Source organism: Notolepis coatsorum, assembly GCF_963971535.1.
Source record: "Notolepis coatsorum genome assembly, chromosome: 19".
Classification (NCBI taxonomy): domain Eukaryota; kingdom Metazoa; phylum Chordata; class Actinopteri; order Aulopiformes; family Paralepididae; genus Notolepis; species Notolepis coatsorum.
Window position 1 is genome coordinate 27,509,595 of NC_140183.1, and position 72,089 is coordinate 27,581,683.

A 72,089-nucleotide genomic window follows, 5' to 3' on the forward strand; every position below is an offset into this window, starting at 1 on the left:
TAGGTGGAGAGAGTGGTTAACTGTATTATAATAGTAAATAGAAAAATATGTTGTGCTCTTGCTTTTTTCTTTTTGAAGGTGGAGAGAGTACCATTGCTAGTGCCACAACAGTTTTATTTGAGGTTCATAACAGTACATTGTACTAAGCAATTGTTGGCTCATTAGTTTGTGATTCACATGCACTAAAATTCACCAGAATGCAGGAAATCAAGTCTTTGTAACAAAAATGTTCCGGGTGGGGGACCCCCAGACCCCCCACTTAAAAAGTGGCCTGATTGGGGCTATATTTCACGCTATATCTCCCGGTATGAATTATTTCCCCAGTCCGGCCCTGCTGTGGACTAGCAGGGGCAGGGACTGGTTCGCATGGAAATGGACTGTGTGAATGTAGTAGGGCAGAAGAAACGGTGCAACATGTGTTTATGGAATGTGCCAAATACACAACGAAGAGGAGTGTGCTGTTCACTGCAGTACTGGATGCAGGGATGCCTTGCATCTCACTCAGGAGTCAGGAGTATATTAGGACCTGAGGAACAGCAAAGTGCAGTGGTGAAAGCTGTCATGGAATTTCTTGTGGACACAGGCCTGCATCATAAGGTGTAAGCAAGGCCACAGTATTGTGCAGTACCTAAAACAATCAGTGTGAGTCAGCAATACGCCGACGGGCGTCTAGACTGCCGGAAAGCCAAAAGAAGAAGAAGAAGACGTCATCCGTGCGCTGTTCGTTTTGTTGTGCTCTGACTGTTCTGCGACGGTGGCTTCAAGAATGGACAAAAAAGCTGAAATTGATAACCTTGAAATGCGTCTACAGGCGATGGAAAGTCGTGTGTACGGAGAAAGAAGAAACAGAGGAGGGAAACCCGTTAAGGTTTGTCCTGGTTGAGTAGCAATGTATATGCCTAGCTGCTAACCAGGACTGAGCTCACTGGCTAACAAGCAAGCTAGCGATTAGCCAAGTGAACGCCCTAAAAAAACTGTTCGATAAATAGTCATACTGTCACAGATTACAGTAGGCTCACTACATCTCCGTTAGCTGAGTAATTATATGACATTATGTTATACAAGGATATATCACTCCAGTCGAGACGTTTCCGGTGTGATGGAGAAATCGGTATGTCTCATCTTACACCTAAAAAAACATCCATGTAGCATCTGGAGGGGGCCTCAGTAGAACATCATGTGATGTGATGTGTGATGATCAGCACAGTTCGTGTTATTGAAATACACTGTGCACAGTCACTACTGGCTATTCAGGCCCAGGGGTTGTTAAACATGATTATTTGTATGCATACCTGTATAGACCTAAAGTTCAAATTTGGTTACTTTTAATTAAATACACCTTTTACTAAAATAAAGTGCATGAACAAAATAAAGCAACATTCAAGTGACCATGTAGGGAGGCATTAAAGATATTCATGTTGATCAATTGTACAGAACATTATGATTGGTGGTCCATACTAACATGGTACCAAAGCACCTCAAAGGCGCTAAAAACAAGATTACAAACATCACAAAACAAACTGGTCAGACTACTACTTGACCTTACCCCTAGAACCCACCTCACCCCTGCACACTTTGACAACCTAGGGTGGCTTAGAGTAGACGACAGAGTACAGCAACTTGCAATGGGCCTGGTCTACAAGATACACTATACGACTAAGGTACCCATGTACATGTCAAAATACTTCCCAAAGGTCAGTGAATACCACGATCACAACACCAGAGGAAGCTCAACAAATCATGTTAAACCCAGATTCGGCTCAAACAAGGGACTAAACACGTTTCGCAATTATGCAACATCAATGTGGAACGCCCTACCCAAAGCTGTAAAGGAATGTGAATCCTTACCCACATTCAAAACCGCTCTTAAAGAGCACCTACGGGAGACTGCAATTCGAAACTGTCCACTGTAAATGTCCAAACCCCCCACCCCCTCCTAATAGACAATCTCCTCCCCACCGCAATTGTATATATTCTCTCCCAGCCGTATGTATATTTCTCTCCCACCCACCCACCCCCTCCAAATGTACAGTCTCCTCCCCACCGTATGTATATTTCTCTCCCACCCACCCACCCCCTCCAAATGTACAGTCTCCTCCCCACCGTATGTATATTTCTCTCCCACCCACCCCCTCCTAATGTACAGTCCCCTCCCCATCATATGTATATACTCTGTCGGGATCTATGGGTAACAGTACTGTATATTTGAATACCGTTTATGTCACAAATGTATCGGTACTAAATACCTGTATGTCCCTATGCCATAAATGTCATGTATGTTGTGTATGTCATAAATGTCAATATGAATTGAAAATCGGGGACCCTGATGTAAACAAGACAAACGTTTTTCTCTGGTCTGCATCCCCTTAACAATTGTGTGTATTGAGCCGTACTGTATTGTACCCATTCTGCAATCTGTTAAATAAAGTTTTCATTCATTCATTCATTCACTAGTAGTAGTAGGGTTGCAAATTGTAAGCACTCATTGATAACGTTAACAATCAATTAATCGATTAATTGTAACCAAAAATACCCAATTTACCAAACAATAACACATTTATTTGTTTCCTCAATCAAAAGGTGTATTTCCACAGCAGTGGCATATTGCATTATCATTGTTGCATGGCATATGAAACAATGTAAAGGCCTAGAAGACTGTCGACTTTAAGCGGTGAGCTGCATATGTGACTACCAAAAAAAAAGTCAAAAGCATGTATTTAAAAAAACTCAAACATTTTCTAAAGACTGTTTTATATTAACTTAATACATAAATAAATAAAATCTACTTATGTCTATGAAAATGTCCAATGGGCCTAACTAAATAACAGATTAGATAAAACGCTCAAAACAACTGTAAGCAACAATAGTATTTTTAATGAGGCTATTATTATTATTATTATTATTATTATTATTATTATTATTATTATTATTATTATTATTATTATGCAACAAGATAGCCTACATAGAACATAAATAGCCTGTCTCAGACTGACTTGCATGGTCCCGATTCCAGCATATCGACATGGTCAGACGGGAGCGCATGCAGCCTGGTCACAATCAGTCCAAAAACACTTGCTCGGATGGTACAGATGCCGCGGGTATACAAAGGTACTGGACTTTTTTGTACACATGATCTCAAGAAAGTGCTGAATGATTTTTCATGTCTGGTACGCGTCTATTCGAAGCCCAAACAATTCGTGCTTCCGCGTTCGAGTTTTGCGCTCTGATTGGCCACTGACCTACGCTATTACGCCCCCCTTATCTACGCCAGTTATCTACGCCACGAATAGACGCTACAGGGCAGCGTGGGGCTCTGAGAGTCACAGGGCAGGAGAGCCTTGCTACTACTAGCCGCGGAGCTAGTCTCTTTCACCTAACACTATTGCTCCGTGATCATAGCCATTCATCTCTAAAGCTAACCACTATTTGTAAAAGCCACAACCACGTTACCATATTTGTAATAATGTAAATCATTGTGTCATTGTACATATTGTGTATATAACGTTAGTAGCTAAGTTAGCTAACGTAGCTTAGCTTGGTAGCCAGCATTCTCGAAACGCCTAACGACGCCAGATTTAAAATGGTTCTCTCCTCTTTGTATACCTTTGTCCTCACAAGTATTCTGCCAGGGAACTTATGGACACGATAATAGTAGTAGTTATAAGGTGTTTTAGCTTGTAACGTTAACGTTAGTTAGCTCATAGCTATCGTTGTAGCCCGTTTCGTGACTGATGCACCGAGTCGGGCTGCGTCTATTCGAATCCCAACCGGTTCATGCTTATCAACATCGAATCCCAACCGGTTCATGCTTATCAACATGCCGTGACGTGTAGCTTGCTAGCCGGCATGAATGGCCGATTTAAAATGGTTCTCTCCTCTTTGTATACCTTTGTCCTCACAAGTATTCTGCCAGGGAACTTATGGACATTGGACACGACAATGAGAATGCTGGCTACCAAGCTAAGATAAGCTACGTTAGCTAACTTAGCTACTAACGCTATATACATAATATGTACAACGACACAATGATTTACATTATTACAAATATGGTAACGTGGTTGTGGCTTTTACAAATAGTGGTTAGCTTTAGAGATGAATGGCTATGATCACGGAGCAATAGTGTTAGGTGAAAGAGACTAGCTCCGCGGCTAGTAGTAGCAAGGCTCTCTGCTTCCTGCCACTACCTGCCCTGTGACTCTCAGAGCCCCACGCTGCCCTGTAGCGTCTATTCATGGCGTAGATAACTGGCGTAGATAAGGGGGGCGTAATAGCGTAGGTCAGTGGCCAATCGGAGCGCAAAACTCAAACGCAGAAGCACGAATTGTTTGGGCTTCGAATAGACGCGTCTGGTACATTTTAGCATGGTGTTATTCACCGTAAAAGATGACAACATTAAAAAATTAAAATTTAATTGATATTCTCCTTTGGTTCATTACAATTTACTCAAGCCTAGTAACATACACAATATTTCTGACACTGGGAATACATTCCCTGAGATCCATATGTGTCCCTAGATACCAAGAACATGCATGGACCTTGTAGAAGTGGAGCAATTTTCCATTTACTTAGTTATGTATTTTAGGCGGATTTTCAGAAAATATGACTAGGGCTTAAGAGGTTAAGGGAAAGTAAAATGACTGATTTCTGAAAACAAGTAAAAAAAATGTTTAATAAAAAGTACAATTACCCAAAAAGCTACTTGATTACAGTAAAGGGAGTACATGTGACTAGTTACTTTCCACCCTGGTGTAATCCTGCCTCGACCACCCCTCTGTCCTGCAGTGTGGCGAATCCTTGGGCAGAATTCAATCGGCTCTTGCCAACACAGCCAACAAGAGAGAGCGTGTGAAGATCCTGCACAAGAAGAGTGAGTTATTACACTGTATTGTACTTATGCCTCTTTTCCACTGCATGGTACCTACTCGACTCTACTCTACTCGCTTTTGGGACCTGGTACTTAATTAGTTTTCCACTGCAGATAGTACCCCCCTGTCAGTGTAGCTGGTCGTGCAGGTCTAAAGACACACGCCAGAAGAAGAATAGCGAGGGTGCCGTGACGTCATCTTCAACGCGACACACACAGACGATAGAGGATTTCGAAGATAGCTATGAGCATTGCGGCTAGCGTACATTTAGCTAATAAGGCACTGGTATCATAGAATAGAATAGAAATACTTTAATCATCCCGATTTGTAGTGTAAAATTTCCCTCGGATGATTAAAGTATTTTTATTCTATTCTATGAGACAATTCAAACTGATGTATAAGGAAATTATGTTCACGAGGTACAGGGATGAGGAAGGGACTTGATATTCACGGGTGTTTATATATATGTTTTTATTTCTTTCATGTTTTACTGTTTGTTTTTTTCTGTTTTGCATATATACTGTATATATATATATATATATATATATATATATTTTTTTTTTAATGTTTTAAATTAGTACACTCATTTGAGTAGTGGAAAAGGGGTAGGATTAAATAAGTGTACTTCCTACTCCTTTTCGAACATGTAAATTGAGTTATGTTTAGCTTTTGTTTAGTTATTATTTTGTTTGAGTTATGTTTTGATTTTGTTTAGTTATTTATTTTGTTTGTATTCATTTACATGTTTGAAATAAAGATTTCAAATAAAAAATCAAATCAAATGATACCAGTGCCTTATTAGCTAATGTACGCTAGCCACAATGCTAACTGTTATAATGGAAAATCCCAGTCACATTAGCAAGCACATAAGCTAAACAAAATTAGCCATCTTTTTGTGAGACTAAACTCTTTGTTCTTGGTGGTAAATTGCGTTAATGTTGGTTTTGTTTCATCAATAAATTTGATTTGATTTGATTTTTATTTGTCTCGAACATAGAAACATAAAACAAGTTTAAAAAACAAAAAGGTAAATAGTCAAAGACTATTTCCATACAATAAGTGTTCGAGAAGGAACAGGGGGAAGTAAAACAACTTATCAAGCCCTGCCCCTTCCTTACAATATTTGACATTATAATTTAATAAGAATAAAAATAATATAACAAATAATAAAAAATAAAATAAAAGTACAGTTTTTTTTAAAATATCCAAATGAGAAAAAATTATAGGGTCACATTACTGCTCAAGCTCCTCTCTCGTATGTGTCCATAAGTGCTTGTTTATAGCTACCTTTAAATGTATTGATATTTTTGCTTAATTTTATATTCGCATCCAGACCATTCCAGAGTGATACCCCACAAACTGCAATGCACATACTTTTAAGAGTTGTACGTACCGTAGGTTGCTTTAAAGCTAATGTCCCTCTAAAATTATAAACACTCTCTCTAGCCGTGAATTTTTTTTGAATGTTGCTTGGTAATTCGTTTTTTATTGCCAGAAACATAATTTGTGCAGATTTGAATTTGATTAAGTCCATGAATTTTAATGTTTGACTGCTTACAAACAGACTATTTGTGTGATCTAAATATCTACCATGATGTACTATCCGTATGGCTCTTTTTTGCAGTGTGCATATCTTTTGTAAGTTACTTTTATAAGTATTTCCCCAGATTTCAACACAATATGATAGATATGGTACAATGAGTGTGCAATATAATGTATATAGAGTTTTCTGATTCAGGATATATCTAGTCTTGCCTAGTATACCAATACTTCTCGCTAACTTTGAACACAAATATTTTATATGGGGTTTCCAGCAGAGTTTGTGATCTATTAAGACCCAGAATACACAGTGAATGTATCCTTTTTTGTTTATCCCACTTAGTTCTTGCTGCAAACAAATAATGAATGCTAATGTTTAGCAGTCGCAAGGCTATTTAAAGATGGCAGGTTTGTGTTTTGTGCAGGACATCCCCCGTATAGCGCAATGATAATGTAGTGAGTCTGTGACGATTCTCTGTTTTGACCAATCAGTGGTCTGCAGTGTTTCACGTAACTTTTTGGTATCACTTCTACCCGCTTGGAACCTCGACAAAGCAAGTACTAAAATGTTGGCAATGGAAAACCGAAAAGGCTGAGTAGAGTCGAGTCAAGTAGGTACCATGCAGTGGAAAAGAGGCATTAAAGGGCCACTTGCACTGATTTCCAACCTTAATCATGTTCTGTTGTGGGGAGGCGTGACATAAAACTTACCAACGTGTTCTACCCAGTCTATTGTCTATGTAATCACCTGTGTTATTATGCTAAGACTACCCAGTCTATTGTCTATTTAATCACCTGTGTTAATTACGCTAAGACTACCCAGTCTATTGTCTATTTAATCACCTGTGTTAATTACAGTATGCATTAATTCTCCTGCATTTCAGTTGAAGACCTGTTGAAGTACCTAGACCCCCAGTTCACTGACCACATCACTGTTCCTGACACCATGAAGCTGGAGTTCATCCTCGCTGGTGAGAAGCTTGATAACTTGGGTTAAGGTCTCATTCACATCTAATCAGACAATGGGGGAAAACACAAGTTTCCCCTTCTTTTGAATGGGGGTAGTTGCTCCTTTTAACGGGGGTAGTTGTTTCTTTTGAATGGGGGTAGTTGTTTATTTTGAATGGGGGTTGTTGCTTTTGAATGGGGGTAGTTGTTTCTTTTGAATCGGAGGTAGTTGTTTATTTTGAATGGGCGTAGTTGTTTATTTTGAATGGGGGTAGTTGCTTCTTTTGAATGGGGGGTAGTTGTGTTGGGCAATTGTTACCATTATGGAGTTGCCAAAAAAACAGAGCAGCGTCCCATGAGAAAGTAGAACTGGAGTCGACTTTAGCCGTAACACAACCCCTCCCCGCACTGCAGTGATCACAGCGGAAGACGAGGTATTGAGGGGGTTAAAAAGCTCACAGCATGATGTCACAGAAATGACCCATCCACACCAACCGGCGGCGAGATGCTGCATTGTCTGATCGGATGAGAATGAGCCCTAATGCTGCATTCCATGCTAATAGACCTCTCACGGCCCGGTGATGTATTTTCCGGCTGTTCCTGTCTCCATGATTTCCTGAAGCTATATGAAAATGATTAGACTATAGATCACTCCTAGGCTAGCTTTGTCTGTGGTTCATGCAGCTGTGGTCCCTGTGACCAAAGCCTTCTAATATACATTTCTCTCTTTGATAAGGCAGGGGATTTTGAAGATAAAAAAAAAAGGCTAAATCGCTCAGCCCAAACTAGCTTAGCATTGCAGATCATGGGTCTCATTTATAACCGTTCCGTACGCACAAAACGCGGCCTGGAAGAGGCGTACCCATGTGTGCCTAGGAGAGAAACCTCCTAGATAATATGAAAAGTCCTGTCTCTTGGACAATCTATGGATACCACCTGACAGAGCCTTATGTTTGTCTGGCAGGTTTCTGAGCAACAACAATATGTGCAGAGAAACGTTGCACATTGAATTACAGCACAAGTATGACTGAGCGGAATGCTTTGAAGCTTCAGTTGCTGCGATGGATAATCCATGCCAAAATCAATATTCAAATGCTCCATGTGCCTACATCAGTTAAGAAATGGCTTACAAAAATAATATTCCAACATTCATTCTGAAAATCACTTCTCAAACAAGGACATTTAGTCATGAGGATTTTCAGAAAGCCTACTGTATCTGCCCTATAGCTCTCACTTACATTGCACATTGAAACTTTGCACTTTGCTTCATGGAAGAATGAAGCTTTGATTATTAGCAGATCATTTATTATTGAAGCTTTGAAGCCCAAAAATGGTAATCGGGACAGCCCATCTTGATGTTTACAATCGAGCTTAAAAGTCAACATATCGATTTAAATATTCAGTACAAAGCATGTTTTTTTGTTGCATTTTTTAACAGAAGGTATGTTGATGAAATGTTAGAACAGTTGAACATGATGACTAAAGCCCTTTGATATCTATCCCCCTGGATATCAACAGAAATAATCGATTTCACATGTCCTCTGAAATATCACATAACATAAAACACACAGGTTACTCTGATTGGCCCATCAGTCACATCTAGTTGCTCTGATTGGCCCACCATTCACATCTAGCTGAGTGAGAAGCAGAGGACAGTGGTGCATCTATAGTGTATAGGGAACAGAATATGCGAAGAGAATATGTAAGAAGGATTATTATACCAAATTATTAGATGAGAATTAAAATAAAGTTATAATAATAATATGGAACATATTAAACAGCATCATCAGAAATCGAAAAAACGATCTAACATACCCTGAACATTTGACAGACAATGACAGGATATTAGCCTTATAAATGAGGTGGTGGATGGATTTAATCATTTCTTTGTTAATGTGGGGCCAAAACTAGCTAAAGAAATAAACGGCACTGGGAAGAGATTTGCTGAGGACTGTAGAGAGAGAATCACTGACTCAATATCTTTGGGAACTATAGGAAAAAAAGAAATTACTGATATGGTAAACAAATGTATGAACAAAACTTCAACAGATGGAGACAACATTGATATGACCCTGGTAAAGAATATAATTGAGGGAAGGATTGTGGATCAATTAACTCGCATATTTCATTAAAAACTGGAACATTTCCAGAAAAAAATTAAATTGCTAAAGTTATCCCACTATTTAAAGCTGGAGATAAACACCTCTTCACCAACTACAGACCGGTATCATTATCACAGTTCTCAAAAATACTTGAGAAACTATATGATGAAAGGGCTGGCCAAATTCATTGAAAAACATCAACTACATCAACTATGGCTTAAAACCTAATTCATTGCTAGTAATAGACAGCAATTTGTTCAAATAGGCCAGAATAAGTCAAGCTGCTTAAATATTACCTGTGGTGTCCCACAGGGGTCAGTGTTTGGACCCAAATTGTTCATATTATACATTAATGATATCTGTAAAGTGTCATATTTAAATTGGTTGTCTTTGCAGATGACACAAATATTTTATGTTATGGGGAGGATCTACAGCAGCTTTTAATGGTGGCAAAGAAGGAATTGTACAAATTAAAATGCTGGTTTGATGCAAACAAGCTATCATTAAATCTGAATAAAACCAAATTCATGCTATTTGGAAAATGCTAAATAAATTCAGAACTCCATCTGGAAATTGAAAATGTCAAAATCGATATAGAGTATATGAAATCAAGTTTTTGGGTGTCTTAATAGACCACAAACTGCTGGAAACCACACGTAAAATATCTATGCTCAAAGATTGCGAGAAGCTTGGGAATTCTGGGTAAAACAAAATACAACCTTAATCAGAAATCACTGTACACTCTGTATTGCACACTCATTGTACCCTACCTGTCATATTGTGTTGAAGTTTGGGGAAATACATATAAAACCAACCTACAAAATATATGCACACTGCAAATAAGGAGCTATACGGATTTTACCTCATGCTGGTTATAGAGATCAGACCAATTGTTTATTTGTTAAAAGTCAAACTCTGAAATTTAAAGATTTGGTTAAATTCAAAACTGCACAATTCACGTTTAACACATTGTCCGCCATGCCAGGGTTTCCGTTAGAAAAAATTGTTGCCGGTCTCCGTGACCTGCAAGATTTCAATCTACCGGACAAATGAGATTAATTCCGGTCATAGTTTATTGAGCTTTAAAACAATTGATAGGCAGGCTATATAAAGAATGTCATCCTCAAGGCATGTAGATTTATAATATTATTACTTAAAACTAGGCTACTTTTGCGTATACAGTCATTAATATATTCCAAATAAAATAAGTCCCTCGATACTCCGTGCTGCTGCTGACTTGAAATAAAATAGACCGCGTATGTGGGCAGTCGGTCCGACACTAAACAGCAGTCTGTTATAATCACATTTTTATGAGCTAACGAATTCCGTTATATTGGACATTTGTATTAATTATATCAAGCGAAGAACTGAGAAATTTGGCAGAGAGAGACGGCAACATTATCGTGGGTTTGCGTGATGTATATCTCCACCTCCCAACGACTTGGTGCTGGTCATAATGTCCGGTGAAAACAACTCCTTCCAAGCACAACTTGACCACCCGAACCGTACCAAAACAGGCCAAAATTAAATAGCCCATGCGACGAACGATTCATTACATTCGTTTCATCGTTGCTCCACCAAGCAGCCGGTCCAACAATGAAAGCTGTTGTCAGCGCGAGCCGGCCGCAGTTAGTTTGCAAGAAGCATCCAGCTGCAGACCCGCAGAGCAGCTTTCCAGGTCTGGGGACCGCACTGTGCCAGCAAAGCTGGTGGGTTCTGTGGGTCTGCAGCTGCATGCCTTCCGCAAATCCAGCAGCAAGCTCTCGCTGACACAGCGTCGTCATTACCAGACCGGCTGCTTGGCGAAGCAACGACAACAAACGCAATGATTGTTTCGTTCATCGCATAGGCCACCCAACTCCAGCCCATCCAAATACAATTCAAATAATCAAACTGTGCCCAGAGGGAACTATTTTCACCGGACACTATGACCGGAGAGATTAAATATGTCGGACTTCAACAGATTTTGCCAGTCAAATACCGGTAATTACCGGCTAACGGAAACGCTGCGCCATGCATTGTACCCATCCTTGGGCCCAGTCTGCCAGTGCTGTAACCCTATGGAGATGTTTACCTTCTTTGCAGGGCTATAACTTTTTAAATATTATAGCTATATCGACATTACTATGGCCCATTCAACATTGCATATCTATCGTTCCGGATGTGGGAACGTTATATTTTTTCATTCATACAATGTTGTGTTAATACCGTTGTGAATATGTATGTTTTTAAGGTTTTCTGCAGTAATTCCTAAAACGCGAGTTATAGGCCCTGATAGATAGATAGATAGGCCCTGATATGATAGATTATTGATTGGCGTTTCTTTCCTATACACGCTATATTAAAAAATTCAAATGTATATGATCGGTATACATTATGCTTCATCATGCGTGAAGGAAAGGGGGGGGGTCATTTATAATTCCTTGATCGTCAGTAGCGTCTTTTTTTTTTTTTTTTACTATGGGTTGATACGTTGATCAGATGGATTGCCGTGAAATAAATAAACAATCGGGCAAAAAATAACGTTAGATTCCTCTTACCGTTCGCCGATGAGACTGGAGGAAAAATATTCCAATTATTTGACGACGATCTGCTAGATCCATTTCCCATTTGTATGACGCAATAAACGCCGAAATCATATAGATTATTGCGTTTCGAAATCGATCCCAATGCACTCGATTGTGTCTATTGATCCACGTTACAAGATATTACTACCGGAGGATTCTCCCAGATGCACCGAGCGCCACTTCCGGTTTGGCGTGTTGTGTAACTCGCCCGGAATCCACCAGGCGGCGGTATTGAGGCGTTGCAATATCAGAACAGGGTCCAGCTGCGTCCCGGAGGGAGGCTGGATGAATTATGAATGCCATGGCGAAAAAATTAAATATTGATCCCAAAAACGAGTTAACTCGTTTCTGGCACACAATGCATGGCGGGCAATAATGAGTATACTCATTTTTGGCGCACAATGTGTTAAAGTAACACAAAATATAGTCCCTGGCAACATACAAAAAATTGTCATGGGCAGAGATGGGGGTTATATTAACACATTGAGTGCCACGCCCCTTCCGGGAAGTGACCCCTTCCGTGCCGCCCATTAAACCTATATTTTATAGTATAGCTATGGGTCTAATAACGCCCTAGAGTCTCTGTGAGCTGCTTCTGGTCAACGTGCAAGATTCTTGACAGATTCTTTTTTCATCCGTACATTTCCGTTTTATACCATTTTGAATATGAACATAGTCCGGGCGCTTCTGAGCAATTCCAGGGAAAAGACGCAAACAGTGTTTTTTTTTTTTTTTCTTTTTTTTTGTGACCAACTTTTTATTTTGTCTTTTTTTAAAACAAGTTCAGAGGAAGGACATTCACATCAGCATTTCATATTAATTCACACAGTGGCATACAAAGTGTCTTTTCAGTATATATTGTCCGTCAGTATATTCATATACTGTGTAGCCTGCCTGTTGCAGTTGTGACAGTCTTTTCCTCCGTTCTGGCGGTCCTGTGGCTGCGAGACAGCCCAGGTCGCTTCTTAACCCCACTCCCAGCCCCCCGGGTTTGCATAGACATTTTAGGAGAGGGGGAAACCTTGATGCATACATGTATAGGATACTCTTAATTAGAAAATAAATCATAATTATGTTTGTTAGATAACCAAGTAATAGGGAAAAATACAATACAATTTAGAAACAACCACAACAAATTATAGCAGTAAACAGAAAAGGAAAAGATAAATGGAAAAGATAAATGGAAACAACAGCAACATGATTTTTGTTCATTCTCTGGTGTCAAGGTACAAGTGTTCAACCTAGTGGAGTACTGATTTTACCTTCTGGGCCGCGGTAAGTAATATTTGGATTGATTCTGTCCTTGCTCCCTGTGCTCTAGCACTGGATGCCTCTAATCTCAATACTTCGTAGAAGGACAGTTTCCAACGGTAAATATTGAGACTATGGGGTGGTTTCCATCTCATTACGAGCATTTTCTTTGCTGCCGTTAAACCGGCCAGAAACACTCTTTTTTTGTGAGGTGTTAATTTTAGAGATGAATCATCATTTAATAATAAAATGTGTGGCAAACAAGGTATGTTTATCTCTGTTATATTAGTGAGAAATAATGCAACCTTGGCCCAAAAAGCGAGTACTCCTGGACATTCCCACATCATATGTATGTATGTTCCTATAACTTTTTGCGGACATAAAGCACATAGAGGACTTTGTAATATTTTTATTTGACAGAGTTTCCTGGGTGACAGATAAAATCTTTGTATCATTTTGTAATGAGTTAATTGGTTATTATAATTACGAGAGGTTAGTGGAATATTATCCCATACATTCTGCCAATTTATGCAGGCATTGTAATTCTTTAAGTCTATGTTCCAGACAGTGGTATTACCTGTAGTTCTGTTTAGTTTTCCTTGTATTTTATTATATAACCCAGAAACAAAACCATTTTTAACATTTATGCCATTCACTATATTCATTAAAGGGTGACCTTTAAACAGTGTTTTTGTGTAATTCAATAAACACGTTGTCATTTTTCGCCTGATTATCGGATCATCCTGAAATCAACGATAGATCATCATTATTATCCTTCGTCGTGCACGCATGCAATGTGATTTAGACCGGCGCGCCTTTAAAACAACCTATTGTCTGTACAACTCTCAAGCAAGTGCATCTCAGTTTGTGGGGTATCCATTTGGAATGGCCTTGATGTAGCAATAAAAACAAGTAATACTATTGAAATGTTTAAATGCAGATATAAACAAGAATTCTTGGACAAGTATAAGTTAGATGAGCTTGAAAATAAAGTGAACTAGTATTTTTGTAATTATTTATTTATCTTTTGCTGTAGTGGATAGGTATATTCTTTTTTTATATTGATAAATAACTTATTACATATTAATATGATATTGTAAGGAAGGGGCAGGACCAGATAAGCTTTGCTTCTTTCTGTCCCTTCTCGAACAAAACCATTTGTCTTGAGCTATGTTGATTATAGCTTCCATGTCTAGGAAGATATATTTTATTTTATATTTATTATTTTTTTATTTAGTTTGTTATTTTTTGTTATTACAAATTTGTGTGTTTATGGTTGTTCGAGATAAATAAAGATCAAATCAAAATCAAATCAGAAGGCCATGCCAGGACCACTAGCCTAGCTTAAATCTCTGGGAGAGGTGTTTTTGGCCAATAGCTAAGCTAGCTGGTCCGTATTCGCTCCATTAATTTGTGCTAAGCTAGGCCAGTTTACAGCCAAATAGCTTTCAACTGAATGCACAGAGCTTGTCTGACATTTCCCATAATGTTGGTGTGTTCCTTTAACATGGGCCATCCTAATGTTTAGTTGGGAGATAAAGTATATACTGTAGTAACTTAAAACGTGTATGTTCCTTTTAACTGTGGCAGTGGATTTGTTCCTACGATGCCCCACCTCTGCTTTAGGAACTAAGGCAAAACACTGTTGTCTTAGTCAGGAGTTAGTTGTCCCTGAGAATACCTTTCGACTATAAATAGGCTGAAATGAGGCATGAGAACCAGTGATGAATTTTCACTTCATGTTTTCATTAATTAATTTATTTGCATTCGACTGGCAGTTTGTTATTCTGATGGCCCTAGTTTCAATTGAGACTCATTTGTGTGTGTGTCTGTGTGTCACTACAGAGGAGGACTTCCTTCTCTCCCAGGCAGCTCTTCTGGAGGAGGTCAGCAGCCTCCAGCCTCTACTGGACAGTAACTATATCCGAGGTGTGTCTTCTGCCGTAGCAGTACAGTGCTATAGGATACAACACAATGTGTGCCTGTCTGTCAGGGTTACAACTCCCAATGAGGTCTCCTTCTATGCAGAGAATCTACATAATGCATTTGTGTACAATATATAAAGAATATGTTCCATAAGAGGTGAAAGATGATTGGCTATTAGCTGTCAATGTGCTTCTGCTGTGTGCACTTTTTCCAAACCTTCAGGCTTGGCTACTAAGTTAGATCTTTAACACTCGTACACATTCAGACTGTGCAGAGATCGAGAAGGACTTCAATACCTCGACTGTATATCACATAAAGATGATATCTGCCAGGCCTGTCTGTTAGATCTGTGTTGTGTGTCCATATCTCCACAGATGTACCAGAGCATGCCACTAAGCTGCAGCGCCTGTCACAGATTCACATCAAAGAGCAGGTAACACACACACGCACACACACACACACACACACACACACACACACACACACACACACACACACACACACACACACACACCAGGGTTCCCACGGTACCTGGAAAACATGGAATTTATTTTTTCATTTCCCAGGTATGGAAAAGTCATGGAAACTGAGCAAAAGTGAACACTTACATGGAAATTGAAACAGTTGACCTGGAAAATGTTATTGGATGATGTGTAAAATAGTAATCAAATGAAACTATTGAGCACATAATTAAGATGAGTTTATAAAAACCCTTTACATGTGAACAGCTTTTAGTGTAGATAATAAATGGATGATCCCATGTTGTAGAGCATGCTCTTGGCATCATATGTGGTATATTGGATGTTGGAATTGATGCAGGCAACCTGGTGATATGGACTTTAAAATTATAGTTTCGGATTGGTGGACTTCCGGAATAATAACCGAGAACCGTTACTTGCGATCTCAATAGAACGGTCAAATACATGCATTTCCCAGCCAACACAGGAGCCTTGACATCTACAGTGAAACTTCTTATGCAAGTAGCTGTGTTTTAACTGTGTGGTAAACCTGGGTGTATCAACGTTAGTTAGTAAGCAGTGCAATCTTGCTAGCTAGCAGCTTACACTAGAATTGTTGAGGTAATTTTTACCTTGCTTTTAAAATACTAGAACTATGTTTGATCCCCATATGTACTATTTCACTCATTGACTTTTCCTAAAACCGTGTTATTCACCACATTTAGGGGAGTTTGTTTTGAATTTGGATTCATTAATGATGGTTAGCAAGCACATGCAGTACAATCTTGCTAGCCAACATTCAGCTTGCTATTGCTAACTAACTAGCTAGTGTTGGCTAGCTTGCATTGCAAGCTAACTACCAACACATTTTCACATTAGGCTGTGACATTACTTCTATACTAGTTGACATGACCAGTCTAGTCTTGTTCTACTTTTAACTATTTTGTGATTTTTCATTTTTCTTTTGTTAAATAAATGATACTAATAATAGGAACATTTGGGGTGAGACATTTTTGAAAAATCATTGATCATGACCATTCAGATCTTCATACTGTAGAGAGGAGGAAGAGGAGTGGAGAGGGGGAGGAGCCAGGAAGGCACAGAAGGAAAGAGAAGAAGAGGAGGATAAGAGAGTCGAGGATGACGGAGGAAAAGGGAGAAGAGTGGAGAGGAGTTGAGAAGAGTAGGAAGAGAAGACAGGAGCAGACACGAGAGGGGAGGTGTGGAGAGAAGAGGACAGGATGAGATAGGAGAGGAGTGGAAGAGAGAACATATATCAATCCCAGTGCTCATGTGTCTCAAAGTTTCAGTTCAATAAATTGTTGATCATCTACAGCAGGGGTCCCCAAACTTTTTCCTGTGAGGGCCACGTAACTTTTCCCTTCTCTGGTGGGGGCCGGGGTCATTTTGTAACAGAAAAAGTGTGACGATCGCAGGGGTGCCTAAACGTAAACATTTATTGTTTTCCAGAAAGCCACACATAACCAAATATTAATAACCCTTTCCGGGATCTTCACAGAAAAAAAAAGTCAGGAAATAAATAATAACACTATTAATGAAATAAATAACACTATTTATGAAATAAATATACAGTACCTACAGACCACCTAGCTCTAGATCTGTACTATTTAAAAGCACAGTGCAGGACACACTCTGAGGTTATCGCACCTCAGAGATGGCAGTGGACATGTATGACAGGACAAAGGCCATATGTAATGGCCTTGGGATTGAGGAACATACTACCAGCCAAAGGAGGAAGCAGAAAAGGATGGACGAGTATGTAGTTGAGTCATCTTGTGGCACAAGCTCAGACTTCAGCTCAGGAGATCAGCTGAGACAGAGACTGTTCTATCCAGTCCTCGACAGAATGCTGCAAGAGCTTGAGAGCAGGTTCTCATGAGTTGGAGAACAACTTATGAGAGGCATACAGGCATGCATGTTATCCAGCCTCAGACCAGTTTCTCTCAGTGGAATTGCTGCAACCCCTCGCCACATATTACAATATCCAACTACTGCCAGAGGAGATCACAGTTGCAAAGTGTTTCCTGGCCAGGACAGGCAGAGATGCAGTCCCTACTATCCAAAGTGTCTTTCCCTCCTGGATGATAATAATAATAATAATAATAATAATAATAATAATGCATTTTATTTATAAGGCGCCTTTCAGGACACTAAAAAAAAAAAAGTCCACAAATCGGTGAATGAAAAATGTATAGGATCAAATGAAAACTACTACTTACTAAAAATGGATGTTTAAAAGTACTAAAACCCCCCCCAAAAAATCTAACACTAACAAACATTCAGCACCGACAATGGGGATGCTGCCATCTTAAACAAAAAAAATCTTTATTTATTTTTTATTTTTTTAAAGCTCCGGGGCTCTAGGGGGCCGGGCCAAATGTGGAGGCGGGCCGGATCAGGCCCGCGGGCCGTAGTTTGGGGACCACTGATCTACAGCTTGTTGCATTATTTCATGCATTGATATTATCAATAAGACATAATCTCTAAGCATTTACAATGTAGCCTTGACTGGCACATCTTTTAAATCAAGTAAGTAGTCAGGTGTCCTAGGGGGTTGTGTGTGTGAGGGGAGGGGCAGCGCGGATGGGGGCGGAAAGCTTCAGGGGCCTATAGATCATCACTTAATATGGTACCTGGAAAATCAGGAGGTAGCATGGAAATTTTTTTCAAGGCAAGCGTGGGAACCCTGACACACACACACACACACACACACACACACACACTCTTGTTCACCATTCATCTCGGGTCAGCTTTTCTCTTTTGACACCTCTCTCTTTATCTCTCCCTCTATATCTGTCTCTATCTCCCTCAGGACCAAACTGAAGTTCAGTCCCAAGAGGTCAAGAAGCTCTTTGAGGAGTACAACAAAATGGTACTTTTTTTCTTTTCGAGAACAACTTGGGCTGGTAGACCAGATTGATTTAAGACCTTTGAATAAATTGGATGATCTTGTTTGCCGATCAATCTAGCAGCAACATCTTTATGGCTGCCTCTCTCTGGTCTCCACTTCAGCCTCCACTTGCCCTGATTGTTCCATCGCGAGAGGCACTCTCTCTTTGATGCAGATGTTGTGCAGCGCAGCTGTGGCAGCGACAGTTGTAGAGGCTCTCTCTCGGGCTCTGTGCATGGACATTCACGGTGTGAAAGCTCTTTATGTTGACATAGGGATTAGGGTTGCAAATTGTAAGCACGTTCCTTACTCAATCATTGATAACGTTAACAATCAATTAATTGTAACAAAAATACCGAATTGAATTTTTTTTATGAGGTTATTATTATTATTATTATTATTGTAACTGAGGGGTACAATTCCCTGACTGTATTACTAGTTATGATACTTACTACCACTACCTTTGTACTTAATATTCGGCCACCCAGTACTCGGCATAAATATATTATGATAAACACTCTCACGTAGATGAAACGGATCCAACACAAATGTACGAAGTCGAAGTATGTATTTATTCCTACACAGCAATGGTGTGTAGAGCAAGCACTTAATCACTTAATTACATTTATGAATTGAAATAGTATGCACTTTTATGGCAAAGAGTATTCGTTGGTATATCAATAGAGAATGTCCAATCTCTGGTGGCGCAGGCGGTAAATATACGACCTGGAATAGTTAAGGAATAACAGCAATGATACTTTAATGATTATAAGACTGGATACACTAAGGGGGGTAATCCGGTCGCTTGTAAGACAACAGGAGTAGGAGGGGGGGGGGGGGGGGGGTAGAGTCTGGCTGCCTCGTCCGGCCAAGGGTATCCTGGGTGAACCCACAGTTGTGCAGCTCGATGCGCCAGCGATCCTTGGACCACAGATGAAAGCAGGTGGACTCTCTGTGAGCCGGCTCTCTCCGGTCCACGGGGGAGAGACGTGAAGCGACCTCGTCTTGCAGAGCGTCTCCTCACCTTGCGTCCTCTCCAGGGGGGGGGGGTTCCAACACACGGCAGTGTCGGGGGTCTTTATCCATGGAATAATCACTGTACACAAAGCATAATCCGTGCCTGGGAAGGCGGGCTGTCGTCGGTAGAATAATCCGGTATGCAGGTCCACTCGCTCGTCGGCTCTGGGGCTCCTCGGATGCAGTCTCACATGGGGTCGACCATCCTGGATAAGCAGCCAGTTCTCTGCCCGAAACGATGGGGTACTGACTACGATAGTATTCTCACCGCACGAAGCACTATATATTAACAGACTATTATTAGCTTAATAGACTACGTCCAACTCGACGATATAGTGCCAAATATGACTATTCAAATATTAATATACACGATGTCTCAATACCGATGGTAGGCCGAACTTGGCCTTACTCCCACACGTGGCGTCGCGGGGAGGCTTTACGTCTGTCACTCTATTGGAGGGTAAGAAACTGGACTGAAAAGGAAGTCCTACTTTAGTAGCGCAGTATATATACGCACTATGAACAAATAGTACCGTTAGTGGTGCGGTAGCCAGATTCCTACGCGGAACTAGGACTTGTTCGTACATGTTGAGCGGTACGTTTGAACTGGGTCTGGGGGGTATGGCAGCCTGGCACCAAGGTCTCGACCAATAGTAGAATGGAGACTATTATGGGATGTTCAGTAGGCTAGAATGGATATTCAATGCATATTGTACAAGGAATATACAAGGGATATCAGGGAATATTAGAGAATATACAAATACAATTAAATATATATATATAAATAAATATATATATTCGGTTTAATCTGGCCCTTCACAACAATTATTATTATTATTATTATTATTATTATTATTATTATTATTATTATTATTATTATTATTATTATTATTATTATTATTATTATTATTATTATTATTATTATTATTATTATTATTATTATTATTATTTTGCAACAAGATAGCCTACATAGAACATAAATAGTCTCAGTCTCAGACTGACTCACATGGTCCTGATTTATTTGTTCTTGTTGAGGAAAATCAACATATCGACATGGGTGTCGATGCAGCCTGGTCACAATCAGTCCAAAAACACTCGCACGGAAGGTACCGATGTCTCGTGTATACAGAGGTACTGGTGTGCATGCAGCCTGGTCACAATCAGTCCAAAAACACTCGCACGGAAGGTACCGATGTCTCGTGTATACAGAGGTACTGGTGTGCCAGCTTTGCCAGCCTGGGGAATCTCCCCACATTGACTTTCCACCAGTCTGATATTTATCCAGGGATGGGGAGTGGCTTCTTTGAACTGTTACGCGAGGTGGTCTGCCATATGCCGACCCGGCAAACTTCTAGTTAGCAACACCGCAGGGTAGTCCAGCTGTCTGTCGTCAATACTTGCAACCTTGCAAGCACCAGTAACGTTAGCTAGCTGCGCGAGCAACTCCGAACTTCGCATCGGTATAGCTCTCATCGATGCGCGAGGTGGTTGTGCCTCAGGATGGGATATGGTACGCTGGCTCAAGCAGGTGTATCATTTGCCGAAAACCTTCGCCGTCAACCAACCGATCATGTCGATAAATGCGAAGACTGATTATTTTTTCCGCCCGTTGTGGGTCATAGCTCAAAATCAACGCTTCTCTTAGCCTGCTTAATTTTGCAAGTTGCCGTCGCTCATATTGAAAACCACATTGAGATACAGTATCTCGTTTTCGAGAGGGTCCCATGTTTTTTCCCCTTGCTTATTTTCCAGAGACAGGTAGTTGCCTCCTCGTCATAGTTACATTGCGCCCTCTATCTGTTCATTGAAACATGCTTTAAAAATACACCATTCTACTCGCAGCTAAAATGTAAGACAGACAACATTGTAACTGTAACATATCATTGTTTGATAGCTCGAGTAAATGTCATGTGTTTGAATAAATCCTAAACCATAAATCAATCAATCTTTGATTAATTGTTAACATCCCTAATAGAGATAAATGATCACAATACTGAGTCATGATATAGTGATATATTGCGATTTTGCCTATTATACCTTTTTTCAACAAGAAATTATCATCTGCAATAAAAAAATATATACTTAATTCGTTTTATCTAATAAGATAACGTTTTCAGTCTGTTCACCTCATTCCAATAATTTTGATTGCAGTCAAATCGGGAAAAAAAACCTACAGTATATGTTCAGATACAATGCAAAGATAAATATAGTCTCACGTTCCATTTTAGGTTTTCAGACGAACAATGTTTTCAAACTTTATTATCTAAACATGGTAAGTTAGAGTGGTATGTTCATTCATAGTTTAAGACGGTAAAGAATTGAGTACTTTTTGATGATAATATATCACATTCACACTCAAAGTGATTTGGATTGATTTGAACTGCAAATACATGGGCTGTCCAAAACATTTCAAAACAGTTCTGTTATGGTTCTTCAGTGCAAGGGTTCAGCTGACTAGCAAAACTGGCATGCACACATTTGCTAGAGCGAAGCTGCGTCTGCTATCCGCTTGAGTCTTTCCATTGACTTTGTATGCATTTGCACCGCCTCTAAATTTGTATCTGTGTTGTATTTGAACTTACTGTATTAATTGGTATTATCATCAACTTTTATGATCTGGGGTCTGGTTAGTAAGTAGGTCAACGTCTGCTGTGCTAAGCCTTTCTTCTGTCGGGGCCCTGTTCCTTGTACCTGGCTAACTGAGTTAATAATTTTCAGGATAACTTCACATAAGTTAGACTTTTTGGTTTTCCGACGCGCGATTGTCTAGATCACTATGGCAACAGATCAAAAAGTTTGAACCTGCTCCAGCGCAGAGTTTAGTTCAGTTAGCTGGATAAACTGGCCACGCCCTCGCAAAAAATGCCAGCTCCCTTTCTCACAGATTCTGAATTATGTTTTTGTGCTTAGTTTTTCTAGAGGGGGCTTTTGAAATGTAAAATAATAGACTTAAAAATGCTGATAATAAATCATATTCAGCCTATGGATTTACTTTGTCCTAAATAATGCACATCATAGCTATACGGCGCTCGAGAGTCGCGACACACACTATGTGGTTATTTTAATAACGGAGCATTGCAAATGTGAATCCTGCGGGGATATTTTTAATGAATGAAACCTATCGGGCGTTTGGCTCTGATTCGTTTCATATTCTCCACTGTGGATGTATTTGCTTAACGGAGCGCCCGGATTGCGTTTCATTCAAGCATAAATTGTAGTGTCTTTATGCGTGGATTGTGGATGTGAATTACAACTAATCTGAATCTGTGGATTGTTGAATTGTATCATTGTCACTCACACGTTATTGTGATATTCTAACTGGGATTAAAATGTCTGAGGAGATGCGCTGTTTGACGGATTTGATGACGTGGACGTGACTTGAGAAAAGTGAATGAGCAATTGCAAGCCTTTGACGTTTTGATGAATGAATTTGAGAATTATTTATCTGTTCAAGCACTGTTATCTGATGATGAACAAGAGGTTGATGAACATGACTGGTGTCACTGGTATAAACCAAAGGTTAATCAATTCAATGCATGTATGGATGATGTCCGAAACAGATTCAAACCTGATTAATAGTGAAACTGTATAGCCTCCAAGCCTCTCTGACACGTTATTTCGGGGGTCACGCCTTGAAAACTTTGGGAACCATGTATTTATATAGTACATGATACCTAAGCGCATACAGTACTGATATCCTCATAAGTATCTATTAATTCATATCAATTAGATACTCTTTGGGCTTGGTTTCTTTCAAAGAATTGAACTAATTATTTTCGCTAGCAAGATCTCATTCGATTATTCATTCCATTAAGCCTACTGCCAGCAGGCACATTTAAAGAAATATAATCTGATTGATTGGGGTAATGAGGGACTTATTCCTATAGATATGCATTTAACTTGTCGGCGAGGCTATTGAGCCATACTGTATTGTACCCATTCTGCAATCTGTTAATAAAGTTTTCAATCAATCAATGCCGTTAGAAAATCAGGATTTCTGCGATTGACACCTGCTGTCTTTTAAGGTTAGGCGGCCGCTCGCAATTATCCTGAGTATCAAGTCTGGTTCGAATTAACGAGAGTGAATCAGCGTTCGAGGAACAGGGAAAGCCTGGTTTCAAACATCGGGTTAATTCAATCTGGCTAATGAGACTTTTGATCGACTTAGTTGAACCATGTACGGGGAATAGGGCCCAGGTCAGTCATACCGTAAATCCTCAAATATAGGACGGGTCTTGTATTTACCTCAGGCCTTTATTAGAGAGAGGCTTATATAAGAGGCAGGCCTTAATTTCACAAACTGGCCAATTGTAATTGTGATTGATTGATTTTATTTAGACATAAATATACAGATCACATGAGTATTTGCTTTGTCAGGGTGAAACTGTGTTGGATTAACGTAATTCACACACTAAAGTTGGAACTGTCTATAGGTTGCGGGGTCCGGGGACGATTTAGCGCGTGGTACCTACCTTCTCGACTTCCTCAGTCGAATCGAGTTGATGATAACATGCAGTGGCTTTAGCTGACTCTATCATAGCCATCATGATCTGTGATGCCGGCTGGACAACGCCAGCCCCGCCTGCCAACGTTAACGTTTGCAAAACAAAGCCGGCGTCATCCAGCCGACACCACAGATCTAGATGTGACGACGTTAGCTAATGCTAAAGCTAACGCCAGCGAGAGGGAAACGTTAATGAATTTAGTGTAGCGGGAGGCAGCACTTAATTTGCATTGGCAAGAGTTTATCTCATTCTATATCACGGCACAAAAAAAATAAAAATTAACTTTTTTTTGCGACCTTATAATGGAAGCCAGCTTGTATTTGTCTCCATGTATCAAACCCCCGGTTTATATAAGAGGCCCGTCCTTTATTCTAGTACCCTCCACTATTAGAGGATTTACGGTAATCCAAAAACATGATGATCATACTGTAAATATGGATCAGCGAAATGGGGGAAATTATAAGCATCCATTGATAATGATAAACTTACACATGTCATGGACTTGAACATTGGTCAAAACATGCACTTCCAAAATACAAGAACTACAAACCTCACTATGGCACATTTGGAGCTGATTGACTCCCGTTCTAAACTACGATGCTAACAGTTTCTCTCAAAAGGTTTTTCTAAAAATTACCACCAGGCTTTTGATTGTAAATGAAATAGTCTCAAAGATAATGTATTGGGTTGTCAAGCTGATACCAAGTCCCCCAAATGCAATGTCTTCCGGGCGATCTGAGCCAGCCGGCTAATATACCAGATGATGTACCTGAAGGAGCCGAGGAGCTAGCTTTGCACTTAGCCTCACTATAATGGCTGTAAACTCCTCCTTCCTGAAACCTGTTTCCACTTTGGCAGATGTGCCTGCTGTCCAAGCAGTTCCACCAATGGGACGAGAGCCTGAGGAAAATGGAGGAGACAAAGACGATCCGACCAGTGGAATAGCCACCATGATCTGATGTTGACGATGACGATGATGTTGACGATGATGTTGCACTTATGTTGGGATGTTGCATCAAACAAGTGTCTTCTATGTATCCTGAGGTTGACGTTATTCATATTAACAGACGGTGGATCAGATCTCGCCTCATAACTTGAACAGAACCTAGTGTGTCGTGGCGATTTCCTTCAATATATAACTGAAGACGGGTTCTGTGCGGTTTTCCACAGTCGTTGTGGGATTTGTCCAAACAATGCATTTGCGATGGTCACACGTCAACTTTCTTTGACACCAAAAAAACCTTGCTGATTTCCATGATGACATTTTCAAACATTTTATAGCGGTAGAAGGCAGGTCACCATTCAAGAATGTTCTATCAATTCAAGTTCTGTATATCGCTCCAAACGTCAAAAGTTAGTGATTAGACAAGAGATCTGACCCAGTCGTTTTGATTAACATTTTCTCCCGTTCCATGCTGTGTGCTCTACCCTGCTAAATATTATTGTTATTTATTTACAGCAACATTTTGAAACGATAGAGCTTTGTTTTTATGCCTATACATTTATACTTGACATGTAATGCATTCCAACCCTGGTACTCTATGCTGCAAGGCATTCAGCAGGCTGGTTATCCTCTCACGCCATGCCATTGTCTGCTCTGGACGTATCCCTGAGCAGATCAACTAAAGACAAAATCCCTCAAATTGCTCTCCCAATGTTGTGCTTCTAAAATGTTATATTATGCATTATACAGCTAGACTCTGAATTGATAAAAATGTATACCATTAAAAGATGCCCCCCCCCGGACTGTTGTATTGTGTGATTGAACTACACTTGAGACGTTTCTCAAGAATTTGTTTATTTTTAAATTGTATTAACTAGATGTTACGTTGTCAACTCTACACAAACACCTGGTTGGGGCTTCAAGGTTATAATAGAACCCCCCACACACACACACACGCATAATTGACCAATCCCAAGCTCCGCCCACTCTTAGCTTGACTGAGGAACGTTCAGGTAAAGAAAAGAGCAGTAGGAAATGGCATTTTAGTCAAACCTTAACTCTAACCTTAACCTCGGTGTGTTTGGTATATCTCACCACAACTTATTCACAATGCAGAATAACTTGATTGATTACAATGTACAAAAAGGTTGAATGAGAACTAACATAATCAAGTATTGAGAGATTTCACCGCCTCAGGCTTCCTTAAAGTGACATAAGAGAACATAGATAAAAGCATATTGATTGACTGCCCTGGTTGACGTATTAGAGGTACTTACTGTATGGCTTTCAGACTAGCCTAGGCAAGACTTAAGTACGTAGGAAAGTCCCTTCATGTGTAAAAGAGGATGAGGATATTGGTCTTCATTACACGACTCCGAACACCAATAAATTTCTCGATCAAAGCTATTATGAAGAAATGTGTTGAGAGCAGTTTTTATTTCAACTTTGCCATAATGATATTGGATTAATGATTAATCGATGCCAAGAATTGGTTAATACTAGGGATGTCCGATATAATCGGCCTACCGATATTGGCATTAAAATGTAATATCGGAAAATATCGGTATCTGTTTTCTAAAAAAATAAATATTTACATTTATTTAACCTTTATTTACCCAGGCAAGCAAGTAAGAACAAATTCTTATTTATTGTCAAAAGTATGCATACTGTTGTGTTAATTCCACAACAAAAGATATGTAATGTTAATTACCTGAAATTATTCAGTTTTTGGGGGGGGGGGGGGGGGACCCCGCATATATCGGTATTGAAAATTAAGAGTTGGACGATAACGGTATATCGGATATCGGTAAAAAAGCCTATATCGAACATCCCTAGTTAATACACTTCACCAGAAAACAGATGTTTTTTTTGCACATTATCTCACACATGTCCCCAAACTAAACCATTTTGCACACATTCATTCAATTTGTACATTTGCCTGTACAGCTCAATGGAATTATGGAGATGAAGAAGTCATCCAAATAATTGTATTGAGCTGAAATTAACATAAAGAGTCAGTGTCCTCCAATGACATCACTGGGTGGCATGTTGAAACTCAATGCAAATGTAAACTTTTTAGTTTTGTGCAACGGCTTGTGCATTCATATATGTGTCAGTGTTCTGTTTACACATGCTTCCCATATGTGCACAGCACTTCAGATTACCACATAGTTTTCTGTTTACACATGCCTTCCATATGTGGACAGATCTTCAGATGACCACAGACAAGGAACAGAGCCAGCTGGCTTTGGTAAGTATGGGAACTCCATGATTTGGTATTTTGCAATCACATTCGGATAGTTATTTCACAGAGGCTATATAATGTTCTAGGAGACCAGAGGGTACAAGATTAAGACACAAGCTTCATTAATTTCCAAGGAAATACAAGCAAGGTAATTATTTTAAATACATAATACAAGGTAATTATTTTAAGCATATTCGTCCTATTTCAGTCAAATGGTGCTTGTGCTTTCTTTCTCTATCTCTTTCTTTCTCTGTCTCGTTCTCTCTCAATAAATACCACTATTGCCATCTCTGCCTTCAGGACAAGGATGAAAGCTGTATGCTTTGCTGTTGTCCTCCTAATGGTCTATGTTACCCACGGTAAGTCTTTAAAACTGGAACAATCTCTTCTCTGTCAGCCTCCCAGGGATTCACCTCTTGAGGGTATACTTGCAATGTATTTTGGTACTGTACTTCATGTACTTTCATGTATAATTCAAAGTACGTGTTTAGTATGATAGTCATTCATATGCTGTAAGTGTAATCTAAGTTAAGTAAAGAGATAGTAAAGAGATTTTTACCAAACTTAAGTTGTATTTTAGCAAACCTATTAAAAGTGTACTATTTTGGTAAGGAAACGGGTATTGTACTCCACCCCTTGGTATGCTTCCTATTACTGATGGGTTATTGTTGCGTTGGACCGGTGCATGTTACAGTGTAGTCCTGTTGGACCGGTGCATGTTACAGTGTAGTCCTGTTGGACCGGTGCATGTTACAGTTTAGTCCTGTTGGACCGGTGCATGTTACAGTGTAGTCCTGTTGGTTTTCCAGGAGAGGCACTGAAGTGCCACCGCTGCGTTCCCAGGGTGCTCGGGGGAAGCTGCTACACCACCGTGGAGACATGTGGCTACCGACAGGATGTCTGTGCCAGTGTTCTGTTTAAGCATCCTCTCCGTATGTACAGTAGCAGTTACACTACTCTCTCTGTGTGTGTGTGTGTCTTCTTGACTTTGAAAATTGGGGACACATTTCAGACTACAAACCAGTTGGCTTTTCCAATATGTGATATAAAAAAAAACATTGTCCTCAATTGTGGAAAAGCTGAAGAAAAGTTCAGTTGAACTGCTTTCAACTCTGGTATGGTGTGTAAAACAGAAGGGTCTCGTATGGTGTGTAAAACAGAAGGGTCTGGTGTGTAAAACTACTTTAAAAAAAATATATACCTTTTTATCTCCATAGCTATCTCACATTTCAAGAGGTGCATGAAGACATCAGACAGCTTCCTGCTGCAGGTTAACCCCAGCATCGATGTCTTCACCTGTTCGTATGACCTCTGCAACTGACTGCTGCTGCTCTGTGATGACAAATCCATGCTGTCTGGATTTCCAATGGCAGTTTTATATCACTATTTGCACATTTCTGTATCGCACACAATATCAAACCTAATAATTGTACTAATGAAGGAAATTACTTCTGAGATAATGATACATTATGGAGGAAGGCAACAAGTTCAGAAAATATATTTATCAGGCAGATACAGAATGTTTTTTTTACTACAATAATAAACTGTCTTTTAAATTATTATTGTATATTCTGTCTTCAATTCGTGTTTGGTTTGATTGAAATTATGTCTGCTTTTTGCCATTTTGTACTCATGCTCTTTGGCAAAAGACATTCGGACATCATTTTCCTGAATCTATATGCAAGCGGAAGCTGGCACACGTGAGGGTGGCTCATTTATTTTTGGTAATTTGGTGACCAGAGATTAAGCACATCAACCGATTGTGCATACCGTTGTGGGATATTTGTGGATATCCTGATGAAGAATGTCTCAGTCAACCGAGGCTTGGATAATAACAAGGGTTTATTAACCAAACAGATAGAATACATAGAGAGAATGGCTGAGGGCTTCCCCCCAGGTGATCAGCTGAATTTACCCAGGTAAGAAGACCCTGGATAGATCTCAAGAGGAGATCTATATAGGTAACAGGGGGGGGAGTGGTCCCATTTGATAGGTCAGATGGGGGGGAGGGGGTACAGGTTTGGGGGACACAGGGGAGGGGGGTGTCTTATTCCACAGAGAGGGGGGGGGGGCACAGGTAAGGGGAACATATTTACATGAGGACATATTATACCACAATACTCACTTTTCTTTCTTATAATGTGGGTGAGATTAATGTATAATATACCAGGATTGTTTGGAACAGGTAAAAGTGGGGACCGATGTAATCCATCGGTTATCAGATAATGAATAAAATAGAAAATAATGAAAATGTTGGCCAATGTGTTCTGTTGGTTGGCCTAATAGTTTAAACTAGTATTATTTATATACATGATTCATGACATGATCGACTGGACTGCGGTCTGTGTTATTTTGATATCAGAGATGTGGGAATAGATATCACCCTTTTCTTTTATTAATCGCTCAAAATACCTATATCAATGAGTGGTCCTCAACTCTGATATCAAACAACAATTAACATAATCATTAGAGGCTATCGCTGTGCAAATATCTTGGCATACCTTCAGTCGTTCATGTCGTGACTCAGGGGAGCTAATGTGATGGTTGTGCATACAGGCATCTTAATAAACCAATTAAATACATGCACTGTCTCTGTGTGGTCAGAGTGCACAGGGTGAAAACACAAAATCGTGTGCATAATTATTAGGAATAGGATTTACACATAAGCATTAACTTAGTGGCTAATGTGTACAAAAACATTTAAACAACCGTTAACCTAGTGGTTAATAAAACTAACATGATTGATTATGGGAAACTGTTAAAAAATGGATTAACTTAGTGGCTAATGTGTACAAAAACATTTTAAACCGTTAATCTAGTGGTTTGTATAAAAAACTGATATAAAAGGTGATTATGATAATCGTTATGCATTGTTCTAGTATTTTGCTGTGGTGTATACTATCAATGGTCAAAACAAACTTGGTGTCTTGGAATAAACCAACTGGTTCTGTCTTGTTAACAATATACTTTTCAATGTGACTCTGTGATCATTCCTTATTGTTATTATAAATTGGTTATTGCAATCTTATTGGTTGTATTTCATCATATTCTTAGTTCATAATTTTCTTGATACATATGAACTTTGTGAAACAGCTCTTGTTTGTGAATCTGACAGTTGCTGCGTCGCTGTTGACCATCTGTTCTCTGCCAGGGATGTGTCCTTCTGTGGTGACCTGCTGTGTGTTGAACGTATCGTACATTCAGTTGATGTTTCTGTGAGCCTGTCGTGTGGCAGTAAGACAGTAAAAAGTAAATAAATACATAACAATTTTGACAATGTGTGTTCAGAAGTCTCTTGGTCCACAGGTCTCATTTGCTATGTGTCTCTTCTTGACGATGCAGTCGGGAATATTCACTGGTCGCCGTCCATTCCCTGTCAAGGGTCACCTGTAGCAGTCAACTATAGTGGTCTTGCAGACTCTTTTCCTGGAGCCTGCGTTGTTCTCCATCACCACCACACATCCGCCACTGTGCTCACGCTTGACCTTTATCAGGCCTTGAGGCATGGCGGTAGGGTGGTCTTGAACGTGCTGTGTGGTGGTTGGTCCCCCGCTCCCCGTCATCGCGGTACCAGAGGGGCGAGGGTTTGCTGGTGTATTGGCCTGTCTGTAGGACGCTCTCTCTCACACGGATGACAATCTTGTCATGGGAATCCACCTTGATGGTCGGGGCTTTGGTTCCCATCTGCAGGTGATGGGTTTGGTCTGCCGTGGTCTGCAGTGCCGGAGTGGAGGCCGTCAAAGGTTGATCTCCTCTTCGTCAGTGTCTCCTTGGTCAGTCTCCTTCGTGGTCCCCTGCTCCACTTTCTTGGGGATGTCTGTGGGCTGGGTTGGATGGCGGTTCTCCCACGGTTGCTGTCGTCGTTCTGGTTGTGTCCGCAGCTCCTTGGCGGCGTCCCTGGTGGTAGTATGCTGTCGTGGGTCGCTCAGGTCGCTGGGTTGTGTTCCTCCTTGCCTGGTCGCACCGTCGTTCGTGGTTCAGGTCACGCGTCGTCTGGGTTGTGTTCCTCCTTGCCTGGTCGCACCGTCGTTCGTGGTTCAGGTCACGCGTCGTCTCACTCGTCCTGTCCTCTCTGGTCTGAGGATGATCAAATTTACCTTAGAAAACCTCTTCACATAAATTATTCAACGCCTTTCTGCTAAAGTGGAAAATCATTTTGGGATTAATTCAATTCATTGCAAATAAAATCATTTAATTGAAAATAGGAAATGCAAGCCAATTGCATTAGCAGTGATTCCTTATGTTAAGAAGGTCACATTCACTACAATCTTATCAGATCTTGTATCTAACTAGATCTTACAGCATTAGGCTTTAAATAAAATTGTAAATGAATGGCCAAAGTCTTGAATCGGATAAAATAGCTCTTTTTCTTCATAGTCTGTGATGTCAATTTTAATTTGATCTTACCTCAGGATGCGTTGGGTGTACCTCAGGATACTTACCTCGCCACGCCTTCTCTGGCGTTCTTCATGTCTCAGTGTGGCTCGTCATAATTTAGCATGGGGAAAAAACATAAAATCTAGGCAGCCAGTTAATTTTGCATGAAAAACAATCATTCGTTTTGTCATCTAACCCTAACTAACCTTACTGTCATGCATTTGTCCTAATAAACTAACCTACACTGTAGCACTCAACACTTTGATGACCATTGTTACTCAGCTGATAGAGGTGTGCCCTGCCTGATGTCCTGTCGTACAGAACCTGTGAGTCGCTTTGGATAAAAGTGTCAGCTAAATGATCAATGTTGTTGATATCTTGTACATTTTAGATAATTTGTGTTTCAATTTTGGTGGTTGATAATTTGCAGTCATGGAAAGTACTTGAAATTGCAAGGAGTTAGTGGTTAAGCAGAGAATAGAAGGAGGGGATAGTATGTTAAGTTGTTTTCATCATTGATCTTTCATCTCAGGCACTTCTACTTTGTTTGGTGTTATTCAGACATCATATCTCTAATTTGTGTGCCTTCTTGAAAAGAGAAAGATGAAAACAACTGGTTAGTTATTCTGTTAGTATGGGAAATATGGTAGCCTTTCATAACTGCAAATTCATCACCTGTGTCTAATTCATGTTAATTAAGTGGTTCTCTGTTGCCATCCACCGCCAGGTGAGTCCACCAAGTCTGTGGTCACGAGTGCAGGCATTTGCATTGCTTTGTCTCTCAAGTGCCCACTCTGAAGACATTTACATGTGGGTGTTTGGATGCAGATCCGTTCCAAATGGCCAATCGATTGTCTCTCAGCTCCACACGACCTTCGGCTGAGTCTCGTGGTAACAAAGAGAAAATCTGCATCTAAAGCGATACTTCCTACTATACTAAGTGGAGATACTAAGTTGAGTCTCTATAGGTGTGGTCAGACTGGCTATTTGCATTGTCTTTCAACTCCACATCGTCCTCAGCTGGTTTGAGTGAGTGTTTTAAACACTGCTTTGCAATTCAATCCAGAGGCAAATCCGTCTGCCTCTCCTGATTGTCTGCCTGCTTCCTGCAAACACAAAAATATGTTAGTGACGCTTTGACTGTCTGGGTTGTGTTGATTAGAATCCTATTTAAAACTATAGCTTCTGCATCTCGCCTCAGAGCCTGACTGAAAATAAAAACACATGTTAATTTTCCACTTCTAAGACCATTTGAGTGGGTTCTTTGTTGATTGTCTGTGAGCTTAACAAAAACATCAGCTAGTTTTCATCCATCCCATCCTAGGATGTAATGATATATTGTTATCATTTATCACTCATATCGCATATGTACACAAGCATCATAAGAATGTGGAACCACACATTTTGAATCATGTTTAAAAATGTCTTACAATGGAAAGGGCTAGTTATCTTTCATTGGTTCTTTAGATAAACACATTAACTCAAGTGAATATAACCTAAACATCTTACTTTTAAACATTATCTATGTTGTTTGTGCCCAAGTTTTCAACATTAAACGCTTATAAAGCCTAATCTAACGCTGTTTATGTGGACTACAATTCCTGTACTGCCATATACTGGAAACCGGGAGTGTTTGTTTAACTCTCCGTATTGGTCAGTATGGCCGGTACGCCCACAGATGTATTATAATTCTGAAACAGACATTGTAATTAGCTTTATGTGACTTATAATGTGTAAATTAAAGCAACATAAACACTCAAGTGATCTGAGATAGTTGTAATTTGCTGTAACTGAGATGATAGTTGTGTATGTACAGTTTCTACGTCAAATGACTCCCTTTTCTTGACTCCTTTTGTATCACAAACAGTACTGAATTTGCAAATCTGGTATGTCATAAATGTATAGATGTAGCAGTACTGACTATCTGTATGTCATGTATGTCCTAATATGTCATGATGAATTGAAAATGGGGGACCCTGATGTAAACAAGACAAAAGTTTTTCTCTGGTCTGCATCCCCTTAACAATTTGTGTGTATTGAGCTGTACTGTATTGTACCCATTCTGCAATCTGTTACTAAAGTTTTCAATCAATCAATCAAAGCATCTATATTTATGATTTTCATACTCACCGGGGAAGGCTGTTGTGTTGACGTTGTATATTATAATCGAATAGTGGTTCCAGAGGCTGTAGCACGTTACGTGTCGTCAATGCAATGTTCGGCTCGTTTCTCCGGTGGTCTGGGATAATGCAACCCGCATCTCGCCACCGCAACTCAACATTTTCCAATAGCAGCGCGCACATACATATACAAATAAAACATATACTACAAGTGGATTTCACGCACCTTCGGCCTTGGGCACATTAAACTTTACGTTTGCCTATGGATAGTTTAATATAAAATCATAACTTAACGGCGCGCATAGCGTGACGTCATCGCTCCATGCGACGTTCGTGCGTTCTCATTCGCCTCGGAAATAACGCTTTGCAATTCATACAGTATTTTTTCCACGAGCTCTCAATAGCCTGGAATTCCTATACCAGCGTTTTGTTACCGAATGAACGCGCCTGTGCATATGTGAAAACGTAAACAAACTGAAACGATAAAAATATACTTCCTCAAATGGTCGTTCCCGTGGGCCGGTTTTGTTGATTCCGGAAATTACTATCCTAGTTTGTCGCGTGAACTGCACTTCAATGTTATTCTCTATATAACGGTACTAGTCTCTCAATGCTCGGCGCACGCAAATACAAACGAGACTTTAAACAGACAAAACAACAATAATACATATAAGTTAACGTGCGTGTATATCTGACTGTATTGGACCGCTGTACGTTTAGTCGGCCAGCATCTGCTGCGACAAGGCATTTATCCCTTGATATATAACTACACATCGTTATTAAAGTCATAACGACCGAACCTGACTTCGAAATTTACCAGCGATATATTAGATTATATATACCTTTTAATCATACTCTCGGTCCCTGGACCCGCGACTAATGTCCCGTTAAATGTACATTCACGTACTACCGAGGCATCGCAGGTCATCTTCCCGCTATCTGTATAATCATTTGGTTATTTCAATCCAAATACATCGTTTTCAGGAATGGAAGAGATTGTGGGTTTAGTTTGAGGTTGAAACAATGAATATTTTGACGCTACTCTGGTAATTAATAGGTTCCAATAGAGTAGCGTTTTCCAAGGATATCACATCATAATAAGCCCACGTTTCTTGCCTTGTTGTCTATATTTTAGCCTGCATCAGCTAGACTTGGGTTAGCAAACCAACAACCTTATTTTGTGCCCTAACTTTCGGTTTGGCAACAGCTCAAATCCGGGAATAGCACAGACAACCCATCCTCTCAGAACATCTGTCCAGATAAGGACCCAGGTACACGCGTTTCCCCGGTACGATTCTCAATACAGATCAGATATATTAATGCACATTATTCTTACTCAGCCATGATCTCAATATTTGACAACATTCTGTAATGTTCACCTGGCACAGAGAAAAGCGGGAAGGTTTTAATTCCTTGCCATACAATTTTGGTCGAGGGTCACCTGTAGCAGTCAACTATAGTGGTCTTGCAGACTCTTTTCCTGGATCAATCATGTTAGTTTTATTAACCACTAGGTTAACGGTTGTTTAAATGTTTTTGTACACATTAGCCACTAAGTTAATGCTTATGTGTAAATCCTATTCCTAATAATTATGCACACGATTTTGTGTTTTCACCCTGTGCACTCTGACCACACAGAGACAGTGCATGTATTTAATTGGTTTATTAAGATGCCTGTATGCACAACCATCACATTAGCTCCCCTGAGTCACGACATGAACGACTGAAGGTATGCCAAGATATTTGCACAGCGATAGCCTCTAATGATTATGTTAATTGTTGTTTGATATCAGAGTTGAGGACCACTCATTGATATAGGTATTTTGAGCGATTAATAAAAGAAAAGGGTGATATCTATTCCCACATCTCTGATATCAAAATAACACAGACCGCAGTCCAGTCGATCATGTCATGAATCATGTATATAAATAATACTAGTTTAAACTATTAGGCCAACCAACAGAACACATTGGCCAACATTTTCATTATTTTAATTATTTTCTATTTTATTCATTATCTGATAACCGATGGATTACATCGGTCCCCACTTTTACCTGTTCCAAACAATCCTGGTATATTATACATTAATCTCACCCACATTATAAGAAAGAAAAGTGAGTATTGTGGTATAATATGTCCTCATGTAAATATGTTCCCCTTACCTGTGCCCCCCCCCCCCTCTCTGTGGAATAAGACACCCCCCTCCCCTGTGTCCCCCAAACCTGTACCCCCTCCCCCCCATCTGACCTATCAAATGGGACCACTCCCCCCCCTGTTACCTATATAGATCTCCTCTTGAGATCTATCCAGGGTCTTCTTACCTGGGTAAATTCAGCTGATCACCTGGGGGGAAGCCCTCAGCCATTCTCTCTATGTATTCTATCTGTTTGGTTAATAAACCCTTGTTATTATCCAAGCCTCGGTTGACTGAGACATTCTTCATCAGGATATCCACAAATATCCCACACCGTCCCCGATTGAAGATCTTGACATTTAAAAATCTGGCAGGTTGGGATTGATTGATTGAAAACTTTATTAATAACAGATTGCAGAATGGGTACAATACAGTACGGCTCAATACACAATTGTTAAGGGGATGCAGACCATTTTCAATTCATAATGACATTTAATGACATACGCAACATACATATATATATCTTGACATTTCTGACATACATACAGTACTGTTACATTTGTGACATACAAGATATGCATGGGTTTTGTGCATTTACGGGGGTCGGGCGGGGGCCATACAGATATACAGGTAACGTTACTGTAGCCTATAACTGCAACATGACGATGCAGACAAGTAATGTGTTTCCATCCACAGAAACAATGCTATAGCCATAGGCTTATGTAATTTCATTGTTCATTATATAGCCGCATCCGTAATTGGATCTGTCAATTGTGGTCAAAATGCAGGTATAGCTTTAAATCACCATAGGAACAAGTCTAAACACGGAAGTTCACTATCCATTTATCGGCACAAAAAAAACAAGCTATAATATCTCAGAATAACAACATAGTGGTGACGGTGAGTTATGCAAACATCGCGTAGGCAATGCGTCTGTTTTACAAAGTTTGTATTATAATAAACGTTTCCAATCTCAAGAACCAACAAACGTTGATTTTTTAGCGCTATTGTTGTGTAGCCAATGTGTGTCAACCAAACCTGCTGTCGTAGTTGACAGCGCGTAATGCTGCCCAGTCGGTACGATGCCAGTACGCACAAGAAATGGCACATTGTGAAACAATAGCATAATCCTTGAGTACAACGGGACATTTTCATCAAAGATTTCACTTAAATGTTATGTCTCTCTCTCTCTCTCTCTCTCTCTCTCTCTCTCTCTCTCTCTCTCTCTCTCTCTCTCTGTCTCTCTCTCTCTCTCTCTCTCTCTCTCTCTCTCACACACACACTGTCTGCATAAGGCTTTTTGTTATAATTATGATGCATGTGAGAAGAAGTGATGTTGAATCAGGACATAAAGGACAATTCGTCATGTGTGACCATAACATGCATGTTGACAACATAGTTGAAAAGCTCATGTGATATAATTGTAGATGGCACCAATAAGCGTGCATGTTCACTGCATTTCAACAGGATCAAGACCAGCAGCGCAAATAATTATGCACAAATTCCTGGAGCTTGAAGCCCATTCGTCCAGTCAAGAGCCGCCAACCTCTCCTCCTAACACTCCTGACAACAGCAAGGGCCTGATTGCCAAGAGATACACTGTCCTCCAAAGACTAGGACGTGGGAGTTTTGGTTCCGTCTACCTCGTCGTACGGGACGCTAAGGCGGGAGATGGCGAGGCGCTGTGAGTATAGGAGACATTATGTGGGGTAGGCCTACATACATACTAGATATAATCGTCCGGTATTGGCCTATCACAGACATAGATATTGGTATCGGACGATTAAATTTAGTACTGTACATGCTGTTAATATTGTGCCCTTGGGTATGTGAAAGGCACTATATAAATCCAAGCCATTATTATTATTTGTGTCCGTTTGTGAAATATATTTCTGGTGGGCCTGTCCTGATGTTGTGGTGGGAAACACTTCAGTAGCGGCTCGTGGATGCTTCGCCACTAGGGCCGCTATACCAAACATTTTGCAAACATGTACAGTACCACGCAACCGACTCATGGCAAGACGTGAGCGATTCGACTCACGCTCACGGCAATGAATCGGCTCTTATGAACGAGTCGCTCAGCTGTTACTACAACAACACACAACCAGTCAAATAAAGTATAGTCTAATTCACAACTTGAAACACAATATATAAATAGAAAAGTTAGAAACAAAACTCGCTCCGTCTCCAAACACACGCAGATCTCTCCCTCTCTCCTTCTCTCTCTCACACACAGCGCAACGTGGAATCGATTCGTTACACAATCAGACCTATTATATACCAAGAATAACTTCAGTATGAGTACAGGGCTGTACACATATTTAGCATATTGTTAAACGAGCCAAGGCTAGCTATTAAACTATCGATATGAATCGAAAATCTGGGACCCTGATGTAAACAAGACAAACGTCTTTCTCTGGTCTGCATCCCCTTAACAATTGTGTGTATTGAGCCGTACTGTATTGTACCCATTCTGCATTCTGTTAATAAAGTTCTCATTCATTCATTCAAACATAGACGATATTGAACAAGCCATAATCCACGTATTTTCAATCCAAAAGCGAGAGAGAGAGAGAGAGAGAGAGAGAGAGACTCACTGTTTAGTTGACACGTCCAGGGCAGGAGGGCTTGCCTTGATAAAGTAGTGTATAATCCACTGTTGATGTATTCCAGACCACTGTCCACTGTGTCCAGACTGCATCCGCCATATAGCTTGTTAGCCAAGTGTTAGCTTGTTAGCAGTTAGCAGCACCACACAACACAAGTACTTCATTCCTTTGTCCATTTCCGCTCGAACAGACTGCAAACTACCTGGCGTTCTATCGCCATGCTCTAAGACAAACTCTAACCTTAACCAACTTTGAAAGAGTGCCTAAGCTTAACAGTCTAAAGAACTTGCAGTCACGGCACGCTCTAAGACAAACAGCTGCCTGCATCTCACAACAACACAACTATCTCTACCACCAACGGACCAACCTAGGAATAAGCTAGAATTGGAACATTAGAAATTGGATTCGGCCAATCAGCGCCCGGATTCCAACATAATAGTCATATTTCAACGCACAACGCGTTATGCACTGATTGGCTGTGACGGATACAGCGATCAAACTGTGACGCGCACTCAGAGCGCTATCGCGTCTAGCCCGGGCCGAGAAATACAAAAAAATAAAAAAATAAAAAAAACGTGAGTCACTTCCTGCTCAGGAAAACAAGTGTTTTTTTATTTTAGATAATAACGTTATATTGTGCATTGGAAATACAAACATACTTAAAATGAGTAAATATTATTCATTTTAAACATGTTTATATTATTTATAGGGCTATAAAACAAAAAACTAAAAAGTTTTATTTTCTTCTTCTCTGATTTAACAGCAGGTGGGGCGGCGCCCGTGCGCCCCTAGTGGCAGAGCCGCCACTGAAACACTTGTGTATTTGGGAATGACCTTCAATCTGCAATAACAGTATATGAATGAATGACAGCGTTTACATGGCGTTTGGACACATTGGCATGATGTGTAGAGGGTTTCCTCTACGTTGCTCATGTGTAGTACCTAACATTGGGTGATGCACGGCTGCCACACACACACACACAGGCACCAAGTGGCAGCACACATTCACAATAGCTGAAAGGCTTGGGAGACGAGCAGTGATATCAGCCAATGAAGGAGAGGGACAATCAGGTGGCTTGGATGTTAAAAACCTGACTGTTTCAGGGGTAACCTGCATTCTTTTGGCGAGCGTAGTGAGTCAGGGCCGCGGTCATCCGAAGGACGGAACTCGCAACTGTCAGTTGTTCCTGTCAGTCCCTGTCCCCATTGTTACTGTCATGTCCAGAGGACTGGGTGCTCCCTACTGGACAATAACACCAGTTTCTGACAGTACCCTATAGTCAGGGCTCAAACCTGTGACCTTCCAGTCATGAGCGCGGAAAGCCCTACCTGTATATTCATGATCTCGACTTTGTATGTGTATCTCTCTTGTCTCTTGAAATTACCAGAGGGTCTCTGCTTCTCCCCCACTGAGAAAAATAATGAGAAATCACTGAAAGACTCCCAACAGTCCAGTTGTTGGAAGAGATCGATGTCAGACGCAGTTCTGCAAAGAGGCACCTGGTGGCAGCGTTGGCCTGTGGATTGCAAACCGCTCCTCCTCCCCAGCTGACGGGGGATTCCAGTAGTCTTTCCCGCCCTTCTCTCTTTCGTCCATCACTTCAGATGAGAGGGTAGAAAGGTGGATCAACCTGTGGCACCCAGCAAGCATGAAAACCCATACTCTTACAACGTAGAGCGGTATTGATACCATGCTCCATGCTAATCGATGCCGTTTTAAAACAGCATCATGAAATCAAGTGCAATTATGCTCTTCAAAATGAAGAGAGCGGCTTCATTCTCTGCTGAGCATTAAAAGAGTTATTGAGTCCAATGCAATGAGTGTATTTTCTTCAGCCCGACTTCATTAACACTTTAAGTGCCGAAAACGTGTTTAGGCGTCTTTCCTAGCCATGCTCAAGTTGCCTAGGACGCCGTAACTCGTCTTTGATATCAATATTTCAAAAATCTGTGATCGGAATCATATTTCCCCTCTGCAGCCTTCACACACAGTTCTGAGCTCCTCTCAATCCTCTAGCGGTTCAAGAGCGCCATCTGGTGGCCGATCGGCAGAAGCGCCAAACAGGAAGTCATGTGGATGAAGTGGTGATCACCCATATTACTTCCGGGCACTCGTTATAGGTCCCGGGACTCGAGCTCGACACAATACATAGCGATCCGTTGCCAATAACTCGATAAACAACATGATTTGGACGTATATACTATTATACAACCTGGAAATGGACCGGGTATTTCGACATCCCATAATGGAAAACTGTCTACCCCACGCTGATCGCCCAACGGCCCGAGGAGACTGGGGTGAGTTTTAGCGTGTAATATTACCGTGTTCGATACTAACTGATCTGATGAACATATGACCCACATTAGATGAATGGTATAACGCTGCCCACGGAATTATAAACGCCCCCTCGCCCATCCGGTCAACATCAGATGACGTGTAGTAACTTCCAGAAGTACGTCCAGTTGGAATTTTTTATATCGCGCCGATTGCTATCAAACTGTATTTCATCATCAATATAATGCATTTGGGGCTATAAATCACGTTCTGGAGAAAGCTGCAGAAGGAGATGAAAACATACTTATACCTTAGACCATATTTTAGTATGAATATGTGAATGAAAAAGTTTAACGTTGCTACACCATGAACAATACATATAATGGCAATCTAGCAATAGAATTTAAAAAGTTATAGCCCTACAAAGAAGGGGAACTTCTCCATGTTAAATAGAGCTGGCAACGGATGGTATATCATGAATTTAGCCTTAGGCAATCAAAGTGTTAATAACTAGACATATAGGACATTTAGTATACAAGCGTATGGGTTGAGAGCGTACTGTATGGGTTGTTTTGCCCTCGTGATCTCACGCATGCAGCAGCAAACTTTCTTTCTTTCTTTCTTTCTTTCTTTCTTTCTTTCTTTCTTTCTTTCTTTCTTTCTTTCTTTCTTTCTTTCTTTCTTTCTTTCACCCATCTCTGTGAGTGCTGTGGCGATTTTACCACTGGGGCACCAGGGGCACGTGCCCTCCCTGAAATATCAGGTGCCCCTGAGGTGCCACCCCAGAATTTATTTTATAAAATTTTTTATTTAAATGTTCTTATTTAATTTTTTTTTATAAAAAAAAATATAACCCTAACTAACCCTACTGTCATCATGCACTTGTCCTAATATACTAACCGACACTGTAGCACTCAACACTTTGATGAACATTGTTACTCACCTGATAGAGTTGTGCCCTTTGGATAAAAGCGTCAGCTAAATGTATGTGCCCCCATTGTGCCCATGCCCTAAATGACTAAATGTATGTGCCCCCATTGTGCCCCTGCCATAAATGACTAAATGTATGTGCCCCCATTGTGCCCCTGCCCATATTGGCGCAAGCTGATGCAAATTTAAACCAGTCCGTAGCACTCTGGTTACAGTAGTTTCACAGGGGACTATAATTTGCTGGCGCGGAAGGAATAAAGGATACATAACCTCTCAAGTTCAATGTGGGTTCTTCTGAACCGGTCACAGCTGATGTCGAAATGATTGACAACCATTGTAGGTGTAGCCAAGGAGCGCATTTTGACTGCTTCAAGAAGCAATCCTTGACAACTCCAGCGCTGATTGCAATTTGGAAGTGCAACGACGACAGACTGAGAAGCCGGGTGCACTGCAGATTCAGAACAACTTCAAGAAGACAAACTTACCTCACTGCTTTCATGTTCAACCCAGATTCGGCTCAAACAAGGGATTAAACACGTTTCGCAATTATGCCACATCAATATGGAACGCCCTACCCACAGCCGTAAAAAAAGAATTAATCCCACCTTCAAAACCGCTCTCAAAGAAAGACAAAGAGCACCTGGCCCCCGTAAATGTCTAAACCCCCCCTCCCACCCACCCACCCCCTCCGAAATAATGTACAGTTTCCTCCCCCTCATATGTATATATTTTCTGTTAGGATCTCTATTTAACAGTACTGTATATTTGCATATCTTGTATGTCACAAATGTAACAGTACTGTATATCTATGTCATGTAGATGTATGTCATAAATGTCATGATATATATCTGTATGTTGTCGTGTATGTCATAAATGTCATTATGAATTGAAAATGGGGGACCCTGATGTAAACAAGACGAAAGTCTTTCTCTGGTCTGCCATTTTGGGAAATTAGCTTATTTAACATCTTCCCTGGAGTTAGACAAGAAGATACATACCTTTTTTGTCTCTGTGCGTGCATTTTAGCTTTGGGAATAGACGCTCGGTTAGCATAGCTTAGCTTCATCACTGGAGGTGGGGGAGGGTTAGAGCCTTACAGTGTATTGCAAGGTCTGACATTGACCAAACTTGATATGCATGACCTTGGTGGGCTCTAGGTCAACTCCTGAAAAGGGGGTCAATGTCAGACCTTGCAATCAAAAGTTAGGGGGCGCACTGAAATTATAAAGGGTTATTAGCCCCCTAACTTTTGATTGCAAGGTCTGACATTGACCCCCTTTTCAGGAGTTGACCTAGAGCCCACCAAGGTCATGCATATCAAGTTTGGTCAATGTCAGACCTTGCAATACACTGTAAGGCACTGTAAGGCTCTAACCCTCCCCCACTTCCAGTGATGAAGCTAAGCTATGCTAACGGAGCGTCTATTCCCAAAGCTAAAATGCACGCACAGAGACAAAAAAGGTATGTATCTTCTTGTCTAACTCCAGGGAAGATGTTAAATAAGCTAATTTCCCAAAATGTTGGAGTTCCCCTTTAACAATTGTGTGTATTGAGCCGTACTGTATTGTACTCATTCTGCAATCTGTTAATAAAGTTTTTAATCAATCAATCGAAAAAGGTCAAAGAGTCAATTATAGGTTGCTATACATGCCTGTATAGCAATATACAGAAGATATGTATATATGCCTCAAATTAATAATAATGCATAATGCTGGTTAGTTACAGAGCAGGGGACACAAACAGGCTGGATAAGCTGGTCAGGAAGGCCAGTAGCGTGGTTGGGGTGGAGCTGGACTCCCTAGCGAGGGTGGCGGAGAGGAGGAGCCTTGCTAAGCATTCATGAAATACTTGAATCCCTTTCATGTCATGGGGCAACTTGATAATTGAGTGAGAAAACACTTGTTTAAAATACTTTTTGATTTGTAACCAGTTGTATAAATGTAAATAAGCACAGCACTGGTGGCAATACAATATTTGAAACGATGCATGTACCTTTCACTCACATGCAAATACTTAATTAATATGAATGAATAATTTCATGCCATGGGGCAACTTGATAGAGTGATACAATTAATTTGGTTTATTATTAATTGAATTTATTGAGTGATAAAACACTTTAAAAGACTTGTACAGCACTACAGCACTGCAACCCTCTCTGCGCCGCCCCCTGTCCCCCTGTCTCCGGCTGTCTTGGAGTTATGACCGGAGTGTTGAACGTCCCGTGATTAAGACGGGAGGATGCGACCCTCTTTGCGCTGCCCCTGTGCCTCAAATAGATCCGCTATCAGCTCTATCTTTAATTTTTCTAAATGTGCAGTTGCTATTGCATGCACTCATCTGTGTTTCACTACACACATGAGTGCATGCTTACCAACTGTCCGTCTACAACACTACTATCACCGACATCTAAGAAGGGAGATCCCCCCTTGAATTGGCCCTTCTAAGGTTTCTCTCCTCCACACTGCCTGTGGTGCATTTTTTCCTATTGCTAGGTTTTAGTGAGTTTTTCCTTACCTTCGCGTGGGGTATGTCTGGGAGTGTTCGCATTGCATTCATTTATTTTGCATTTATTTTAAATTTGTTGGACCTTATGGTGTTCTTGTTTTGTTTCTTGACTTATTGTGATGTTTCTTCTTGACTTGTTTAAAGAAGATGTGTCCGGCCCATGGGGACATTAACCTGTGTTGTCGGGCCTTACAAATACATTTGATTTGATTTGATTTGATTTGATTACAATGGCTGCTCTGCTTCTGGTCTCCAGTCCAGTGGCCTTGCTGGCTATTGGGCTCTTAGACTAATGTTATTCTTAGAACAATTAGACCCGTTACTGATATTGGGAGTTGTGCCTATAATTTACTATTTCGCTCTGACCTGGTGAATGACCTACAATGGCTAACATGTTTTAGGTTTGTTAATAGTAGACAGCCCTTTGGTGAACAATTATTGTTGTAATTAGGAATCTCTTTTGTAATGTCTATCAATATAATAACATTTTTATTTCTGTTTTAATTTGATTTATTCTATTTTATCTCTATTATCTTGTCATTATTGCAATACTTTTCTGTCCTGTGATGTCTTATGTATTATTATTATTGTGTTGTTGTGTCTTTCATGTGAAAAAAAGAGACTTGTACAGCAGTGGTGCCAATAAAATATTTTCTATGAACCCCAATGGCTGAAAAGAGTTGTCTGATCTGCTATTGAATGAATGAATGAATGAATGAATGAAAAGTTTATTTCTTGGACATGTTATTCTTCTTATTTCTTCAAACAACTCACAGTGTCTTGATCCGTCAGACCAAACAATCATAACAACAAATTAAAAAAAAATCATTAAAGAAAAAAAACATTTAAAAAAAAGAACAAAGAAAAAACAGGAATTATAAACAAAGGAGCAATGTGTTTGGTTGGGGGACAAAAAAAGGAGTAGAGGTAAGCTTAGCTTATTGATCCCTACCCCCTTACATTTGTATTTGTTCTTCCATTAATATTACTAGAATTTACATAATTTAGTTTATTACAATATAGAATATAATTTTTTACTTATATTAAAAGTTTACAATAAAAAACATGATTCACTTGACAGCAAAATTAATAATTAAATAATGTAACCTAATATACTTACCTTTATACCTTACCTGCTACACTTAGGCTACCTGTCTAGATAAACCCAACTTCCTTTATACTTACCGGTCATACGTAGCTAAAAAAAATGCATGTCAAAATCATTTTTTTTACTTACGTTTTTTTTTATACTTTTTTTTGTTCCCCCATACTAGCATATGCCCCCCCTGTGCCCCCTTGTTAAAAAAATCCTATAATCGCCACTGTCTGTGAGCCTTTATTCTATTCCACAGACAACATGAACGTATGGACAGTCACACACACACACACAGACACGCACACGCACGCATTATTATTTATTCTCGAAAATGACAATTGAGGTCACCCCAATTTCTTTTATAATAATAAATAATAACAACTCTATCTATATAGCACCCTTCACACATGGACCGCAGCGCAAAGTGCCCCACAGCAAAGAGCACAAAATGAACATAGGCATACAGATCTGCATACAGTTGACAGAATAAAAACAGTGTTTCTCGAAGGCATGTGAACCCCCCCGGAACAGCCAGTCCCCAAACACCACACATCAATCCCCACCACATCCCCATCCAAGACACCCCCCCTGATAAAGCACGTTATGACCGAAGGAAAACACAAACAGCCCGCGGGCCACTCACACCGCCATGCACGGCGACGGGGATGCCACCCCCGCACACGAGCACTCATGCACACACATAAGCAGAATTCTTTACCAATACATTTCATCTTCATCTATCCATATGCAAGTTGATGAGGCCAGAAACGGCACAGCACATTTCACACAGTTGGCACGCTACAAAGAGCATGCGTGACGACTCAGTGCCACGCTCTCTAGTTACTGTGTCTGTGCCAGTGCATGCTGCCCGCTGGCACCGTCCAGTGAGCCTAATGCCCTGTGGCTTTTCAACAGATGCCACAGCAGGTGCCCTCTTCTCCTCTCTGCCCCCCCCCCCACCCCCAGACCAGCCCTGTGCCAAATAACACCACACACAAAACCACATGTCCCCTCACCACAGTACCACTTCATCATTAGTATAGATAGAATGCATGGCCTCCCGGGGGCCCGCGCCAATGGTAAATGGTAATTGGCTGCTTTTTTAAATAGCGCTTTTATCCAAAGCTCTTTACGATTTGTTACTCACATTTGACCCATTCACTCACACATTCACTCACACATTCACTCACACATTCACTCACACATTCACTCACACATTCACACACCGACGGCGGAGGCAACCATGCAAGGTGCACTTAAACATTTTCCTTTTTTGTTTTTGTTTTTTAAACCAGGGAAGATTTGCTGAGTATGCCCAAGTCAAAGTTATTTAAATCTGTCCATACAGAAAGTATATTTCTAGTATATTAAGTGTGTTTAAATTATATTTCTACCCATATGTACTTTTCTGAGAGTATACATGCAATGTATTTTTGGTACTTTTTAATGTCTTTTCATGTACTAATTCAAAGCACATGTTTAGTATGATATGTCATTAATACGCTGTAAGTGTAATCTAAGTACACTGAAATGTTCACCAAGTTTAGAATTAAAATGTACTATTTTGGCAAACCAAAGTAATCAAAGATACAAGTATAATTTCAATATAAGCAACAATATAAGAGTACAACTTTTAAACACACAACTTAAGTGGTTTCAATTTAACACAACATAAAAAAAGGTTTTACTATACTACTACACTCACGCTGTTCCACACATTCAGACCTAGGAGCTGCCCAGTACAACTACAGTCTCTTCTAAGGTGGCCCACTAAGTAAGTGCCTTGCTCAAGGACACTTTAGCTGTAACAGCTGAGGGAGGGGAGTGAGAGCGGCATTGTTCATTCACTTCTCCTATACCTAGACCTTTACCAGTAGTAGTCCGTGAGCCAGTAGGGTTGGTCGGTAGTGTACCATCTGAGGGGACTAATGCTCATATTCGTGATTTTTGGTATACAATCTCTGGTATTCCTGCTACTTTCACAGGGCACTGGTACAACCAGTGGCGAATCCTTGTGGAAGCCAACGGAAGCCATGCCTCCCTATAAATTCATATCAAATTATGAAATATGAAAAAAAAAAAAAATTAAAATATAATTTTTTTTATATAGTTTACATTCTTTTTCATCTGTGCATCTGTGTTTTTTTTTTTTTTTTTTTTAATGTCTCCCTCTTCTCCTTCTCACTCCCTCTAACACACTGTCAGACTGTGCTCACTACTGCAGCTAATATAGGAGAGAGGCAGTGGGTAGGTCTCTTTCTCCAGGCTTCCAGCATTATAGAGTGAGTCCAAACTCCAAATCCGATCCTAGCCAATCAGATTCGAGCTGACTGCCACTGTGCCACACCCTAAAAGTTTAAAACGGAGCTGGGAGGAAGACGTTCAGCATATTTTCCACCTGGAGGCGGGGCAGGTCAGAAGTTCACGTTTCCACCTGACTACCTAACGTGACATCCCATTAGTACTGAGGACCAGCAGAGCACACCACTGTGGATATTATGATTTAACAAATCTATCTGGCAAGAGGAGGACCACATTATTGACCAGGTAAGAACTGAGCAGCCTGACTAAGGACTAACTAACGTTATCAGGCAAGCTTGTATACCCTTTCATGACTGCAATGCAAGCCAGGGGCTGGAATACGCAGTAACTTATTCCTCCGTAGTAGCCAGGTTAATGTGCACCATCAAGCACTGCTTAAAAGCTAGCGGTGGGTCCAAAATATATCGGATATAAATGTCAAAGGTACCCAGCGTTCCATTAGGGTTTCACACACAGATGCGGCGGGGTTTGAAAGCTCGGCGTTGCTAATAAACATTTTAAATCATTTTTATAAATGAGTAAAACTGAGGCTGAAATGACTGCTTCCGCATTTTACAGTAGGAGCGCTCTGATGGCTGGGCGCGCGGCGCAACAGACACGTGAATGAATGAATGAATGAATGAATGAAAACTTTATTTAACAGATTGCAGAATGGGTACAATACAGTACGGCTCAATACACACAATTGTTAAGGGGATGCAGACCAGAGAAATACGTTTGTCTTGTCACGTTTGTCTAATACAGGGGTTCCCAAACTTTTCAGGCCAGGGCCCAGAAAATAAGGCGTCAGAGAGCCGCGGCCCAATGCACATTGTTGTGAAGGATCAGATTAAACCGAATATGTATATTTATTTATATATATATATTTAATTGTATTTGTATATCGTTTGATATCCCCTGTATATTCCTTGTACAATATGCATTGAATATCCCCGTTTCTACTAAACAGCCCATAATAGTTTCATTCTACCATTGGACTAGAACCTGGCGCCAGGTTGCCATACCCCTAGGTTCAAGTTCAATCGTGCCGCCTAACATGTCGAGGCAGCCCCCGGTTACGCGCAGTAATATGCCGGGCGAAATACGTGTGGTACTATTTGTTCATAGCGCATATATATATGACGCTCGTAAAGTAGAACTTTCTTTTAGTCCAGTTCTTTACCCTCCAACAGAGTGACAGACGCAAAAGCCTCCCCACGAAGCACGTGCGGTGTAGTAGGGCCTACTTGGCCCAGAATAGGCATTGAGATATCGTGTAGATTAATAGTTGAATGGTCATAGTTTGGCACCATACCGTCGAGTTGGACGTATTCTATTAAGCTAATAATAGTCTATTTATGTATGGTGCATCGTTCGGTTCGAGTTCTACAGTTATCAGTACCCCCATCGTTCCTGACGTTATCTGGACGCTTATCCAGGCTGGTCAGACCCCTAGTGGTGATTGCATCCGAGGAGCTCCGGGTCAAGAGCGACTGGACCTGTATATTGGATTACTCTACCCGACGACGGCGAGCCTTCCACGGCTCTTGGATTATGCTTTATGTGCTTTGATTATTCCATGGATAAAGGCCAACACTGTCGAGTGTTGGAATTACCCCCCGGAGAGGACTACAGGTGAGGCGGCGCTCTACACGTGAGGTCGCACCACGTCTCTCCGTTGTGGACCGGCAGATACCGTTCCACAGAGGGTCCAGCTGTGTTCGTCTACGGCCCGAGGTTCTGTGGGCACTGGGTCTAAGACTTTGGATTCTCCCAAGACACCGTCGGCCAGATGGGATACCGCCAGCGACTTCTCTAACCCCCCCCTCCTACTGTCTTACAACCAGCGGGACCCCCCCCCCCCCTTAGTGTATCCAGCTATAATTATTTAAGTACTATCGCTATCGTTTCCTAAATATTCCAGGTTGTATACTTACTCCCTGCGCAACCAGAGATTGGACATTCAATGTTGATTTACCTACGAATACTCATTTGCCATAAAAGTGCATACTTAACATTTCAAATCATAAATGTAATTAAGTGAATATTGTGTACACCCTTTGCTGTATTAAATATTCGATTTGGTCCATTTGTGTTGGTTCGTTTCATCAGGTGGGAAAGTGTTCATCATACTTATATCTTGTACTGGGTGGCCAGAAGTTAAAGTACATGAGGTAGTGGTATTAAATATCATATCTAACAATACAGTCAGGGAATTGTACCCCTCAGCTACAATTGGTCCTTCGAGCCGGATGGTAACTAGTGTAATATTAATATAGTGTTATTAATATCGAAATGGCCTATGATGAACACTCCACGAAACGATCCTCCTAACCTAGAACGCCCGCGGCGCAGACGACAGACACCTCAGTACTTAGAGGCTTACACTGTCAGTCAACTACCTAGCCTTCGACAAACGGTAAACGTAGTAAAAGTAGAAAGTAAAATTATGTCTGACCTTAACGACCAGGTTTCCCCGACCACAGAGGCCCTAGTAGGTCCTAATGTAACTGACCAAGCCCACGGTGGAGACCAGGAGGGAATTGACATGCCTTTACCCCCCGCCACTACTAAAGAAGTAGTCCCCGACACGCCCCGGGAGGAAGACAACCCTACAGAGAGAGAACTCTGCACGGAAGAAGAAGAGGAGAGCGCCGAGGAACTAGAGCTCCAGGACTCCCCAACGAGTACCCCCAGGAGCGGTTCACGCAGGAGCGGCTCACCTCCACTACCGCCTTCCCCCAGCGAAGCGGAGAGGATACTACAACAGGCGTTCCTCGTCAGCCTGACAGCCTCTACCGAACGCGATCGGCTCCAAGCACAGACGCTTAGCGAGCGCGAACGTCTCCAAGCCCAGGCGACCAGCGAGCGCAAACACCTCCAAGCACAGCAAAGGAGCGAAGAACAGCGCACAAGTCTGGAGATGAGACGCTTCCAGATGGAAGAGAATATGGCAAGAGACCGCGCCGACGCCCAGCGCACCGCTGCCGGTGCCCAAAGAGACGCAGAGCGCGACAGACTACAAGCGCAACTAATAGAGCAGCTGATCAAAAGGACAACTCCCTCTCCCTCCGCCAGGGGCTCAAGGAACTCGTCGAGACAGCAGTCAAGAGCAGCGTCACCGCAACGAGCAAGCGACCCTGAACTTGACCAACAGACCGAGTCTAGACCCCCCGCAGACCCCCTTCCCATACCGGTCCAAGCGAGACCCAGCTACAAGGAAGGAGCGGCCTACACTGCGGAGAAGCTAAATAAACGATTACAAGATCTGGAAGATTTGATAGAAGAAGAAGAGGGAGAAGAGGAGAACCAAGCCCGACGACAGCACAGTACTCCACCGGACCAGGAGGTCCCATACAGTCCAGGCTATACCCCTGCGGCGCTGCGCTACAGACCCCAGACTCTATTTACGGGTGAACACGACGCACGACCAGCCCCGAGGAACAGTACCTGGACCAGCGGGCCATGGTACCCTGCCAGTACCGGCCCACAGCGAGGCGCAAGAGGGGACTCGCCCAGGAGGTCTCTCCCCCAACGCTCGCCGATGTATTCGCCATCCACGGCGTCATACAACGCCACGCCATCAATCCCAGACTTCGCCTATGAGAGTCGAGCACAGTACACGGAGCTCCGGATGTGCTTAGAGACAATGCTGGCGGATGTCATTGATGAACGCCACAAGTATGCAATATTATTGAAGCACCTGAAAGTACAGCGAGCACACAATATAGCGCTAGCCTATGCTACCTCCTCGACCCCATACACAGCGGCCCTTGCAGCGCTGGATCAAAGATATGGACGTATATGGGATTACGTAATCCAGGAGATAAGGCATATTGACCGCCTACCCCCAGCCACAGACAATCGCTCACTAGATGACCTGTCAATCAAAGTGCAGTCCCTGGTGGGGATGCTGGGAGCTCAACGGGAGAAGGGCAGGCATGAGCTGTACGCCAACTCTAACGTTGAGAGGATTTTGGAGAAGCTGCCACCCGCAAGACAGGAGCGCTTTCGGCGGCAGAGGGACTACCGAGATCCCGACGGCCCCGAGCCATCCCTCCTTGATCTGGCCGACTTCCTGGCGAGAGAGGTCAGCAGCTTACGACTGGACACCTTCGGGCGGAGCACGCCAAGCTCCAGAGAGGGACCCAGGAGAATAAATGATGGAAGAAGATCGGTGACTGTCATGCACCAATCAGAGTCAGTACCGAGCAGTAAGAGTCACAGCACCCCCTCGAGGAAGGAGAAGTGGAAGATAGCGTGTCCCTACTGTGAGAAAGAACACTGGCTGTCACAATGTGACACATTCACAAAGATGAATGCAGAAGAAGTGAGCCAATGGATAAAGTCCAACCGGCGCTGTTATCGATGTGCGCGGCCCCACATGGCAGCCGAATGCCGCCTAAAGAAAAGGTGCAGCCGGTGCGACGGAGCCCATCTAGATATACTACACGATAGTAACGGAAGACGGCCTACACCTGCACCACGGAGCGGCACCAAGGCAAGTGTCATGTACATTGACCCCGCCAGCAGCAACGGAGCTCAAGTGCTCTTAAAGGTAGTCCGTGTGACATTGAGCTACCAGGATAAAGTCATGGACACTTACGCCGTCCTTGATGACGGGTCAGAGAAGACCCTTCTGCTCGCCTCCGCTGCGACTCAACTGGGACTGCGGGGGAGCAAGAACGAAATGACGATTCGGACAATAAGAAGAGATTTGAAGACGATAAAGGGCGAGAATGTCTCCTTCACTATCGCAGCCAACGGGCAGCCAGAGCGACAGTACAAGATCACAAATGCTTTCACCAGCCAAGAAATAGGACTCTCGCAGTACACCTACCCTGTCACCAAGTTGATGGATAAATATGTGCACCTGCGCCAATTACCTATCCCGCTCATAAACGGCGCTACCCCGACCCTGTTGATAGGCTCCGACCATGCAGAACTCATAGTCCCGATTGACCGGGTCCATACCGGTCCCCGAGGCTGTCCTGCAGCCGTCGAGACCCGCTTAGGATGGACATTACAAGGCCCCCTCGCTAAATCTCTCAACCGAACCGCAGCCACTAGCTGCTTCCACTCCCGAACGACAGAAGAAGACACCACTCTCCTGCAGCATGTCGAGAGGCTATGGACCCTAGAGACAATGCCCTTTAAGAACGAAAAGAAAGACATTCGCTCTAAAGAAGACATTTACGCCATCCACCTACTCGAGCAGGGGACAAAGAGAGTCACAGTCGGCGGAGTGATGAGATACGCAACTCCACTCCTGAGGAGAGAGGGAATGCCCCCCTTTCACGCAAAGAAAGACGCCACGGAGCGCTATCTACTGAACACAGAGCGGCGCCTAGCCAAAGACCCCGCTCAACAGAGTGTGTACCGAGCTGAGATTGAGAAGCTAATCACAGCGGGACACGTAACAAAGATTGACATTAAAGAGGCCGATCAGACGACCGAATCATGGTACGTGCCGCATCACAAGGTCCATCACAATGGCAAGGATCGCATTGTGTTTAACTGCAGCTACCAGATCGGATCCCAAAATCTGAATAAAGAGCTCTTGCCCGGCCCCACACTTGGCCCCTCCCTACTAGGCGTGCTACTGCGCTTCCGCCAGGACAAGGTGGCTATAAGCGGGGATATCAAAGGGATGTTCTTGCAAGTGAGACTAGTAGAGGAGGACAAGCCTCTGCTACGGTTCCTATGGAGAGAGAAGATCGGAGATGAGAACCCATCCATCTACCAGTGGGAAGTACTCCCCTTCGGAACCACATGCAGCCCGTGCTGTGCTACATTTGCACTACAGAAACACGTCACAGAGGACCCAGCAGCAGATGAAGAGGTCCAACACAGTGTGAAGAACAGTTTCTACGTAGACAACTGTCTACAAAGCGTCTCGACTCAAGAAGAAGCCGAGGCTCTCCTAATCAAGTTACGCGCCTCCCTAATCAAAGGAGGCTTTGATCTCAGGCAGTGGGCCAGCAGTGACCCGCACGTATTGCGCAGCCTCTCCTCCGCAGACAAGGCTGCCAGCAGCGAGACCTGGATGGCGACAATCCCAGGAGAAGCCCAAGAAATGACACTAGGATTAGTCTGGCGCTTCAAAACAGACTCGCTCCACTATAGACACAAACCCTTGGCTCCAGAGCAAGGAAGGTCGGCGGCGATACCGACCACCAGACGGAGTGTGTACAGAACACTCGCCAGACAATATGACCCGCTGGGATGTATTCTACCTTACACCACCAGGGCAAAGATGATTGTACGAGCACTATGGGACAAGGACCAGGGCTGGGACGACCCAATACCCGCACACCTTGCCTCAACATGGAGAGAGTGGGAGACGGAACTCCGCTCACTCCCAGGTGTCAACATACGCCGCAGCTACTTCCCATCCACAGTGAGGCCAGAGACATGCGAGATTGAGCTACACGTCTTCAGCGATGCCTCCGAAGTAGCCTACGGATCGGTTGCTTATTTGCGTGCCCAAGAGATGGGAGGAGAGATACACACTGCTTTCATACTGGCCCGCTCAAGGATAGCCCCACGTAAGCAACAATCTATCCCACGTCTAGAGCTCTGCGCAGCCCTCGCAGGAGCGCATCTAGCCACGTTAATCCAACGTGAACTCACCATTCCGGTGCATAGAACAATCTTGTGGTCAGATTCCACGACAGTACTCACATGGATTAAGTCTGATTCATGCAGATACAAAGTCTTCGTGGGAGTCAGAGTCACCGAGATTCAGGAACTAACAGAAGAAGCAAGCTGGAGATATGTGGATACCAAACACAACCCAGCTGACGTCATCACCCGGGGAATGTCCCTGGATGACCTAACCCGTCACAACATCTACAGTGACGGACCAGCATTCCTCCAGCTCCCGGAAGGAGATTGGCCTACGCCCACCCCGAGGGAAGCAAGTAGAGAGGAGGCTGAGAACAAGAAGCCTATGTTCTGTGGACTGAGCACTGTCGCCTCCACAGACCCGAACATAGATGACTGCATTACCCTAGAGAGTGCGCAACAAAGGACATTCCTGCGGCACCACCCAGAGATTCAGTCCACCACTGACATGTCAGCAGCTGACTACGAAGAAGCAGAACTTCTTCTACTACAACGAGCCCAGAGAGACTCGTTCCCCGATGAGCTAGACTGTCTACAGGGAGGAAACCCCGTCCCATCAGACAGCAGACTGATTCACCTGGCACCAGAGAGTGACGCACATAATCTCATCAGAGTGGGTGGTCGCCTGCGGAGAGCCCCCGATCTACCAGATGACATTAAGCACCCGATCGTCTTGAACAGCCGACACAAGGTCACAGAGCTGATCATAAAGAAATACGACGAGGATGTGCACCACGCCGGAGCAGAGAGAGTCTTCGCGGAGATCAGACGTCGTTATTGGATATTACAAGGGAGAGAAGCAGTACGGCGCTTCCAGCGAACCTGTCTAGACTGCCGTAAGTGGCGCGCGCAGCCCAGCATACCACGGATGGCTGACCTACCCCCCTGTCGCCTCCGAATCGGTGACAAGCCATTCCACTCCACAGGCATGGACTGTTTTGGCCCGTTGTATATAAAAAGAGGAAGAGGCACCGAGAAGCGGTGGGGTATTGTATTCAAATGCATGACCACCAGAGCGATACATATCGAGCTCCTTCCGACCATGAGCACAGACTCATTCCTTATGGCCTTCCGGAGATTCATATCACGGAAAGGACAACCGTCTACATTGTTGTCTGATCACGGGACCAACTTCAAAGGCGGAGAAAGAGAGCTGAGAGAGAGCTTCCAAGCTATGGGCCCAGAACTTAAGACCCACCTCGCTCCAGCCCAGGTTGACTTCCAGTTTAATCCCCCGAACGCACCCCACTTCGGTGGAACCTGGGAACGAGAAGTACGTCCTATAAAGACAGCCCTGTATGCCGTACTCGGAGCCCAGACTGTGGCAGAGGAAGTCCTAATGACAGTCCTCACGGAGATCGAGGGAGTATTGAACTCCAAACCCCTCGGTTACGTCTCCAGTGATGTAGCAGATGTCGACCCAGTCACCCCCAACACACTCCTAATGGGGCGGCTGGACCCCGCGCTACCCCAGACAATGTACAGGCCCGAAGAAGCGAACGGCCGAAGAATGTGGAGGTACAGCCAAGTACTAGCTGACAAGTTTTGGAGCAGCTTCCTACTTCACTACCTACCGTCTCTACAGACCCGCCAGAAGTGGGTAAAAGAGAGAGACAATTTGACAGAAGGAACAGTCGTCATGATAGTTGACCAGTCACTCCCCAGAGCTATGTGGCCGGCTGGCCGCGTAAGCAAAGTGATCACCGGTGCCGATGGCAAGGTCCGAGCAGCTGAAGTACTCGTCCAAGGGCGCACCTACACACGGCCCGTGGCGAGGCTCATAGAACTGCCCCGACTCCCAGATACTATCGATGATGACCATGACCCTATGACTTTGTGAGTTGACTGACCTTACAGCGGACCTTGAGTGGAAGACAGTGCGGTTAATCTGTCTCTGCTTAGCTAATTAGGTGGGACTAATTAGGGGGCGGCTGTTGTGAAGGATCAGATTAAACCGAATATGTATATTTATTTATATATATATATTTAATTGTATTTGTATATCGTTTGATATCCCCTGTATATTCCTTGTACAATATGCATTGAATATCCCCGTTTCTACTAAACAGCCCATAATAGTTTCATTCTACCATTGAACTAGAACCTGGCGCCAGGTTGCCATACCCATAGGTTCAAGTTCAATCGTGCCGCCTAACATGTCGAGGCAGCCCCCGGTTCCGCGCAGTAATATGCCGGGCGAAATACGTGTGGTACTATTTGTTCATAGCGCATATATATATGACGCTCGTAAAGTAGAACTTTCTTTTAGTCCAGTTCTTTACCCTCCAACAGAGTGACAGACGCAAAAGCCTCCCCACGAAGCACGTGCGGTGTAGTAGGGCCTACTTGGCCCAGAATAGGCATTGAGATATCGTGTAGATTAATAGTTGAATGGTCATAGTTTGGCACCATACCGTCGAGTTGGACGTATTCTATTAAGCTAATAATAGTCTATTTATGTATGGTGCATCGTTCGGTTCGAGTTCTACAGTTATCAGTACCCCCATCGTTCCTGACGTTATCTGGACGCTTATCCAGGCTGGTCAGACCCCTAGTGGTGATTGCATCCGAGGAGCTCCGGGTCAAGAGCGACTGGACCTGTATATTGGATTACTCTACCCGACGACGGCGAGCCTTCCACGGCTCTTGGATTATGCTTTATGTGCTTTGATTATTCCATGGATAAAGGCCAACACTGTCGAGTGTTGGAATTACCCCCCGGAGAGGACTACAGGTGAGGCGGCGCTCTACACGTGAGGTCGCACCACGTCTCTCCGTTGTGGACCGGCAGATACCGTTCCACAGAGGGTCCAGCTGTGTTCGTCTACGGCCCGAGGTTCTGTGGGCACTGGGTCTAAGACTTTGGATTCTCCCAAGACACCGTCGGCCAGATGGGATACCGCCAGCGACTTCTCTAACCCCCCCCTCCTACTGTCTTACAACCAGCGGGACCCCCCCCCCCCTTAGTGTATCCAGCTATAATTATTTAAGTACTATCGCTATCGTTTCCTAAATATTCCAGGTTGTATACTTACTCCCTGCGCAACCAGAGATTGGACATTCAATGTTGATTTACCTACGAATACTCATTTGCCATAAAAGTGCATACTTAACATTTCAAATCATAAATGTAATTAAGTGAATATTGTGTACACCCTTTGCTGTATTAAATATTCGATTTGGTCCATTTGTGTTGGTTCGTTTCATCAGGTGGGAAAGTGTTCATCATACTTATATCTTGTACTGGGTGGCCAGAAGTTAAAGTACATGAGGTAGTGGTATTAAATATCATATCTAACAATACAGTCAGGGAATTGTACCCCTCAGCTACACACATCGTCTGGCTTTTTTTTTTTTTTTTTTTGCCAGGCGACCAATTTTTTAAGCCAAATATCACTTCAATCCTATTAAGTTAGTTCAAGTTAGTTATTAATTTATATGTGCTATTTATGAGAGGGCTAACTTGTTGCAAAATAATAATGATAATAATAATAGCCTTATTAAAATACTATTGTTGCTTCGGTTGTTTTCAGCATTTTATGTGCATAATGGGGGCGGCGTAATTAGTGGGGCGGCGTGGCTCAGGGGTAGAGCGGGTCGTCCAATGATCGAAGGGTTGGTGGTTCGAATCCCGCTCAAGCCCATGTCCATCCCACTGCCGTTGTGTCCTTGGGCAAGACACTTAACCTACTTGCCTCGTATGAATGTGTATGCATGTGAATGAATGTGAATGAATGTTGGTGGTGGTCGGAGGGGCCGTAGGCGATGATTATTCGCCACGCTTCCGTGAGTCTGCCTCAGGGAAGCTCTGGCTGCAATTGTAGCTTACCACCACCGGTATGACTGTGTATGAACGAATAATGGACTCTGTAAGTGCTCTGGGGTCACTGGGGTATCATGAAGAGCGCTATATAAATCCAATCCATTATTATTATTATTATTATTATTATAATCTGTTATTTAGTTTGAAATGTTCGTTGAAATAAGTAGATTTTTCGTTTTTGTTTATTTATTAAGTTAATATAAAACCATATAGTCACATTTTAGAATACAATAGAATAGAATTTTAGAATACAACTAGAAACACTGTCCTGGCCTGCTTCTAAGTTCAGTGGCCTGACAAAAAAAATAAAAATAAAAAAAATAAATTTTATTTTTTTTATTTTTTATTTTTTTTTTAATCATCTCGCGGCCCACCCGTGGCTGTTCGCGGCCCACCTTTGGGTCGCGACCCCGACTTTGGGAACCACTGGTCTAATAGACAGTCATGTTCTCTCCCGGTGTTCTGCGGAATCCTACTCCCTCCTCGAAAACAACACCGGCCGTATGTATATTTCTCTCCCACCCACCCACCCCCTCCTAATGTACAGTCCCCTCCCCATCATATGTATATACTCTGTCAGGATCTAGGGGTAACAGTACTGTATATTTGATGTCATGATGTCTTGTATGTCATAAATGTCACTAGTATGAATTGAAAATGGGGGACCCTGATGTAAACAAGACAAACGTCTTTCTCTGGTCTGCATCCCCTTATACAATTGTGTGTATTGAGCCGTACTGTATTGTACCCATTCTGCAATCTGTTAAGAAAGTTTGACTGGCCGCCGAGCCATACTGTAGTGTACATGGTGACTACTTGACTTAAAAAAAAAAAAAAAAAAAAAAAATATTAATAAAAATATTTAATAAAATGTTTTTAATAATTTTTTTTGGCTTCCCCTGTTATTTTACCCACGCGACGCCACTGGGTACAACACGGTCTCATCAGAAAAGTAAATAAAGTATATTACATTTACATTTAGTTATTTAGCTGACGCTTTTATCCAAAGCGACTTACAAGTTTTGTACAACAAGACAGCAGGAAGGGTACAACTCTATCAGCTGAGTAACAATGTTCATCAAAGTGTTGAGTGCTACAGTGTAGGTTAGTATATTAGGACAAGGTTAGGGTTAGAGTTTAAAAAACGTGCGTCTTTAGTCGACGGCGAAAGATTGGACGGGTTTCGGCTGTCCTAACTGTGGTGGGAAGTTCGTTCCACCATTGTGGGGCAAGGACCGAGAATAGGCGACTTCTCTTTGATGACCCTCCCGGAGCTCGGATAGGAGTGGGTCTGAGACGGCCATAAGATGCAGAGCGTAGGGGTCTTGAGGGTGTGTAGTTGGAGACCATTGACCGCAGGTAGGCGGGAGCCGTTCCCTTCGCTGCACGGTATGCCAGGTCGAGGGCCTTGAAGCAGATTTGTGCGGCAATGGGGAGCCAGTGCAGGTCCCTGAGAAGTGGGTACCTCTCAGGGAGTACTAATCGACCACAGGAAAAAAGCTACATAATGTATGTTATGCTATTGCCATGAGCAGGCACGTGCACACATAGACGTGAAGGGGCACCTGCCTTTTTCATTTTTCATTAGAAAGTGCCCTTTTTATGCCCCTTTAAAAACTTTTTTTACTGTTGCACATATAGATAGACTGCCCTGCCCTTCCAAATGAAAGATGTCACGATATAATCTAAATATTAGGTAAAGAAAGAGAGAGAAATGCCCCTACCCCTCTCCTGGAAGGACCTATTGTTTACGCATAGCGCACGTGGGTGGGCGCGCTGACAGCCGGGCCAGCAGTGCACTGAACACGAAATTGATATCCAGCTGTTGAGCTCACACTCGAGTCGAGACCTCTTTTTTTACAGTTACTATTTCAACTTAAAACAAAGCAAGAGTACACTTCATGAATCATCAGGTAAGGTATTTGCCCAACAAAATAAAATGTCGGGTTTGCAGTACACTGTATATTTCGGGCATGCCTTGCCTTGTGAAGTTGTGATTGTCCGTGCTTTTCTCTCATGCAATCAGGCAGGCAGGCTAGAAGTACAGCATAACTATCTACACTGGCAACACTGCACTTCCCCCATACTACATTTCTTATTATTCATACCGCGGTGGCATATTGCATTATCTCTTTACTTTATGCTTTATCAGTTTATCACATTCTCATCTCACGGTCTCAGTATTATGTTGAGACAATGAACACACGACCGTGTGGTTTCATTACTTTATTCGACTGACTCTTAGGTTACAAACACAGCCCTACCTCGAGCGCTAACCACGCCTGTCTATTAAAGGCACAGTAGCCTACAATGTAACTGCTAGTATGTCACAACCTATACGTAGCATAACAGGACATAACATTTTCCCCCCCCTTCCCTCTTGCAACAGCAATAGAACATTCCAGTCCATGAACAGAAACTGAACACTTCAGTCCACCAACCCGTGGCATTTACCCAGTAACATAGTCCCCATGCCAAGCGGGTGGAGCCCTCACCCTCTGAGGGCGAGCAGGCTGGGGAGCAGGGTCTGGTGGTTGTGGTGGGTTACCTCCCACCCTGGTTGCTTCCAAGCGGGGCTGCCAACTGCGGGTTGCAGCTTGGCTCATGGATGATGCAGGCAGTGTCGGGGCACCCACCTTATGCAGGCGGTTTGAGTGCCAGCGAGAACCATCATCTAGTCTGTAGGTGGCCGGACCCAGTTGACGGGTCACTCGGAGGGGTGCTGACCAGTATGAGCTCAGCTTGTTCTTGCGGTTGGCGTGTTTAATCCTGACCCAATCCCCTGCTGACATAGTGGGAGTCTGTACTCTGTGAGAGGCATCATACCTCCGTTTCATCTGAGCCTGTGAGCTTTGGACCTGATCTCTGGCCTTCTCGAGCCCAGGGCTCTCGCATGCAGGGGCCGGTTCAGCTCTCAAGCAGTCTAGTGGTTGTTTCATTTCTCGCCCAATCATGAGCAGAGCCGGAGAGACCCCTGTGGTGGAGTGCTTGGATGCCCGGATGGTCAGGAGAGTTTGGGTGAGTGCAGCGCTGAAGGTTTTCCCCTCCTCCAGGCAGGCTCTGATTCCATTCTTCAGAGATTTGTTTAGGCGTTCAACGCCGCCGTTACTTTCAGGATGGTAGACCGACGTCCTGATGTGCCTGATGGACCTCAGTGACAGGAACTCAGAGAACTCTGCCGAGATGAATTGAGGCCCATTGTCTGTGGTGACGACACTGGGCAGGCCCCAGCGCCCAAACAGCTTGACGAGGTTGTCGGTGATGCTCTGTGTGGTGATGGAGCTGAGTTCGATGGCCTCTGGCCACTTCGAGTGTAGGTCGTGCACGACCATCAGGTAGCGGGCATGTGCCGGGGCCCCATGAAGCTCTCCGCATAGGTCAACCTGAATGTGCTCCCACGGCGCGGACGGCCACGGGGTCGGGGTGAGGGGTGCTGTAGCCGGCTGGCCCGTTTTCCCACTCAGCAGGCAGCAGGTACAGTTGCGCACCAGCTCCTCTACGTCGCCGTCTATGTGAGGCCACCACACTGTGTCTCTGCAGCGTTGTTTCAACTTAACCACCCCCAGGTGGCCGTCGTGCGCCATGTGCAATACCCTGGCCCTCAGCGCCTCTGGTATAATAGCGCGGTGACCGCGGGCGAGGCACACCTCCCCCCAGCAGGAGAGCTCGTCGCGGACTCGGCGGTAGGGGAGCAGTCTGTCCTCCACCGTGGCTGGCCAGCCGTCCTGGATATAGGCACGGAGATTTGTAAATGTCTCATCTTCAGCCGCAGCCTGCTGCAGCTCAGCCAGCGTGACTACTGCGCTGAGCGGTCCATGCAGCATGTGGACCCAGTCCACGTCGTCCTCCTGTTCAGGACTCGCCTCACCCGCCTCTTTTGTCGTAGAGACGGCTCTTGAAAGAAGGTCAGCTACCGTGTTAGAGCGCCCCGGCATAAACTCGAGTCCGAAGTTGTACTGATTCAGCCTATCAGCCCACCTCAGTAGCCTCATAGGCTTGTGCCCCGCCCCTCGGGTCGCCAGCAGCGCTGTCAGAGACTGATGATCTGTGCGAATGGTGAACGCCCTGCCATACAGGTAGACATGCCAGCGTTCGCAGGCCCACAGACAGGCGAGGGCCTCCCTTTCCCCCACAGAGTATTTCTGCTCGGCTGGTGTGAGGGCCCGAGAGGCAAAAGCCACTGGACGCTCTACCCCTCCATAAACCTGGGATAGCACGGCGCCGAGCGCCACCCCAGAGGCGTCACAGGTGACCAAGGTGGGCGCGGTCAGGCTGAAATGCGCCAGTGTTGGCGGGGACGTGAGCTGCCGTTTGATGACGCGCACAGCCTCCCGGCAGGCCGGGGTCCAGTCCCATACCGCATCCTTGCGTAACAGCTGGCGCAGAGGGGCCGTCGAGTCAGAATAGTGTGGCATGAACCGGAGGTAGTAGGCAGCCATGCCCAGAAAAGAAGACAGCTTGGACGGCGACTGCGGGTCCGGCAGGGACAGGATTGCTTCGGTGTGGGACATGATCGGGGTGATACCCTCCCTGGAGAGCCTGAACCCCAGGAACTCGACCTCAGTAGCTCCAAATGTACACTTCTCCGCGTTGAGTGTGACCCCGTTTTGCTTGAAGCGCTGGAAGACCTGCTCCAGGCGAGCGTCGTGGAGTGCAGCGGTGGGCGCATGCACCACCACATCATCCAAGTAGATGCTGACCCCCTGGATGCCAGCCAAAATGAGCGACATTATTTTCTGAAAACAGCTTGGGGCTGATGACAGGCCAAAAGCCATGCGCTTGTACCTGAAAACCCCCACATGTGTGACAAACGCTGTGAGGTCCATACTGCCCGGTGCCAGGGGAACCTGCAGGTAGCCGTGACGTAAATCCATTTTACTGAAAATCGTGGAGCCATGGAAATGGCTAGTCAGCTCCTCCGCTGTGGGGAGGGGATACTTGTCAGGGATGATGGCTTTGTTTACGTCTGTCAGATCGACGCATAGACGCAGTCCGCGCCCCCCCCGTTTCTTGGCTATCACCAGGTTGGACACCCAGGGAGAGGCGTTGATCGGTTCTATGACGTCCTCCTTCACCAGATGACGAATCTCCTCCTCCACCGCATCACGGAGGGCCAAGGGAATGCGCCGCAGCGGCTGAATGACGGGTCGGACAGACGTGTCCACCGAGGGCTGGTGCACAAATCCAGTCATACAGCCCAGGCCTTCGAACAGTGTCGGGTGATGGTCAGGCCAGGACGCGGTGACCTGCAGGACGCGTAGACCCCCAGCGTCGGTCAATGTGAAGTCCAGAGCATGAAACAGGTCTAGCCCCATGATGTTAGCCCCTCTCCGTGTGATGTAGAACTCGGTGTCAGGGATGTGTCTCTTTTTGTACTCCACAGGTAGGCAGGCTACCCCTAAAGTGGTGATCGGGGCGTGGCCATACCCCGACAGGGCGTTTGCTGCTGTAGTCAACGGCACGTGACTGAAGAGCCGGTCATAAGTGGACTTATTCAGGAGCGACACTTTAGCCCCTGTGTCCACGAGGAGTGGTATGGAGGCCCCACCCACACGACATGTGCAATGACTGAATGAGGCCTGTGGGCTTTGTACTGTATTGATGGGAACAGCCCCAGACTGTGCGTGATCAGGAGGAGAGCGACACCAGCGCGCAAAATGGTTAACCCTGTTGCAGTTACGGCAGCGCTTGCCTAGAGCAGGGCAGGACAGGTCCCTGGTTGCATGCTTAGGGGAGCCACAGTTACCACAACGCCTTTGTCCATTCTCCCTCTCCCTCGGCGCCCTGTCTGCCACTCTCTGCACATCGAAGTTGTCACCGTCTGCGCCAGCTGCCTCCTGGGCCACGTTCTGAACTCCGGGTGGAGGTGACGTCACAGGCTCATGCACCGCGCGGGAAAACTTGCGCGCCTCAGAGATAGCTGTCTCCAACTGTTTTCCAATCACTACTGCATCAGCTAGTGTCATGGCGTCCGGCTCTAATAACAGTCTCTCCCTCAGTTGAGCACACAATGTTCTTTCAATCAGCTGGTCGACTATGAGTCCATCCTCCAAGTTCCTAAAATCACAATGCTTGGCTAGCTCCCGCAGGGCAGACACATATTGCGAAACAGTCTCACCAGACCTCTGTGCTCTCTGGCGGAACTCAAACCGGTACATCCGACGGCTTCTTCCCGAGCTAAAATGCGACTTCAGAGCCTCGGTAGCAGTAGAGTACTGATCGTCGGCTAATGTAAGCGTAGCATAAATCCGTTGCCCCTCCTGTCCGAGGCAGTGTCGCAGAAGTGCGCACTTCCTAGCTTCTTCCAGATCCTCCAGTCCCAACGCCAATAAATAGTCCTCCAATGACGTTAGCCATCTAACCCATGGAACCGCTGGGTCACCGGGAACAGGTAGAAACGGTGGTGGCGGTGGTAAAACGAAATCAGCCATCCTCGTTCGCCAATTATTATGTTGAGACAATGAACACACGACCGTGTGGTTTCATTACTTTATTCGACTGACTCTTAGGTTACAAACACAGCCCTACCTCGAGCGCTAACCACGCCCGTCTATTAAAGGCACAGTAGCCTACAATGTAACTGCTAGTATGTCACAACCTATACGTAGCATAACAGGACATAACACTCAGCACCTCACTTGCAAGATGCGGCTCTCATGAATTCACGTCGCCGGATCACCCCTCCCCTGTCTGCTAGGAAAATCACGTAGCATACTCTCTCTCTCTCTCTCTCTCTCTCTCTCTCTCTCTCTCTCTCTCTCTCTCTCTCTCTCTCTCTCTCTCTCTCTCTCTCTCTCTCTCTCTCCAGCTCTCTCTCTCTCTCTCTCTCTCTCTCTCTCTGTCTCTGTCTCTGTCTCTCTCTCTCTCTCTCTCTCTCTCTCTCTCTCTCTCTCTCTCTCTCTCTCTCTCTCTCTCTCTCTCTCTCTCTCTCAATAACAATAGCAATAATAATAACAATAATAATAATAATGTATTATTATTGTAATTATTATAATAATAATAATGCAATAAATTATTAATTGGTAAAACAGGTGACACAAAAGATAACCAAGAAAACAAACATACTTGTATATCAGGGAGCATGTCTATGTTCCCCGGGTCCTATGTTCCCCGATTGATTGATTGATTGATTGATTGATTGATTGAACATTTTAGACCACCAGCCCTGATTCCAAACTCTAACCTTAACCAACTTCGAAAGAGGGCCTAAGCTTAAAGGATAACTCCAACATTTTGGGAAATTAGTTTATTTAACATCTTCCCTGGAGTTAGACAAGAAGATACATAACTTTTTTGTCTCTGTGCATGCATTTAGCTTTGGGAACAGACGCTCCGTTAGCATAGCTTAGCTTCATCACTGGAAGTGAGGCGGGACAGTACCCTGACGTTCCCTACAGGTTTGTTGATATTCTCATTCCTTCAAAGGATCTGAACCGATTGAAGTTTATGGATACCATGACTTAAAATCCTCTTACCTTGACGATTAAAAGCCTCCCCAATTTAGAAAACAGTAATCCAATGGCTGGTATTGATATACTGCACGCTAACGGAGCTAATCAGCAACCGGACACTCAAGCAGATAACGAGAGCAATGACTTCCTTTCTGGGGGGTTTCAAAATAAAAGAGCGACGTCTATAGCAGCGGAAACCGTTTATTTTGTACATTATCTAACGTTAACACAAACCTAAACTAACGTTACAACTAACCTAAAGTTAGTTTAGGTTCGTTGTTAACGTTAGATAATGTACAAAATAAACATTTTCCGCTGCTATAAACGTCGCACTTTTATTTTGAAAACCCCAGAAAGGAAGTCATTATATTTGCTTTACACATCCTGTTCTGCGTTAGCTCCAGTTAGCTCCGAGCGTCCAGTAGTTAGTAGTATATTATCAATACCAGCCATTGGATTACTGTTTTCTAAATTGGGGAGGCTTTTAATCGTCAAGGTAAGAGGATTTTAAGTCATGGTATCCATAAACTTCAATCGGTTCAGATCCTTTGAAGGAATGAGAATATCAACAAACCTGTAGGGAACGTCAGGGTACTGTCCCGCCTCACTTCCAGTGATGAAGCTAAGCTATGCTAACGGAGCGTCTGTTCCCAAAGCTAAATGCACGCACAGAGACAAAAAAGGTATGTATCTTCTTGTCTAACTCCAGGGAAGATGTTAAATAAGCTAATTTCCCAAAATGTTGGAGTTATCCTTTATCCAGTTTGAAACAAGGCGGACATTAATAATTAATAAAATAATAAAAAATTATAAAATGTTCAATCAATTAATCAATCAATCGGGGAACATAGGACCCGGGGAACATAGGACCCGGGGAACATAGGGATGATCCCGTATATCACTCACAGCTACAGAATACACAGCTAAGCTATCTATGGCTACTTTGTTTATTATTAGGCCTACATGTATTTTCAATTTTACATGGGCTTAATTGCAGGCAGGCTACATATTGTGTTATTAAAGGGACACTATGTAGTTTTGGTGACATCTAGTGGTGAAACGCGCGAGCATTACATTTCATAATTGTTTAAGTTTCTTTAATAGTTGTCATACAGAAGTACAGAATACTTTTATACAAAATTCTTCTTTCTGTTACGCTCCAGAGACTGTGCTAGACAAAAGATAAGTATGAAATAAAATAGTATAGTAGTAAAAATAGAAGTAAAAATAGAAGTCACGTACGTAGACACAGTGTTCAGTATATACATATGTACTATGTTCGATGCAGAATAGAAGTAACTGAGTTACCATACGATATACAATATACTATGCAATATACTAATATACAATATACTATATAGTGCAAAGCAGAAATGGGATGAGGTACAATTTAGGTACAATTTTCAGTAAGGTGTACTGAGGTATGGGTTGTAGTGCAAATCCTTTACCAATAAATATAAAGTGTGTTTAGGTGTTCTAAAGTGTGGAGAGTGGGTGCTGCAGTGTGTTGTTTGTTTAAAGTGAGTGTGTGCGTGTGGATGTGTGTTGTGAGTGCATTTGATGGTTATTGCATAGTGTTATTGTTCGTTGAGCAACCTGATGGCCTGGGGATAGAAGCTTCTTCTGAGTCTTTCTGTGCTTGCCATGAGACTCCGGTATCGCTTTCCTGACCGCAGCAGTTCAAAGAGGCAGTTGTTTGGGTGGCTGGAGTCCTTGATAATTCTCTTAGCCTTACCCCTGCACCGCTTGTTGTAAATGTTCTGAGAGTGGGAAGCCCCCCTCCAATCGTGCGTTCGGCTGAACGTGCCACTCTCTGTAGTCTGCTACGGTCTTGTGCGGTGCTATTCCCAAACCAGGAGGTGATATTGCCAGTCAGGATGCTCTCTATTGTACATGAGTAGAAGTTCTTAAGGATCTTCTGACTGACTTGGAACTTCCTTAGGCGCCTGAGGAAGTAGAGGCGTTGTCGTGCCTTCTTCACAACACTGTCAATGTGTGTGGTCCATGTCAAGTCCTCGGATATGTGGGCTCCGAGGTACTTAAAACTGTTCACTCTCTCAACCGGTGCCCCGTCGATGCTGAGGGGGCTGTAGTCCCTGACCCCCGACCTCCTAAAGTCCACAATCATCTCCTTTGTTTTGCTGACGTTCAGGGAGAGGCTGTTCTCCTGGCACCATCCCGCCAGGACCTTGACCTCTTCCAGGTAGGCCCTCTCGTCGTTTGCAGAGATCAGGCCCACCACTACTGTGTCGTCAGCAAATTTGATGATTGTGTTGTTGTTCCGCTGAGCCACACAGTCATGTGTGTACAGGGAGAAGAGGAGGGGACTCAGAACACAGCCCTGGGGGGCCCCTATGTTGAGGGTGATGGATGAGGAGGTGCAGTTGCCTGCTCTCACCACCTGGGGTCTGCCCGTCAGGAAGTCCAAGACCCACTGGCAGAGGTCATAGTTCAAGCCCAGGTCCCTGAGCTTGGCTATGAGTTTGGAGGGGACTATGGTATTGAATGCTGAGCTGTATCGATGAATAGCATTCTCACATAGTTCCCCTGCCTCTTGTCCAGGTGTGATGCTGCTGTGTGCAGCACATGGGCTATGGCAAATTGCAGGGGGTCCAGGTTGATGGGGAGGGAGGAGCAGATGTAGCCCTTTAGGGAGCATGTCTATGTTCCCCGGGTCCTATGTTCCCGGGTTCTATGTTCCCCGCTTTGATTGATTGATAGATTGAAAATTTTAGACCACCAGCCCTGATTCCAAACTCTAACCTTAACCAGTTCGAACGAGGGCCTAAGCTTAACCGTTCGAAACAAGGCGGACATTAATAATTAATAAAATAATAAAAAATTATAAAATGTTCAATCTATTAATCAATCAAAGCGGGGAACATAGAACCCGGGGAACATAGGACCCGGGGAACATAGGGATGATCCCGCCCTTTACTAGCTTCTCAAAGCACTTCATGGCTATGGAGGTAAGAGCTACAGGGCGGTAGTCGTTGAGGCAAGCAGGCTTGGATTTTTTAGGTACAGGGATGATAGTGGACTTCTTCAGGCAGGTGGGGATGACAGCCTGTTCTAAGGACAGGTTAAATATGTCAGTGAATACCGGGGCCAGTTGGTCGGCACAGACTTTTAGGACGCGGCCGGGGATGCCGTCCGGTCCTGCTGCCTTCCTGATATAAACTTTTTTAAAGGTCCTCCTCACCTCATGCTCTGTTACCCTGAACACTGAGTCTCCATCAGCAGACCCCCCCCCATTGCCGTGGCTTGTAGGCTGGTGTTGTTATTCCCAGCCTCAAGCCTCACATAGAAAGTATTGAGATCATTTGCTAAGGAGATGTCACTGTTCAGTTTGAGGGAGGTGCCTTTGTAATCTGTCGTCGTTTTGAGGCCCTGCCACATAGCTCTGGAGTCAGCCTGTTCAAACTGAAGTTCAATTTTATTCCTGTAGCGCCGTTTTGCTTCTATTACTGTCCTCCTTACGTTGTATCTCGCCACCTTGTGGTCATTCATGTTGCCTGCCATGAGCCCGGCGTTGTATGCTGTGGTGCACGTTTTCAGAGCTTCACGGACGGATTTGTCTACCCAGGGTTTTTGATTTGGGTAAACTCTAATTGTGGTAGTGGGGATTGTTTCTTCCACCAAAGTACGAACAAAGTCCAGCACTGTCTCTGTGTATTCATTAATGTTATCTGTGTTATCACGGAACACACTCCAGTCTGTACATTCAAGTGCAGCCTGTAGCGTCTCCTCTGACTCCACAGACCATTTCTGCACCTCTTGCGAGATTACCGGGGCGCGCTTGAGACTTTGTTTATATTTTGGAGAAAGAAAGATGGCCGCATGATCCGACTTGCCGAAACCACTGGCAGAATGAGCCTTGTATCCACACTTGAATTGCGAGTAACAGTGGTCTAAAATGTTACCGCCTCTGGTGTTACAAGTCACATGCTGGTAGAAGTCCGGCAATACTTTTCTCAGATTTGCGCTATTGAAATCGCCCACAACTACAATGGCAGCGTTGATATTCGCTGTTTGGATTCTATTTACCTCGTCGTGTAGCCTGGAGAGCGCGTCGCCTGTGTTAACGTGTGGTGGAATATACACTCCGATCAAGATTATCAACGTTAACTCTCTCGGGAGAAAGAAGGGCCGACACTTGATGGATATATACTCCAGGTTGGGGGAGCAGTGGTTCGAAAGCTCTTTCACGTTGGCTGGATCGCTCCAATTGTTGTTCAACATGAAGGCTATTTCATCTCCCCGCTGCTTGCCGGATCCTGCTGTACGATCCTTGCGGTGGATGAAGAAGTGGTCGGCCGGTTGGATGGCGTGGTCTGGAACGTCCGGCGTCAGCCACGTCTCGATGAAGCAGAGAACATTACAATCAATCTCTAACGTCTCTTTGGAATTGAATCCTTGCTCTGATGTCGTCCAGTTTATTGTCTATTGATTGTACATTGGCTAGCAATATACTGGGTAGTGGCGTTCGGTGTCGCCTGGCTCGCAGTCTGTTTCGGACACCGGCTCTTTTTCCTCGTCGCCTGGAACCTTTGTTCCGTGGGTCGAGGTCTGGTCCGATTGTCCTCAAGATCTCGGCGGGCCACTGTTGTTGTTCGGCGAGCTGATCCAGAGAGTAATCCAGTTGGTAAATTTCCCGTAATCCAATGTCTATGAGTGACTGACGGTCATACACATTAAATGCACCTACAGTTGGTACAAACAAAACTATCAAAACTATAAATATTAACAAAAGTAAGCACAGTCTCGACGGAGCGCACAGATAGGCAGCCGGTCTTAGCAGCGCCAATTGATGCCCTTTTCTCCTTTTTGGGCACCTGCCCTTCTAAAGTCCTGTGCACGTCCCTGGCCATGAGTAATATATTGTAGAAACCCTAGTTAGGATCAAAATATCTGGCTGATAAGAGCTGATTTGCTATGTGTAGTTATACCAATGTGATCTAGTTGGTGATTGTGATGACAGTCAAGTATGTGGATACTGGGTGGGGTGTTTAACTGTCTAACTAATCATTCATGGTCCACTACGCTTGGGGCTCCTTGTAGACATGACCAAGGTGCTCTGTGGTTGGTGGTCTCATGGGTGAGGGGCGGGGCTAAGGAGGTTAGTGGATGTTCCACCTGAGGGCGCGGTCTCTTGGTGTGGGATAGAGAAGGAGTAAACAAGTAGCTTAGCGTAGCCTGAGATTTTGAGTCCGGTACCTGTTTTTGACATGGGGCTATGGTCACACAATAGCGTATTGACTTCTAAATAAAGAAGAGGTTAGCTTTAACATTCACCCCATTCCATAAGCCTTAGGGTTAAGGTTAAGACATAAAATTAGGGTTAAGGTTATGGTTCGATACCCACCAGGGGAAATTAAACGTTTTCTGAAAACGTAAAGAAGTTAAAAGAAAATAATGTAATATATGTACTTATTTGTAATACATACATTGCATATACATTGCATATCTTTTTTCCTGTGGTCGATTAGTACTTAATTGATCTCATTCACTTAATTTAGTGTCCCACAAGGTTGGTGAATGAAAAAGGTTGAAAAGACATATTTTAAGTGAGATCGGGCTGGCATGCAACATGTGCACGGATGTCTGTATTGTGTGTGTGTGTGTGTGTGTGAGCAGCACTAAAGAGCCTCACATGGTTTCATGTTGTCATTCGGTGCCTGGGTTTGTCTTTGTTCTGCACAGCCTAGTATATGGCTCCAACGGTCCAGGTGTTTTTATACTCTCGCCTGCTCCTCTCAGCTTTCCACACTCATCAGCTCCACGTTCAAGGTGAGAGCCGGCGCGCCAGTGGAAGTAATCTAATGGAACCTTGAACAATGTCATCTCCAGTTTGCAATATATATATATAGGATATCTGAGACACAGCAAAGCGTTGTGGGGCAGAGAGTGTATGCCTGGTTATTGAGGAGAGGAGATATGTGGTGAAAAATATTCCCCTTGCTAGTCATTTGTTGTGGGTTTACATGGATGGATGGAGAGAGAGAGAGACTACTGAGTGGTAGGGCTGGGGCAATACGATTATCTCCCGATTCAATACTATCACAATACTTGGGTGCCAATTCGATGTGTATTGCGATTCAATATTACAATTTATTGCGATTTATGTTTACTTATTTTAATGCTTGGCCATGTTAAATTATAACCTACTTCCAGAGACGAAGCATATTATGAGTCAGATTTACTTTCCCTGATGCTTCAGTGTCTTTCATTTGATATTGAAATCTTTGGATATGCCAGCTAGGCTTCATTATAGAGTGACGGGGCAATATGTTGCAGCAATAACTTGCTGGCTAGGTTAGCAAGCTTGGTTTGTGTAACGTTAGCTTGGCTGCTAACGTCTGCATCTAGCCAAGATTATACATTCTAATCTAGTATTTTCTGTAAAAGATATACATTCTAATCTACAGTAGTATTTTCTGTAAAAGATATACCTTCTAATCTAGTATTTTCTGTAAGAGATAAACCTTCTAATATTTTGTGAAATTGTTCTGTTGCCGTCCTTTAACATGACAAAACGTTGGTAGTCCTTATTCTTTTATTTAA

At 43.2% G+C, this 72,089-nt stretch overlaps 1 protein-coding gene and 1 long non-coding RNA gene across 2 annotated transcripts; both read left to right on the plus strand.

Moving 5' to 3' along the window:
• The first annotated feature begins 703 nt into the window (after positions 1–703).
• dctn3 (dynactin 3 (p22)) lies at positions 704–26,219 on the plus strand. The gene is made up of 7 exons (XM_084335992.1): positions 704–868; positions 4,783–4,867; positions 7,289–7,375; positions 15,118–15,201; positions 15,573–15,631; positions 18,490–18,549; positions 24,948–26,219. Exons 1-7 carry the CDS (start codon positions 767–769, stop codon positions 25,032–25,034), a joined length of 564 nt encoding a protein of 187 aa, XP_084192118.1. The 5' UTR covers positions 704–766; the 3' UTR covers positions 25,035–26,219.
• A 1,105-nt stretch (positions 26,220–27,324) lies between these two features.
• Positions 27,325–28,782, plus strand: LOC311246063. Its single transcript, XR_014620775.1, has 4 exons — positions 27,325–27,425; positions 27,578–27,636; positions 28,087–28,209; positions 28,495–28,782. It is a non-coding gene; the product is annotated as an uncharacterized lncRNA (long non-coding RNA).
• The last annotated feature ends 43,307 nt before the right edge of the window (positions 28,783–72,089 follow it).

Bases quoted from the DNA above. Each gene is read 5' to 3' on its own strand.
- dctn3 (XM_084335992.1), top strand. From the start codon at position 767: ATGGACAAAAAAGCTGAAATTGATAACCTTGAAATGCGTCTACAGGCG. The intron at 15,202-15,572 runs GTGTGTCTTCTG...ATATCTCCACAG, and splicing joins GGACAGTAACTATATCCGAG to ATGTACCAGAGCATGCCACT. The intron at 15,632-18,489 runs GTAACACACACA...TATCTCCCTCAG, and splicing joins AGATTCACATCAAAGAGCAG to GACCAAACTGAAGTTCAGTC.